This window comes from Salmo trutta, chromosome 31 (assembly GCF_901001165.1).
Source record: "Salmo trutta chromosome 31, fSalTru1.1, whole genome shotgun sequence".
NCBI lineage: Eukaryota > Metazoa > Chordata > Actinopteri > Salmoniformes > Salmonidae > Salmo > Salmo trutta.
The window spans coordinates 7,940,547-8,011,580 of NC_042987.1; the positions used below are offsets into that span (position 1 = coordinate 7,940,547).

Here is a 71,034-nt window from a genome sequence, read left to right on the forward strand (position 1 = left end):
CGATAAAACATTATTAGAGAACATGACATAATGTTCTTTATGGTAGGTGTAATTCTTAAACACACGCACATTGGCAGGCAGACGCCCTCATATATAAAGATAAGAGCAAGGCACGCAGATAAGGCCTCCGGTTATTGTTGAATTGAGAAATAGCTGTTATTAACTAAACACAACAATGTGTTGATTTATATGCATAGCTTATTCATGAATCATATATTATACCAGAAAAAAAGTGATGTAATATGTGTAAATAATGGAACAAAAACCCCAACTGGTCACCTCAGTTTGATTACATTCTATGTGGATACAGGTACCCCTGTGTCAATTACATTAATAAAATATCTAAAAGATGAAACATGGAAAGGAATTTAGGCGATAACTATTCAGATTAAACAAAATGTGATCTTTTAAATTAAAATGTGTGTGTGTGTGTTTGGTGGGGGGGGGATCACACACACACACACACACACACACACACACACACACACACACACACACACACACACACACACACACACACACACACACACACACACACACACACACACACACACACACACACAATCTCAATTCTGCTGAGATTTCAATATGATTGGAATTTCAACTTTGTCCCGTGGAACAGGCTCATATGCGCATACAAAAACGCACATACTTAGCTACAGGAAACACTCTTGAAATATTTATCAAGGTAGCTATTGTCAACTTTTGACCATTCCTGTTGGATATTTACACCTTGCGCCAATCTTATTGGAAAGTTGGAATAATGACCCACATCTCAAACAAGGTAAAGAAAACTATCTTGTGTGGATTTCTGTTTTTTTGTTGTGTTTCTTAGACAGGTGATTGAATTAGATGTGTGCTTTGTCATTCATAGTTTGAAGTGGCTTTCAATGCTAGCTTTTGTCACCATAGAGCATTGTGATCATATTAAGACTTCAATTTAAAAAACATACTCATTTGTGGGTTCTATAATGACATACAGTCATAGTTTTTGACCTGTATTATATCAACATTTTCTCTTTGAAAGTATCTTTTTCTGACTTTTTTTGAGTCTTCTCAACCCAGGAACCATATACTCTATATGCAGGGTGAGCAACTTTCACTGGCGACGGGGGACGGGGGTGGGGGACGGGGGACGGGGGACGGGGGCATGCCCCACATTCTGAAATAGCTTTCCCCCCCCCCACAGTTTTTTTTATTTAACCTTTATTTAACTAGGCAAGTCAGTTAAGAACAAATTCTTATTTACAATGACGGCCTTTATCATTGGAATGTGATCCAAAATCAGGCAACGGTGTGCTTTAGGACCATGCGGACGCCACCGAGTGGTTAGACAGGCTGTTTGGCGTGTTGATCCGACTGGCAAATAATAAAATAATAAAAAAATTATGATTATGTCCCCCCCACTAATAAAACCAAAGTTGCGTATATGTATTAGTGTTATGGAGTCATGTAGTCTACTGTTTATGTTTATCTATAGGAAGAGTCAGGATTATTCATTGACTCTGAGTGGTCTCAGGATCCATGTTAACAAGTTTATACTTCTATAGAGGTGCCCTGATCTGTTATGTTTGTGTCCACCTGTCTATTTATTTCATGTCCCATTGAGATCAAAGTCTATTTTGCAAGGGAGCACTGTATTACAAAAGCAACAAACAGAAAGTACACAATAAGGAGCTAGTGACACAATTACATCAATCAAGAAGCGAGCACAGGAAACACAAAAATACAACTATAAAAAACGCACATTCCTCTGTGTCTATAGCTCCTGTAAAGAGATTCCCTGTGTAATTTTTGCTATGTGACCCATTTATAGTCGGCAGGCAGGCTCAGGGTCAGGGACAGGCAGAGTGGTCAGGCGGGCGGAAACAGGGTCAGGACAGGCAAGGGTCAAAAACCAGGAAGACAAGAAAAAGAGAGGCTGGGAAAAGACAGGAGCTGACAGGACAAACGCTGGTAAGCTTGACAAACAAGACGAACTGGCACAGACAGAACACAGATATAAATACCTAGAGGATAAGTGGGGAAGATGGGCGACACCTGGAGGGGGCGGAGACAGATCAGGGCGTGACAGTACCCCTCCCTGTAGGGACGCCACCTGGTATTCCACCTGGGCAGACCCCTGGTTGACTGGGGTGCCGGCTGTGAAAGTCGGGGATGAGGGCCGGGTCCAATACCATGGGAACCTGCGGAGACTCAACCAGCAGGAATTGGATCATCTCGCTGTGGTTCCCCGACACTCGTAGGTTGACTGGGGGTGGTCTGGTGGGTGACCTGGCCTATAGAGTGCCCGTCCAGCGCTCTAACACCCATGGATGCCAGGGTAACATCCATGAGACTCACATCGGCCCCCGAGTCGATGAGTACCTGGAGAGACTTGGACTGGTCGCCCCACAGCAGGGTGGCATGGAGAGGGGGGCGAGTAAAGGGAGAAGAACAATTATCTTTCAGACCCACCAGTGTACTCACTCCAATGAATGAGCTAGGTCTCTTGAAGGGACAGGTAGACACAAAATGACCGGCAGTACCGCAGTACAGACAACTCTGGGTCTCAAGTCTGCGTGCGCATTCGGCTGGAGACAGCCTAGCCCTGCCGAGCTGCATCGGCTCGGGAAGAGGTGAATCGGCAGTCTCCGGAGGCTCTTGGAGTGACTTGGGTAAGCTCGGATCCTCTCGGGGACGTAGACGCCGGGGACTTCCGGAGTTCATCAGCTGCAAGGTGGGATCCCCGAGTGAGTGATTGAGATCGCAATCGGACCTCTTCTCCCTCCTACATTCCCATAGCCGACCATCAATCCGGATGGTTAAAGCAATGAGTGAGTCGAGATCCGTTGGTAGTTCTTGGGCTGCCAGCTCATCCTTTACCTCCTCCAATAATCCGTGCAGGAACGTGTCTAAAAGCGCTTCCGGGTTCCAGGTACCCTTCGCTTCTAGCGTGCGGAACTCCACCGCATAGTCTGCCACACTGAGTGTGTCCTGCCAAAGCTGGAGTAACTTCCGGGCAGCCTCTCTCCCGAACATCAGAGCCTCAAAAACTTCTTACCTCCGCCACGAATACCTCCAGACTGAGGCAGATGGCGGATTGTTGCTCCCACAACGCCGTGGCCCAGGCGAGTGCCCTACCGGACATCAGCGTAATAATGTACGTTATCTTCGAGCGGTCCAAGGGGAACGAAGAAGGCTGCAGCTCGGAAACGAGGGAGCACTGGGAGAGAAAGGCCCGATAGGTTCTGGAATCTCCATCGTAGCGCTCCGGGGGAGGTAAGGGGGGTTCCTGGGAAATCGGGGTGACAGCGCTGCTAGGTTACCGTCGTGGTAGGCTGCCTAGTAGGCAACCCACGGAATGGCTCCCGCAATGCGTCCAAGGCTAGGTCGTGACATTTGGCCACGGCCTGGAACCCTTCCATCAGACCGCGAATCAACTCCTCTTGCCTACCAATGGTGGCTCCTTGGGAGGAGATGGCGTTGCGGAGCTGGTCCAAGTCTGCTGGGTCAGTCATGGTCAGTTCGTACTATCAGGTATCAAGGTAAGACCCAAGTGCAGACTGTGTGAAGTAACAATGTTTATTGTAACAACGGGGGCAGGCAAACGACAGGTCAAGGCAGGCAGGGGTCGATAGGAGCAAAGGTACAGGATGGCAGGCAGGCTCAGGGTCAGGCAGAGTGGTCAGGCGGGAGGGTACAGGGTCAGGGCAGGCAACGGTCAAAAACCAGGAGGACGAAGAAAAATAGAGGCTGGGAAAAGACTGGCACTGGTAAGCTTGACAAACAAGACCAACTGGCAGTGACAGACAGAAAACACAGGTATAAATACCCAGAGGATAAGTGGGGCAGATGGGTGACACCTGGAGGGGCTGGAGACAAGCACAAGGCCAGGTGAAACAGATCAGGGCCTGACACCTGGTCATCAGTTCATATAGTCAGAAAATACTCCTGTCCCGAGTTGTAACCAATCACTATGTTTCTCTTCTATAGAGAGGAATTGAATTTATAGATCTCCTGCTCAACCAGTCAGACGGAACCCTCAGCTGCCATGGAAACCAGCCCTGGCAAATCACATCACCCGAGGTGAGTGACAACACCATTCCACTTTCTCCTCCAGCCCTTTCCATCAGTAAAAGCACCCTAGATATTTTGTGACTTATCTGAGTTTTTCCTTGTCAGTAACTAGGACCCATAGTTTTTCCTGGTATCAGGTATCAAGGTAAGACCCAAGTGCAGACTGTGTGAAGTAACAATGTTTATTGTAACAAGGGCAGGCAAACGACAGGTCAAGGCAGGCAGGGGTCGATAGGAGCAAAGGTACAGGATGGCAGGCAGGCTCAGGGACAGGCAGAGTGGTCAGGCGGGTACAGGGTCAGGACAGGCAAGGGTCAAAAACCAGGAAGACGAGAAAAATAGATTTTACATTGATACTTATGGAAAGTCAGCCACAAATGTAACCAATCTGAATAGGATAATATGCTCAATCCCATGTCTTTTTTTGGTCTTGCTTGGTCCGTGTTGACCTCGTCCATCTGCCAATCATCTTTTCCCATTGCCCAATGACAGTTACTTATTGACAGCAGAGCCATATATTTATATTTCTAAATATATGACTCTCATTGACAGCTTGTGGGGAGGGGGCTTCCTGTTCCCTTCACTAGAACTGTCAGACCTCAATCATAGCAGTTCTTTATCTTTAATGGCCCTAGACAGGGGTATTATCTCTGGCTGATGTATGGGTGTGTATGTGTTTGCATCAGTGTGCGTGCATGTTTGTGTGTGTGTGAGTGATTGCATTATTCCTGAGTGTTTAGTAGGTTTCTGTATAGTAAGATAACCTGTAATCTGTTTGTGTACTGTATGTCTGATGACATGCCTTTGGTTTTATTTCCCTCTCTGGATGTATCTCACCCTCCCCATGCACACACACACACACACACACACACACACACACACACACACACACACACACACACACACACACACACACACACACACACACACACACACACACACACACACAACCCTCTGCAGTCTCTGAGCCAAGAAGGTGGCGGTGATGACTTCCTGGATACTCTGTTAGGTGGCACTGACTCATCGTCTGCCCCCCCCTCCCCCATGTGGCCCTACTCCCCCAGCGACAGTGGCATCAGTGAGGACCCCAACTCTGGCTCCGATCACCTGGACAGCCGTAACCCGCCCTCCAGCTCCCCCTTCCATGCCTTCGACCAAGCCCATCTGCCTAACCTCCACTCTAACCTCACCAGGTCTGCACTGCACTGCCTGGCACCTGATGTCTCCATCGACTTAGGTAATACAAACCTCTGGAACAGATGCACATACAGTTGAAGTCGGAAGTTTACATACACTTAGGTTGGAGTCATTAAAACTTGTTTTTCAACCACTCCACAAATTTCTTGTTAACAAAATATAGTTTTGGCAAGTCGGTTAGGACATCTACTTTGTGCATGTCACAAGTCATTTTCCAACAATTATTTACAAACAGATTATTTAACTTATTATTCACTGTATCACAATTCCAGTGGGTCCGAAGTTTACATACACTAAGTTGACTGTGCCTTTAAACAGCTTGGAAAATTCCAGAAAATTATGTCATGGCTTTAGAAGCTTCTGATAGGCTAATTGACATCATTTGAGTCAATTGGAGGTGTACCTGTGGATGTATTTCAAGGCCTACCTTCAAACTCAGTGCCTCTTTGCTTGACATCACAGGAGAATCAAAAGAAATCAGCCAAGACCTCAGAAAAAAAATTGTAGACCTCCACAAGTCTGGTTCATCCTTGGGAGCAATTTCCAAACGCCTGAAGGTACCACGTTCATCTGTACAAACAATAGTACGCAAGTATAAACACCATGGGACCACGCAGCCGTCATATTGCTCAGGAAGGAGACGAGTTCTGTCTCCTAGAGATGAATGTACTTTGGTGCAAAAAGTGCAAATCAATCCCAGAACAACAGCAAAGGACCTTGTGAAGATGCTGGAGGTAACAGGTACAAAAGTATCTATATCCACAGTAAAACGAGTCCTATATCGACATAACCTGAAAGGCCGCTCAGCAAGGAAGAAGCCACTGCTCCAAAACTACCATAAAAAAGCCAGACTACGGTTTGCAACTGCACATGGGGACAAAGATCATACTTTTTGGAGAAATGTCCTCTGGTCTGATGAAACAAAAAAATAACTGTTTGGCCATAATGACCATCGTTATGTTTGGAGGAAAAAGGGGGAGGCTTGCAAGCCGAAGAACACCATCTCAACCGTGAAGCACGGGGCTGGCAGCATCATGTAGTGGGGGTGCTTTGCTGCAGGAGGGACTGGTGCACTTCACAAAATAGATGGCATCATGAGGGAGGAAAATGATGCGGATATATTGAAGTAACATCTCAAGACATCAGTCAGGAAGTTAAAGCTTGTTGCAACATGGCTTAAGGACAACAAAGTCAAGGTATTGGAGTGGCCATCACAAAGCCCTGACCTCAATCCTATAGAAAAGTTGTGGGCAGAACTGAAAAGGCGTGTGCGAGCCTGGAGGCCTACAAACCTGACTCAATTACACCAGCTCTGTCAGGAGGAATGGGCCAAAATTCACCCAACTTATTGTGGGAAGCTTGTGGAAAGCTACCCGGAACGTTTGACCCAAGTTGACCTCACCAATAAAAAAAGTGAACATTGTCCTTTGATTACATCACTTTGTTTGCATGGTGGGGTGGCGAGAACATGTTGATATCAAAATGGGGTCGTGGGCATAAAAGTTTTAGAACCCCTCTCTTAAACCTAACCTTAACCACTCGGAATTAATGAATGAAATTAAGTTTAACCCTATCCCTAACCTTAAATGGATAGTTCACCCAAATTACAAAATGGCTAAACAATAAGTTCAGACTTGCAGAGGAGTGAAAACAAATCAAGGAATCTTAGACAGTTCTCAAAACTCAACTTGTTTAATAATACACCGGCCGATGAAGGGTCGCACTTCAACGGTCAGCTATCAGATCTAAAATTACATCTCCTTTTAACTGTCAACACACACAACATCTCATTGGTCGTACAGAACTATCTATACATTCTCATTGGTCAATGTGACCATCTCATGACCATCTTGTGACAGTCATACTGCATCCCCGTGATAATGTCTCCCACCGCTTAGGCCGTCTTAACAAGGGGGGTGTTAAGTAGATCAGAGCCAGCTGTTATTGTATTGGTGCCTGTGGGATTTGGTGCCATTGGATTTGACCAAATATTACAGATTTCCCCGACACACAGTAACGTTAGTAAATAGAATAATAGAATGGAATAGAATAAAATAGAATACAATCTTGTAACTGTTTTGAGCCCTTAGTAAATCTGGTCCTACGTCTCTCTGTCTTCTCAGATGGATGGGAGTCTGGCCTCTTCCAAGAGAGCAGTGGGGATACCCACAACCCCCAGCTGCCCTCTGGTTACCATCTCACTGTCAAGGACCTGCTGCTGTCTGGAATAAGAGAGACGGTGAGTCAGAGGGACAGGGGAGTGGAGGCTACGCCATATTGCTTTCCTCTACTGTACGAAATCCATTCAGAATTGTTAAAAACTGGAGCTGTAGGTCTAGGTTCTAGGGGAGGAGGCGAGAGACAGATAGTCCCAGATTGACACAGACGAACAGACACAGACAGAGATGGGCAGAAAATAGGACATAAACACAGTATAGGTTTTGAGTGACAAAACCGATGTGTGCGCATCTTCGGGGGGCAAAACTAACGGGGTTGGTTTAGAATCATAGGATTATTGATAACATGCAAACTATATTTCGTCTTCAAATGTTTATTAAAAACATAAATACATTTGGACAATAATCACTTATTGTCTCTAATACGTCGTTACAGTTGGTAGTTAGCTACATTAGAAGTCTGAAGTTTACATACAACTTAGCCAAATACATTTAAACTCAGTTTTTCACAATTCCTGACATTTAATCTTAGTAAAAATACCCTGTCTTAGGTCAGTTAGGATCACCACTTTATTTTAAGAATGTGAAATGTCAGAATAATAGTAGAGAGAATGATTTCTTTCAGGGTTGAGGTCAGGGCTTTGTGATGGCCTCTCCAATGCCCTGACTTTGTTGTCCTTAAGCCATTTTGCCACAACTTTGGAAGTATGCTTGTGGTCATTGTCCATTTGGAAGACCCTTTTGCGACCAAGCTTTAACTTTCTGACTGATGTCTTGAGATGTTGCTTCAATATATCTACAGAATTTTCCTCTCTCATGGTGCCATCTATTTTGTGACATGCACCAGTCCCTCCTGCAGCAAAGCACCCCCACAACATGATGCTGTCACCCCCGTGCTTCACGGTTGGGATGGTGTTCTTCGGCTTGCAAGCCTCCCCCTTTTTCCTCCAAACATAATGATGGTCATTATGGCCAAACAGTTCTATTTTTGTTTCATCAGACCAGAGGACATTTCTCCAAAAAGTATGATCTTTGTCCCCATGTGCAGTTGCAAACCATAGTCTGGCTTTTTTATGCCGTTTTTGGAGCAGTGGCTTCTTCCTTGCTGAGCAGCCTTTCAGGTTATGTCGATATAGGACTTGTTTTACTGTAGATACTTTTGTACCTGTTTCCTCCAGCATCCTCACAAGGTCCTTTGCTGTTGTTCTGGGATTGATTTGCACTTTTCGCACCAAAGTACGTTCATCTCTAGGAGACAGAACGCGTCTCCTTCCTGAGCGGTATGATGGCTGCGTGGTCCCATGGTGTGTATACTTGCGTACTATTGTTTGTACAGATGAACGTGGTACCTTCAGGCGTTTGGAAATTGCTCCCAAGGATGAACCAGACTTGTGGAGGTCTACAATTTTTTTTCTGAGGTCTTGGCTGATTTCTTTTGATTTTCACATGATGTCAAGCAAAGAGGCAGAGTTTTAAGGTAGGCCTTGAAATACATCCACAGGTACATCTCCAATTGACTCAAATGATGCCAATTAGCTTCTAAAGCCATTTCTGGAATTTTCCAAGCTGTTTAAAGGCACAGTCAACTTAGTGTATGCAAACTTCGGACCCACTGGAATTGTGATACATTGAATTATAAGTGAAATAATCTGTCTGTAAACAATTGTTGGAAAACTGATCTGTGTCATGCACAAAGTAGATGTCCTAACCGACTTGCCAAAACTATAGATTGTAACAAGAAATTTATGGAGTGGTTGAAAAATGAGTTTTAATGATTCCAACCTAAGTGTATGTAATCTTCTGACTTCAACTGTATGTATCAATTATGAGCCATATTATCATAGACATGGTATAAGTCAAAACACCTCAAAACAAGACATGGTATCAAGAACAAGATTCAACTAGCTGAAACAAGCCACTCCCCACATGGCAGCTTCTCACTGTTGCTAGCTATCTGACCGTTCAGAATCATAACAACACAGGGCCTTCTACCCCTGCAATGCGTGCACATCATTTTCGGGACGTTGTCAGGCAACCTGTTTATGTGACTGTCTGAAGCCTTGCAGTAATCGCTGTGTCTTTCCATTCTCCTGTGACTCCCAGAATTCCCTGCAGGACGTGGTCCTTAACGAGGACGAGAAGAAGCTGCTGGCTAAAGAGGGTGTCCACCTGCCCAGCCAACTGCCCTTTACCAAGGTAGGCTACCACTGGCCCTAATGTCCACCTGGCCGGCCAACCATCCCTGTTTGTTACAATTTAACTTTCAAAAACCTTTTGTACTCTTTCACTTTAATCAACTCTAATCATCTCTGTCTTCATTCGCTCACTCTCTCTGCTGTCTGACTGTGTTCTCCTGGATCAGTACGAGGAGAGGGTCCTGAAGAAGATCCGCAGGAAGATCCGCAACAAGCAGTCGGCCCAGGAGAGCAGGAAGAAGAAGAGGGAGTACGTAGATGGTCTTGAGGGCAGGTATGGACCAACAGCAATGTAGCCCAGTTGGTGGTCCAATGCACCAGTAATTATCCAATCAAATGTTATTTATCACATGCGCCAAATACGGACCTTACCGTGAAATGCTTACTTACAAGCCCTTAATCAACAATGCAGTTTTTTTAAGTAAGTAAGAAAATATTTGCTGATCAAATAAATAAAAATGTAAAAAAATAAATAAAAGTAACACAAGAAAATAACAATAACGAGGCTATTTACAGGGCGTTCCGGTACTTAGTCAATGTGAGGGGGTACAGGTTAGTCGAGGTAATTGAGGTTAATATGTACATGTAGGTAGGGGTAAAATGACTAGCATAGAGTAAGTAGGTGTAAAATGACTAGCATAGATAATAAACAGCGAATAGCAGCACCGTAAAAAAGGGGTCAATGTTTAGCAGTCTTATGGCTTTGGGGTAGAACCTGTTAAGGAGCCTTTTGGACCTAGACTTGGCGCTCCGGTACCGCTTGCCATGAGGTAGCAGAGAGAACAGTCTATGACTTGGGTGGCTGGAGTCTTTGACCATTTTTAGGGCCTTCCTCTGACACTGCCTGGTGAAGAGGTCCTGAATGGCAGAAAGCTTGTCCCCAGTGATGTACTGGGCCGTACACATTACCCTCTGTAGCGCCTTGCAGTCAGATGACGAGCATTTGCCATACCAAGCGGTGGTGCAACCCGTCAGGATGCTCTCAAAGGTGCAGCTGTATAACTTTTTGAGGATCTGAGGACCCATAACAGATCTTTTCAGTCTCCTGAGGGGGAATAGGAGTTCTTGTGCCATCTTCACGACTGTCTTGGTGTGTTTGGACCATGATAGTTTGTTGGTGATGTGGACACCAAGGAACTTGAAGCTCTTGACCTGCTCCACTACCTTGATGTAAATGGGGGCATGCTCGGCCCTCCTTTTCCTGTAGTCCACGATCAGCTCTTTTGTCTTGCTCACGTTGAGGGAGAGGTTGTTGTCCTGGCACCAACCTGCCAGGTCTCTGACCTCCTCCCTATAGGCTGTCTCATTGATGTTGGTGATCAGGCCTACCACTGTCGTGTTGTCAGCAAACTTAATGATGGTGTCGGAGTCGTGTGAGGCCACGTAGTCATGGGGGAACAGTGAGTACAGGAGGGGACTAAGCACGCACTCTTGATGGGGCCCCGTGTCTTTTATCAGCATGGCAGATGTGTTGTTGCCTACCCTTATCACCTAGGGTCGGCCCATCAGGAAGTCCAGGATCCAGTTGCAGAGGGAGGTGTTTAGTACAAAGGTCCTTAGCTTAGTGATGTGCTTTGAGGGCACTATGGTGATGGATGCTGATCTGTAGTCAACGAACAGCATTCTTACGTAGGTGTCACTTTTGTCCAGGTGGGAAAGGGCAGTGTGGAGTGCAATAGAGATTGGGTCATCTGTGGATTTGTTGAGGTATCCAAATTGTAGTGGGTCTAGGGTTTCTGGGATGATTGTGTTGATGTGAGCCATAACCAGCCTTTTAAAGCACTTCATGGCTACAGATGTGAGTGCTACAGGGTGGTAGTCATTTAGGCAGGTTACCTTGGCATTCTTTGGCACAGGGACTATGGCGGTCTGCATGAAACATGTAGGTATTACAGACTTGGTCAGGGAGAGGTTGAAAATGTCAGTGAAGACACTTGCCAGTTGGTCAGCGCATGCTCTGAGTACGCGTCCTGGTAATCCGTCTGGCCCTGCGGCCTTGTGAATGTTGTGGTGGCTAATTTCTGCATTACCAAATGAGGAGAGACAAACTACACACACCAGTCAGAGTTATACTTAAACTACATCTTTAATTAAGAGCTTTGCATTAGCACTTGACTTTCAACGATTCCCCATTTCTAATGAACCGTTGAGTGTCAACACAATGGCTACTGAGATCTTTATAGCAAAGATCCACCCTCCTTTGACATGACAAACCACAGATAGTTAGGAACGGTTCACAAAAAAGACTGTTGCTTGAGAGAGGAGTATCCACAGCCAGATAGCATTCGCTATAAATTATTGTTCAGTTTGGTCCCCTTGACGAGGTTTCTAATCTTGTTCCTGGTACTTCATAGTACAAAAACACCAGCTCATCCAATGGCATATATCAATTGTCAACTCTAAATACTCCCATCTCAAGCAAACCCCCTCTTGACCCCACTCCTGGACAAGCGCACTGAGGGGAGTGAGCCTCTAGGTCATACACTATCCCAGGATAAGTGCAAGATCTAGAGAGAGGACATACAATGGTCCCAGACACTGCCATACACCTCCTCACAACATAGAAAAGGAGGGAGTGACTTGCGCACAGACATTGTGGAGACAAGTAATTGGTTCCCCATTAATCACGCCACCCCTTCACATGGTTTAAGAATAGGTAAAGACACATTCACATATGAAGACAATGTTTCATTCTGACTTATCCCCTCTCTGGGCCCCAAGTGACTGAGCCCTAGCTAAGGGAAAAGTACAACTGTCAACACCAGAGTCCAAAGGGCACGCCATCCTAATGACAAGTATCCCACATAAGCATATTATACAAATAAAACATCTTAATTATCTATGTTACCCAACTAATTCTGATTCATCCACCACAATGTTGACCTGTTTAAAGGTCTTACTCATGTCGAATACGGAGAGCGTGGTATAAATTAGGTAAAAATTAATGACATTTTGTTGCATTAAAGTCCTCGAACACTAGGAGCGCCGCTTCTGGGTTAGCATTCTCTTGTTTGCTTATGGCCTTATACAGCTCGTTGATTGTGGTATTGTAATGTATAAAAAGTTTGTGAGCCGATAGAGAGACTGATGGAGTGTCTCTCTCTGCCCTGGCAGGATGGATGCCTGTAGTAAACACAACCTGGCGCTACAGAGGAAAGTCCACCAACTGGAGGAAACCAACACGTAAGACATTAAAAATCTTGTTTACAAGGGAGACCTGTTTAATAAGGCTCCTCCCCTTAACTCTTCCTCCTTCCTTCCTTCCTCTTCTCTTCTTCCCCTTCTCCTCTACTCTATCCCTCTTTCCTTCCTCCCCTACAATCTCCTTCCTTCTTTCCTGTCTTGAATGGAATGGACTTTGAATCATCTCTATTTGACTATACAGCTCATTATCCTCTCTCGTGTCTCTTCATGTACTGAATACTCTCTGTGTGTGGTACTGCAGTTCTCTGTTGGAGCAGCTGGCCAGGCTACAAATTCTTCTACCTAATGGCTCCAGTAAGACTGCCCAGAAAGCGACCTGCATCCTGGTATGGAATATACACAAAAAGCAAGAAATAGGTCACTGCAGTGGTTGCTGGGCTGTTACCATGTCTGTGATTGAATACTCAGGCCTTGTGATTGAATACTTAGATCCACAGTTGAACACTATATAAATAGAATGGGTCGAGCAGCAGTTCATGCTCTCCCTCCCTCCCTCCCTCCCTCCCTCCCTCCCTCCCTCCCTCCCTCCCTCCCTCTCTTTTTCTCTCCAGGTGCTGCTCCTCTCTTTCTCTCTCCTCCTCTCTCCCAGTCTGCAGCCTGACCCACACAGCCATGTCAGCCAGGAGGGAGACTTCAGCAAGGATAGGGGTTAGTGTGAAAACACACACACACACACACACACACACACACACACACACACACACACACACACACACACACACACACACACACACACACACACACACACACACACACACACACACACACACACACACACACACACAGACCTATGCGTGCATACACACACCTTACTATCTGACTATACGGCTCACCTCTCTCTTTCGCTCTCTCTCAGAGAGATCTCGTTCCCTGCTGGCGGTGGTGGACACAGAGATATCACCCCCACCTGTCTTCTCAGTGGCTGGGTGGGTGGAGGCCCTGTCAACCCTGGTGGGGAAGCTCCGACTCAGGCCAGAGTACGCCGACTCAGACCCCCAAACCAACCACAACCATGACCACAACTATGACTACAACCACAGCCTCTGACCACACTATCGCAAACACAATCTCAACCACGCAGATACGGAGCTCCTTCCTAACCAACACCACTGACTTCCTACTCAATCACTAGGCTACTGTAGCACCGCCAGCTCTAACACACTTGATTCAGCTAATTAGGGTCTTGATCAGTGGTTAATGAGTTAAAACACATTGTTAGCTCCCCAGGACCAGGGTTGGTGGCCACTGCCTTAGAGAACCATACTGCTATGTATTAAACAGTTGATGGAATCAACTGAGCCTCTGTACCCAACCTGAAATCAGAGCCATAAGTAGGACATTTTACAAAAATGTGTGTACCTCCATTTAGTATGATATGTAATGTTACGTTACATAACAGATCATACTAAATGGAGGGACACAAAGAAATGTCCGAAATCATATGAATTGCCCTGAGGCTAGGTTGATGAATCCTAATAGGTGGGGTAATGCATTATAGATATCATGTAATATATTGATTTACTGAATAATGTGGCTATTGAACAATATTCACCTACTTGTTTTTTTTTACTTACTTGACTTACTGTACTTTCATAGAATTTCTTATTTAAGTTTCATTGACAAACTCAATAAAAAAGTATTATTAAAAAGGTTTCCCTTACACTGCATCAGTCTGTAGGACATGTTTGTTTTCCATGTAGTCATGGGAAAGGTGTAAATGTAGTTATTTTATAAAGACGTGTATTTGTATTTGATGTATTTGTTTATGAAGCAGAGCTGTGATTTGCCTGATGTCCCTATAATACAGACAAGCAGAGAAAAACAATGTGGTTAACAGGGATAACTTGGGTGCTTCTCAGTGTGTTTTTTTAAATTAAATTTTTTATTTCACCTTTATTTAATCAGGTAAGCTAGTTGAGAACAAGTTCTCATTTGCAACTGCGACCTGGCCAAGATAAAGCAAAGCAGTTTGACACATACAACAACAAAGAGTTACACATAGAATAAACAAACATACAATCAATAATACAGTAGAAGAATCTATATACAGCATGTGCAAATGAGGTAGGATAAGAGAGGTAAGGCAATGAATAGGCCATGGTGGCAAAGTAGTTACAATATAGCAATTAAACACTGGAATGGTAGAATGTGCAGAAGATGAATGTGCAAGTAGAGATACTGGGGTGCAAAGGAGCAAGATAAATAAATAAATACAGTATGGGGATGAGGTAGATTGGAAGGGCTATTTACAGATGAGCTATGTACAGGTGCAGTGATCTGTGAGCTGCTCTGACAGCTGGTGCTTAAAGCTAGTGAGGGAGGTAAGAGTCTCCAGCTTTTTTTTTGGAAGAATATGATTTAAAAATACCTTAAATGGCTTTGTATAGCTTTCCTATCTTATCATAATCCAAATAAACATTTGTTGCAGGTATGTGAAATGATGTTATAATGTTTACGTTTTCAACGTGAATATGAGTATGAAGCTATGACAGTCTTAAATCAATGAGAATACAGCACCAGCGGCAAATTGGTCTACGGCGGGTTGATGTAAATCTTTAAACAAACCCTAGCAAGTGTCAAAACTACTGAATAAGCAAGAACAGGGGAGCCTGAGGGATAAGAGAACTATCAGGTTTCAGGTAAGACCCAAATGCAGACTTTGTTGAAGTAACAAAGTTTATTACAGTAACAGGGACAGGCAAACAACAGGTCAAGGCAGGCAGGGGTTGATAATCCAGAGTAGAGGGCAACGGTACAGGACGGCAGGCAGGCTCAGGGTCAGGCAGTGAGGTAAGGCAGGCGGGCTCGGAGTCAGGACAGGCAAGGGTCAAAACCAGGAGGGCAAGAAACAGAGAGACTGGGGAAAAGCAGGAGCTGAGACAAAACGCTGGTTGACTTGACAAACAAGACGAACTGGCAACAGACAAACAGAGAACACAGGTATACGTACCCAGGGGATAATGGGGAAGATGGGCGACACCTGGAGGGGGGTGGAGATAAGCACAATGACAGGTGAAACAGATCAGGGCGTGACAAGAACACAACGAGAGAATATCAAAAGCAGAAGATTTCAAAAGCGCACAATGATACCATAGCCTCAAAACAATTACATCCACAGTTGATTTCAGAATGCAATAATTCATCAACCTGCTGTACTGCACATATTGCAACTCGAGCACCGTGAACAGAGATGAAAGGATTTCAGAGCTCAGGCAGGTTTGTCAAAGTATTATTATTGAAGGCCAACCATCACTGCTATTCTCTTATTTATTTATCTATCTATATCTAGCCTTCATTAGGTCAGGTACAGATCTTATATATATATACAGTACCAGTCAAAAGTTTGGACACACCTACTGATTCAAGGGTTTCTCTTTATTTTTACTATTTTCTACATTGTAGAATAATAGTGAAGACATTAAATCTATAAAGTAACACATATGTAATCATGTAGTAAGCAAAAAAGTGTTAAAAAAAACAATATATTTTATATTTAAGATTCTTCAAAGTAGCCACCCTTTGACTTGATGACAGCTTTGCACACTCTTGGCATTCTCTCAACCAGCTTCACCTGGAATGCTTTTCCAACAGTCTTGAAGGACTTCCCACATATGCTGAGCACTTATTGGCTGCTTTTCCTTCACTCATGGTCCAACTCATCCCAAACCATCTCAATTGGACTGAGGTCGGGTGATTGTGGAGGCCAGGTCATCTGATGCAGCACTCCATCACTCTCCTTCTTGGTCAAATAGCCCTTACACAGCCTGGAGGTGTGTTGGGTCATTGTCCTGTTGAAAAACAAATGAAAATCCCACTAAGCGCTTATCAGATGGGATGGCGTATTGCTGCAGAATGCTGTGGTAGCGATGCTGATTGTGTGCATTGAATTCTAAATAAATCACTGACAGTGTCACCAGCAAAGCACCCCCACACCATCACACCTCCTCCATTATTCATGGTGGGAACCACACATGCAGAGATCCTCAGTTCACCTACTCTGCATCTTACAAAGACACGGCGGTTGGAACTAAAAATCGCAAATTTGGACTCATCAGACCAAAGGAAAGATTCCCACTGGTCTAATGTCCATTGCTCGTGTTTCTTGGCCCAAGCAAGTCTCTTCTTCTTATTGGTGTCTTATATAAGTGGTTTCTTTGCAGCAATTCGACCATGAAGGCCTGATTCACACAATCTCCTCTGAACAGTTGATTTTGAGATGTGTCTGTTACTTGAACTCTGTGAAGCATTTATTTGGGCTGCAATTTCTGAGGCTGGTAACTCTAATGAACTTATCCTCTGCATCAGAGGTAACTCATAGCGCTTGATGGTTTTTGCGACTGCACTTGAAGAAACTTTCAAAGTTCTTGAAATGTTTCAGATTGACTGACCTTCATGTCTTAAAGTAATGATGGACGTCATTTCTCTTTGCTTATTTGAGCTGTTCTTGCCATAATATGGACTTGGTATTTTACCAAATAGCGCTATCTTCTGTATGCAACACAAATGATCGGCTCAAACGCATTAAGAAGGAAAGAAATTCCACAAATTAACTTTTAACAAGGCACACCTGTTAATTGAAATGCATTCCAGGTGACTACCTCATGAAGCTGGTTGAGAGAAGGTGAAGAGTGTGCAAAGCTGTCATCAAGGCAAAGGGTGGCTACTTTGAAGAATCTCAAATATAAAGTATATTTTGATTTGTTGAACACTTTTTTGGTTACTACATGATTCCATATGTGCTATTTCATAGTTTTGATGTCTTTACTATTATTTTACAATGTAGAACATAGTAAAAATAAAGAAAACCCTGGAATGAGTAGGTGTGTCCAAACTTTTGACTGGTACTGCATATGTATTGCAATTCGAAACTGATTTTATTGCGATTTGATGTTCCAAATTACTCACTACATGTCTGCTGCAAAGAGACGAAAGAGCATGAGAAAATGAGTTCCAGACATGGAAATGAAAGGGACGAAAATTTGTTGGCTCACTATTTGAAAACATGTTTGCATTAATTAAAAAGATGATTGAGAGCAAGCTATAGGATGAAAAATCACTTAGCTTTTTTGGCTCAGGTACAGCCAGCCAACTAGCGCTAGCTAACGCTACCCACAGTCGCAAAAATATATACACTACATGACTAAAAGTATGTGGACACCTGCTCGTTGAACATCTCATTCCAAAATCATGGGCATTAATATGGAGTTGGTCTCTCCTTTGCTGCTATAACAACCTCTACTCTTCTGGGAAGGCTTCCACTAGATGTTGGAAAATTGCTGTTGGGACTTGCTGAGGTCAGGAACTGATGTTGGGCAATTAGGCCTGGCTCATGGGGTTGTGGTCAGGGCTCTGTGCAGGCCAGTCAAGTTCTTGTAATAACAGGAAAGGGCCTTCCCCAAACTGTTGCCACAAAGTTGGAAGCACAGAATTGTCTAGAATGTCATTGTATAATGTAGCATTAACAATTCCCTTCACTGGAACTAAGGGGCCTAGTCCGAACCATGAAAAACAGCCCCAGACCATTATTCTTCTTCCACCAAACTTTACAGTTGGCACTATGTACTGGGCCAGGCAGCGTTCTCCTGGCATCCACCAAACCCAGATTCGTCCGTCGGACTACCAGATGGTGAAGTGTGATTCATCACTCTAAAGTAAGCGGTTCCACTGCTCCAGAGTCCAATGGCGGCGAGCTTTACACCACTGCAGCCGACGCTTGGCATTGCACATGGTTATCGTAGGCTTAAGTGCGGCTGCTCGGCCATGGAAACCCATTTCATGAAGCTCCCGACAAACAGTTCCGTTGCTGACGTTGCTTCCAGAGGCAGTATGGAACTCGGTAGTGAGTGTCGCACCTGAGGACAGGTGCGACACTCGGCGGCCCCGTTCTGTGAGCTTGTGTAGCCTACCACATTGCGGCTGAGCCTTTGTTGCTTCTAGATGTTTCCACTTCACAATAAAAGCACTTACAGTTGACCGGGGCAGCTCTAGCAGGGCAGAAATTTGATTAACTGACTTGTTGGAAAGGTGACATCCTATGACAGTACCACGTTGAAAGTCACTGAGGTCTTCAGTACGGGACAATCTACTGCCAATGTTTGTCTATGGAGATTGCATGGCTGTGTGCTTGATTTTATACACCTGTCAGCAACGGGTGTGGCTGAAATAGCCGAATCCATTAATTTGACGGGGTGTCCACATAAATTCTGCAAAAAAAAAAACGTCCTCTCACTGTCAACTGAGTTTATTTTCAGCAAACTTAACATGTGTAAATGTTTGTATGAACATAACAAGATTCAACAACTGAGACACGTGCTCAATGGGATTGAGATCCGGGCTCTTCGCTGGCCATGGCAGAACACTGACATTCCTGTCTTGCAAGAAATCACGCACAGAATGAGAAGCACTTTTTGCTAGTCCTGTCTGGTCCAGCGACGGTGGGTTTGTGCCCATAGGCGAAGTTGTTGCTGGTGATGTCTGGTGAGGACCTGCCTTACAACAGGCCTACAAGCCCTCAGTCCAGCCTCTCTCAGTCTATTGCGGACAGTCTGAGCACTGATGGAGGGATTGTGCGTTCCTGGTGTAACTCGGGCAGTTGTTCTTGCCATTCTGTACCTGTCCTGCAGGTGTGATGTTCGGATGTACCGATCCTGTGCAGGTGTTGTTACACGTGGTCTGTCACTGCGAGGATGATCAGCTGTCCGTCCTGTCTCCCTGTAGCGCTGTCTTAGGCGTCTCACACTACGGACATGGCAATTTATTGCCCTGGCCACACCTGCAGTCCTCATGCCTCCTTGCAGCATGCCTAAGGCACGTTCACGGAAATGAGCAGGGACCCTGGGCATCTTTCTTTGGTGTTTTTCCAGAGTCAGTAGAAAGGCCTCTTTAGTGTCCTAAGTTTTCATAACTGTGACCTTAATTGCCTACCATCTGTAAGCTGTTAGTGTCTTAATGACCGTTCCACAGGTGCATGTTCATTAATTGTTTATGGTTCATTGAACAAGCATGGGAAACAGTGTTTAACCCCTTTGCAATGAAGATCTGTGAAGTTATTTGGATTTTTACTAATTATCTTTGAAAGACAGTGTCCTGAAAAAGGGACGATTCCTTTTTTGCTGAGTTTACTTCTGTGTATTTACAAATCGATACTTGGAGTCACATATCAATATAATATCGTCCAAACATAATATTGCGATATGTAACTATATCCATGTTTTCCCCACATCACTAGTAGAAAGCACCAAGATCAAATCACGGTTCAGAGCTCTAGGGGACTGAGAGAGGAGGATATCTACCTTAATCTAGTCCAATATTAAAACAAACAGCATAAGGCTGAGGAGAGGGGAGATTAAAAGTGATGTGAGATGTGAGTTACCCCCATGCAATGTAGAGCGCTTCCAGATTGAGAAAAGCACTATAAATGATAACATAACTGATGATGATAATCATCAATACATTATCATTATGCTGATTTGATTCAATGCATTCTTATCACGTCATCTTGAATAAACATTTTTATATTTTAAAATGAACTCTATATGTTTATTCTTCTGCACCAGGAATAGCAGCAAAGCACGAACATACCGATATTGATAAGATTGTGGTGGTTTGTCAGATAATCTTAGCCTTTTTTTATTCCAACCAGAAAAGCATGTACTTGTGATAAAAACAGCAATTGAAACATAGGGTAGTTTCAGAAGAACTGTGGTAAAGATGATTGCACTGAACTGGAATGCTATGTGTGTCTGTGTGGGTATAACCATTATCAAGTCAAGAGAAGAGTGGCATCCTATGTCTGGAGAGATGAAGGTCGTTTCAGGAAAGAAACACCACTTACAGTAAAGAAGAGGTTAGTGGTAAGGTTAAACAATGACGCACATATTTAACAATGTAAAATGAGGTTTACAGGATCCTCTGGGAAACACGTTTTAGAGGAAATAATAGAATATTACAAGAATATTATCCATAGGGTACATATATTATAGCCTAACAAAAACCCATTTAAGAGGCCCTGTGCCACCAGCTGTTGCTGGTCTGAAATGGTCGGCATTCGAAGGCCATTTGAATGCAACGAAAATGAAAAATGTAGTATGTACAGTATATGTAAATGTATAAGTATTAACTAATGTATTTATGTAATGTAAATGTTTATATAATGAAAATGTAAATGTTATATACAATTAATGGAGAGCAGAGCTGTCCATTCAGCACCACCACCACCACCACCACCACCACAGGGGCTTAACATTTCAGGACCCTGGACAGCTCCTTCTGCCCAATATCTGCATACAGTAGGGAACTGCAGTGGTTACCAACCAACCATGGTCCTAAAGAACTACAGAGCGTGCAGGCTTTTGTTTTAACCCAACACTAACACAAGTGCATAACTTCTATATTTATGAACAAGTTGAATCAACACGATAAGTTGAATCAGGTTTGGGGTTCAGCAGCTGAGACAACGCTTTCAAGACATATGTAAACGGAAACCATATTATATGCCTATTATGTGTTCTGAAAATGTATTCTGCATACACAGATGATGTGATGTGCAGTCAAGCAAACACTCCTCTAAACTCTAATTCCACAACACACCTCATCTTCAGCCTCGTCTTCAGCCTCATTTGCTGATCTGTTGAGGGTACCATGACGCCAGCAGAGAGTGTCTGTATTGACTTGGGCCTTATCGTGTAGTGCTGCCACCTGTGACTAATGTTTATGAACTATGAATCATACATAACGGAAACAGAGCGGTATTGGGAGCGTCATGCATTCACTGGTATTTCATACTAGTGAACGTAATTTAAAAGCATAAATTAGAACGTTATCTGATGGGTAGTATTTGTGTGATGATTACATGTCAGTTTTTCACCACATCGCAGTCAAACCTCACTGGCTGGCCTGTGACGTTCGTCGTTATGGGTAGACCAAGGCGCAGCGTGAGTTGGGTTCATCATAATTTTATTTAAGGTGAACCAGAAAAAAAACAAGAAACAACACAACAAATGAAAAGTCTTGCAGGCTTCTAACAGCTATACAAAAACAAGATCCCACAACTGAAAGTGGGAAAAAGGGCTGCCTAAGTATGATTCCCAATCAGAGACAACGATAGACAGCTGCCTCTGATTAGGAACCATACTCAGCTAAACACAAAGAAATAGAAAACATAGAATGCCCACCCCATGTCACACCCTGACCTAACCAAACAGAGAAAAACGTCTCTCTCAGGTCAGGGCGTGACATGGCCAGTATTGTGTAAATTGATTTGTGTTTGAAAGCCCCACATTGGCTTCCTAAGAGCAACCTCGGATATCTAATAAACAGCCCCTCTACGTCTCTGCTACTGCACTGATATCGCCTGAAAACAATAGCCGCTGTGTGAAGTAGCCATGGCAACGTCCTATATCCACACTGCCCTAGACAATGGCACATTCCCTATCAAATCACACTGTGTCTACTTCCTGGACCAGAATGAGCTGAAGTGCATGTCTCTATATGGGGAATAAAAAAGCACTAAAATCTATAACCTACATGGTGAACCAACTAAAGAGGCTTTCAGAAGCTCTACCCTTCTAGAGAGGGAGAAGATATGGAGTATGGTTTTGCTTGTGGTAAATATTGAAAAAGAAGCAGGTCTTTCATGCTTTTCACTGGGCCTAGGAAGACTGGAGGAAATTATGCAATCACACTGAGAAATTTACCAGCTAATTAAGCAACAGTTATTCCACACAGGTGGTGATACCTGATAGAGACAAAACTCTATGGCAGAAATGTCATGATAAGTTTTCAATCAATCAATTTTATCTATTTATAAATCCCTTTTTACATCAGCACGTCACAAAGTGGTTATACAGAAACCCAGCCTAAAACCCCAAAGAGCAAGCAATAACAAAGAGTTCAAGTACATTGCTCAGAGACTCAATTATTTGGAGGATGGGCTTGTGGTTGGGGTTGAGGAAGACAGGGCGGGCGGGAACTCCAGTTATCAAGGGCCACAAATTCTGTTGGTTTTGATTAATCCCTGGCACTAAATTGATCAACGAATGGTAAGATAAGGATGAAGCAGACACTGCATCCCTCATGGATCAAAGCTAAGATCCCTGCTTTAACCTACATCCGGTCTAACACTATTTTTGCACAGAGTAATATAACAAGCCACTTCAATTTTGTAACCATCTCTTCTTTTCTAGCTCACAGCAGTAGCCTCATACAGTCAACTGATTGTGTCTCCACTCACACTGGCCTTCCATCTGTCGTTGTCAGTTTGGCACGTTGATAGATGATTTGATTCTGGCCTTTCTTTCATTAATGGGGTCAGATGTGTCATTGATGTGGCATTAAATATGGATGATACTGAGTGTACAAACATTAGGAACATGCTCTTTCCATAGACTGACCAGGTGAAAGCTATGATCCCTTATTGATGTCACTTGTTAAATCTACTTCATTCAGTGTAGATGAAGGGGAGGAGACAGGTTAAATAAATACAAATTTAAAGCCTTGAGACAATTGAGACTTGGATTGTGTGTGTGCCATTCAGATTAGGAATGGCCAAGACAAAAGATTTAAGTGACTTTGAACAGGGTCTGTTAGCAGGTGCCAGGCGTACCGGTTTGTGTCAAGAACTGTAACGCTTCTGGGTTTTTCACGCTCAACCATTTTCCATGTGTATCAAGTATGGTCGACCCTATCAAAGGAAATCCAGCCAACATGACACAACTGTGGGAAGCATCCCGTGGAATGCTTTCGCACCTTGTAGTCCATCCCGAACTCTATGACTAACCCCGTCTCCTCCCTGGTCAGAGCATTCCGACACTGACTGTTCAGTCACCTGGTCAGATCAAACCCACCTCTGGAACCTGCCCTTATCCTCAAAGAGCCATCCACCAACTGGCCACACCGAAGAGGAAGATGGATAGCCAGATGGTCCTACCAGTCGGAGGACAACCTACAAAGCCTCGGACCTGGCCCAGAATAAGATGGCGTGGAGATCCATTTGTCGAGGCGCTAAGCTCCAAAGAGCAAGTGAAGACGAGTGAGTACTTTAGGAGTGTCTACTGGCAAAATGTCTTCAAGGTGTGTGTGTGTGAACACTGTTCAATCATAGCATTCTTAATAGATGATTGCTTTGGAACTGCCAGAATGGTATACTACGAAGTAAGCTAGATCTACTCAGGCTTTTATAAAGCTAGCCAGCTTCAGTTAGCTTCACCTTCCAGCTCAGGCTTCATCTGTACGACGGTGGATATTGCTTGTCTGCCAGATGCTAACTCTAGCAGGCTTGTAACTGTGCGTGCATGTTGCGCATGGCTAGTCGAACTCTTCATCGAGACAATGCTGAAACATAAATCCATGGGTCAGTGCCATGTTCTAATTTTTGCTGAAATCAACATGAAAGAAAAGTTCTTGCAAATTCAGTAGGCTATGGTTTGAAATAGGCTAGAAGTGCCGTTTTTCTTTTATTACGTTCGTTAATGCTGTCTTTGATGTGGGTTTGTGCTTCAATGCACAAGCACCTTCTTCCACACCTATTGATAAAATAATTTTGATAAATTCACACAAGTTTTACTGTGTGTAAACTTTCAAATGCATCCTGTCATTACTTAATGTGATAGTTAAAATAGCTACTTATTAAAACATTTGATTAATAAAATATTAGTAATTTTACTCAAATGAAGGGGATGACGCAATCTCTGCAAGGAAGGGAATCTGATTTCATTGGTACTCAACTAGCGGCTCAGTCATTTCATTCAGGGAGTGGATTTGGCCTTGAATTAGCCTGCCCCGTAGCAGGTTAGTTCTGAGGTATTCGTTGCCATAGAAAGGTACCTCGCTAAAAGGTGAGCCACTTTCATATGACCGGTTATCCCAAGTTGAACTCCGTTGACCAAAGTTACCTCGCCAACTCTTCAAACCTGCTTCGTAGTGTAGGGCTCTGGTGTCTCTAGTCCCTAACAAACCTAGACACTTCCCCTGAATATGATCAGGTCAGATGGGCGTAAGCAGTGTCCCCTCACACAAACGGAGCACATGCATTTACCACAAGGGCGCTGGGTTTGCCTAGCAGAACACTTGAGCTAAATGGACCAAGCACAAACCATACACAAAAACTAGGACATCACTCACACAAACACGTCTCTCAGATAGACACATACAGCGACAATCAAGTGTTTATTACAAAACATCTGTAAAAAATGTACAGAAATAAACAATGTTGCAACAAACTACATCATTCTTTCTAAATAAAAGTTCAAGAGAAAGTCAATTAGGACAGACGGCTTGACAGTAACAAGAAGCAGAGTATGCAATGACAACAAAAAACAGCTGTCAAAATAATATATCCATGACAGGAAGGAGTTACTGAGTTGCGAGGTGAAACAATTCTAGAATGTCTGTACAAAATTAGACTGCATTAGAAATCCCAGTGTAATGCCCATCACTAAACGAAGTGTCTTTACTCCTAATAAACAGTAAAGTGTCTGACAAAACACAGATTTGATCATGTATGCTAGCTCTATGGCAAAATCAATGTTACTTTTTAACATTTCACAACACCTGCCTTCAATTTCCACCAGTTAGCCCCCTCTGCAAGACACTACTATGTCGTAGTGCTCTACTACAGAGTTCTAAGCGTGTGCTTGACCCATGCCTCACTTAGCTCTGTTTGAAATGTAATATATATTATATGCCATTTAGCAGACACTTTCATCCAACGCGACTTACAGTCATGCATGCATACATTTTAAGTATGGGTGATTGTGTGGTGTTGGGTGGCCTTGCTCTGGCTCTTCTAGTGTACATGTTTTTCATGGTCAGATTACTATTATATTCAAGGCTCTTCTTTCCCTTCTATATATCTGTATTGCTGAGAAATGTTCACTAGAGCCGCACTCTTGCTGGTTCTCCCTGTTACTTAATCAAGCCTTCCCTATGTTCTGTCAGAGGTATACAGTAACAGTCAAACGCTTGTACAATAATAGTGAAGACATCAAAACTATGAAATAACACATATGGAATCATGTAGTAATTTCCACCCGTTAAAATTGGTAAAGACATATTTTAGATTATTCAAGGTAGCCACCCTTTACCTTTGACAGCTTTGCACAATCTTGCCATTCTCTCAACCAGCCTCATGAGGAAGTGACTTGGAATGCATTTCAATTAACAGGTGTGCTTTCTTAAAAGTTAATTTGTCGAATTTCTTTCCTTCTTAATGTGTATGAGCCAATCTGTTGTGTTGGGACAAAGTCCATATTATGGCAAGAACAGCTCAAATAAGCAAAGAGAAACGACAGTACATAATTACTTTAAGACATGAAGATCAGTCAATCCAGAAAATGTCAAGAACTTTGAAAGTTTCTTCAAATGCAGTCGCAAAAACCATCAAGCGCTATGATAAACTGGCTCGCATGAGGAAGTTACCTCTGCTGTAGAGGATAAGTTCATTAGTTACCAGCCTCACAAATTGAAGCCCAAATAAATGCTTCACAGAGTTCAAGTAACAGACACATCTCAACATCAACTGTTCAGAGGAGACTGTGTCAATCAGGTCTTCATGGTAAAATTACTGCAAAGAAACCAATACTAAAAGGACACCAATAAGAAGAGACTTGCTTGGGCCAAGAAACATGAGCAATGGATATTAGACCAGTGGAACTCTGTCCTTTGGTCTGATGAGTCAAATTTTTATATTTTTGCACTTAGTGGGACTTTTATTTGTTTTTCAACAGGACAATGACCCAACACAACTCCAGACTTTTTAAGGGCTATTTGACCAAGAAGGAGAGGGATGGAGTGCTACATCAGATGACCTGGCATCCTCAATCACCCAACTTCAAGAAAATATAAAATAAAATATAAAATATTTTGAGTTGTTTAACACTTTTTTGGTTACTACATGATTCCATATGTGTTATTTCATAGTTTTGATGTGTTCACTACTATTCTACAATGTAGAAAATGGCAAAAATAAAGAAAAACCCTTGAATGAGTAGGTGTGTCCAAACGTTGGACTGGTACTGTACATTCTCACTTACACAGACCTTTCTGCATTGGTCCCAGGCAGCATGTTACCATTGTTCTAGGTCAGTGTGTATAACAACTGATGAGTTGGGGGGGACAATACTAAGACACTACTGGCTGATTCTTTACTCTGTTTGGCTCTTGGGGGCTGTCTGAACTGTCAGAGAGAGAGGGTTGGGGAGCTGGCCCCCTCGTTCTGGTCTCCACCTCTGGACAGGTCCTGGTTCTGTGTTTGGACTGGGATAGGGCTAGAGTCAGTACAGGCCTGCAGGTCTTTCTCACGCTCTTCTGTCGTTTGTTCCGCCCTCTCTTTCTTTACTGCAATCTTCTCTTCATCCACCTCTTCCTTCTTTGGTTCACCTAGTCTTTTCCTACCCTCTCTTTTAACCTCTTTCTTCACACCCTTCTTTACTTCCTTCTTTGTAGCGATGGCAGGAAGTGGTTTCTGGTCAGGAGTGGAGCTCTCGCAGACGGTGGGCCCGTCCCACTTTGGAATGACCAATCCCAGCAATTCCATCAGCTGGCTCATGACCTCGTCCACATAACCGTTGATACGCAGGTGCGCGTGTTTGTCCTGCCAGACAGAAACGAACATGAGCTTGAGACCTCGGCCGGTGACAACTTAGTACCTACCACGTCAGTATTTGCAGAACACAAATGACAGAAGGGCCGGGATAGGAGTATATACTTAGCATGTGACGTAACCTGATCCCCAAAAAAACGACAAGCCCTCAAATGATATTCGTCAGCTGCGAAAATGTAACTTGTCCACCTTTAAGGGTGAAACCACCCAGACAAGTGCAGGACTACACATCAAGACGCTACTGCATCTTACTTACGCCTTTGTATTCCTTAAGGAACATAGGCCATAATTGAATTGCCTCCAAGCTTTCTACAGGTCCTGCAGTAGGATTAGCTTAGAGAATGTGTTGAGTCATTAATCAAGTATGATCTCACTGAACACATTGACTGAATTATTCATGCAGCTGGGTTTCTATTTTTAACTTGAAACTTCTGTAGAACACCAGACCTTAGAATTACACGGTTCTATGGGACAATAGGAAACTTCTGAAGATAATAGGCTGTAAACATCCGAGAGCTAGTTGATTTGAACTGTGCAAACAATCATTTGTGGAAATTGGCCGATATTGCGTTCATGTTCGCAGCTCATGTTTAATAGGATACAGCGTGTTTGAGTTAATTACACGTAAGTTGAAGTTTGTGTGCGTGTCCGTTTAGTGGTGCACAGATTGTTGCGTGTCTATCAAATCAAATGTTTTATTTGTCACATACGTGTTTAGCAGAAGTTATTGCGGGTGTAGCGAAATGCTTGTATATGTGTGTGCATTACTCATGTGTTTTTTAAGTTGAAGTGTGTGTGTGTGTGTGTGTGTACACACACGTGTGTATGTGTAGTTTGCAAGACTCACATGTTTGGTGGGCTGAAGGTTGACGATGACCACCTTGCCCCCCTTGCGTTTGGTGAAGAGGGGCAGGTCTCCACTGGGCTTGATTTGCAGAGAGGTACCTAGGGTCAGCGCCAGGTCGGCCCGTCTAGACAGAGAAACACCACAAAACTACATTACCCATAATCATTACCTAGAAACAACCAGGTCCACCACCTTAGAACCTGCTATATACAGTGCATTCGGAAAGTATTCAGACCCCTTGACTTTTTCCACATTTTGTAACGTTACATCCTTATTCTAAAATTGATTAAAACAGCTTTTTCTTCCTCAATCTACACACAAAACCTCATAATGACAAAGCAAAAACTGGTTAAAACTGAAATATCACATTTACATAAGTATTCAGACCCTTTACTCAGTACTTTGTTGAAGCATCTTAGGCAGCCACTACAGCCTCAAGTCTTTGGCACACCTGTATTTGGGGAATTTTCCTATTCTTCTCTTCAGATCCTCTCAAGCTTGGTCAGGTTGGATGGGGAGCATCGCTGCACAGCTATTTTCAAGTCTCTCCAGAGATGTTCGATCAGGTTCAAGTCCAGGCACTGATTGGGCCACTCAGGGACATTCAGAGACTTTCAGGCCAAATAGTTCAATCTTGGTTTCGTCAGACCAGAGAATCTTGTTTCTCATGGTCTGCGAGTCCTTTAGGTGCCTTTTGGAAAACTCCAAGCTGGCTGTCATATGCCTTTTACTGAGGAGTGGCTTCCATCGGGCCACTCCACCATAAAGGCCTGATTGGTGGAGTGCTGATTGGTGGAGTGGTTGTCCTTCTGAAAGGGTCTCCCATCTCCACAGAGGAACTCTGGAGCTCTGTCAGTGACCATCAGGTTCTTGGTCACCTCTCAGACCAAGGCTCTTCTCCCCTGATTGCTCAGTTTTTCTGGGTGGCCAGCATTAGGAAGCGTCTTCGTGGTTCCAAACTTCTTCCATTTAAGAATGATGGAGGCCACTGTGTTCTTAGGGACCATCAATGCTGCAGACATTTTTTGGTACCTTTCCCCAGATCTGTGCCTCGACACAATCCTGTCTCGGAGCTCTACGGACAATTCCTTCAACCTCATGGCTTGGTTTTTCCTCTGACATACACTGTCAACTGTGGGACCTTATATAGATAGGTGTGTGTGCCTTTCCAAATCATGTCCAATCAATTGAATTGACCACAGGTGGACTCCAATCACGTTGTAGAAACAGCTCAAGGATGATCAATGGAAACAGGATGCACCTGATATCAATTGAGTCATAGCAAAGAGCCCGAATACACATCTAAACAACGTCTGTTTTTTATCAATTTGCAAAAATATCTAAAAACCTGTTTTCGCTTTGTCATTATGGGGTATTGTGTGTAGATTGATGAGAAATGTTTTATTTCATCAATTTTAGAACAAGGCTGTAACGTTACAAAATGTGAAAAAGTCAAGGGGTCTGAATACTTTCTGAATGCACTGAACGCTGTGTTAAGTTGTTTTAATGTCACATGTACAAGTATAGTGAACTACTGTTCTTGCAAGCTCTACACCCAACAAGGCAGTATCAATAATGCAGTAATACTAAAAATAATGTAAGGCAGAACAAAAACACACAAGGGGACTAAGAACACACCCCTGTGGGGGACCCCGTGTTGAGGGTCAGCATGGCGGAGGTGATGTTGCCAACCCTCACCACCAGTCCAGGATCCAGTTGAAGAGGGAGGTGTTCAGACCCAGGCACTGTTCCCACAAAAAGATGTCGGCACTGAGCAAATTTCAGGTCTGCTGACTGCAAACTCGAATGTTGTGAAGATTCTGTGTAACTTCCAGCGCACGTTCACCCTGGACACTGAGGCTGTACCCGCTTTAAGTTACCATTTTAACAGTGGCCAAGTAGGTTACTGTGGCTATTTGATCATAATGTAGGCCTACCAGAGTAACCTACCTTCAAAAACAACGGAGAAAATGCATCCCATAACATTTTAACACGGAAATAGCTGTTCTATCATTCAGCCTTGTTAGGTTCTAAATGAACCGAGTAAAAACTCACGGGCAATTATTAAAGCTCCAAACCAAGTTTATTCACCCAATGGGTCAGACAGCTGAACAGACAAAGACATGGTCCCACCAGCACAAGTATATATACTCCAATTTAGGTGAAGTCTCATCCTTCCCTCTAAACATTACATCTTTATTGCTTGGCAGGAAGTTAAGTGATGTGGGTAATAAACTGTTCCTTCTCCCTTACTGTGACCTTACCTGACCTCGGCCCCCATTCCTCACAAATCCACAGCTCTCCACCCTTAGTGACCGCAACCATGTGATTCCCCTTCCTTTACGCAGAACATTCCAAGCCCCTGGCTCATATCCAACCTTACTTGACTCCACCATATGCATTCCCCCTACAGATAACCATGAACTTCTGATGTAACAACCAGACTGTGGCCCTTCTCCTTTCCATAGGATACCTGATGTCTAACAATATTTTAGAAGTCAGAACCCATCAGTCTGCAGTAGCAGCCAATGTGTGGTGTAGGCCTTAATTCCATGAGACTTTTGAAAAAAAAACATGCAGGGCTTGACATTAACCTGTCCTTCAGATAAGTAGGTGACCTGAAATGTTTTGCTGTTCGATGCAAGACACCACTTTACAAAATAAAATTCCTTATTATTCCCATACCATTACTACAGAGAATCTGACAAATTATGCTACCCTCTGCCTATTGGCTACTTACCCTGCCTCAAAAGCTAGGTCAGGGCCAACAAGGATCTGTGACAGACAATTTTTCTCATCTAAATCACTTCAGTCTAATTATATAAGTGCAATGTGTGTGTGCGTGCATAAATGTATGGTATTTATGTGGACAAGCATAAGGACCTTCATATCAAAATGCAACCGTTGGCCTTTGAATTGTAGATTTAATGAAGAGGAGAATGGTCATCCATGAAAGGGGATTACGTTAGGAATTAGTTGACCCAGAAATGGAGCGGTGGTTTGCACATCAATAGATAGAGGCATACACAAGACGGTGCCGCCATATAACAGGTCAATATGTTACACACAGGTTAACTAACATTCTGACCTACAGGGCCAACACAAATACTCTTACTTATTTAAAGAGGTGCTCTGCTTTTGTTTTCTCTGTCTGTCTGTCTGTCTTTTTCTCTTACCTGCTAGCTTCTTCGGCTCTGTTGAGGTCTTTTTCAGGCAGAGCTTCCTCCCAGTCCAGTATGGTACTGATGAGCTTCCCCCTGTGTGAACACACACACACTTTAGGGTAATTTCTTAGCAGACACCTGGCTATGTACCGATACAACGTGATGATCTCTGATATCTTATCAGTGTCGCGGATTATTGTATTTCCCCGAAATACCAAGACGGTGAAGCTGTATGAGTAATCCCCAGTGTGTGCGTGTTGTGTGTGTTACCTGCAGGACCTGAGTCCTCTTCCCCGGACCTCCTCACAGTATTTTCCAGTGGGTTTCAGCCCCATCACACCAATCACCTTTTCCCGCACGTACTGCCTGAAAAACCACACATCTATCAGAACCTGTGATGCCTTTCACCTTGACTTACTGGTGAAGAACCGTCGGTGAGGCAGTGCCATATAATTCAGTATTAGAACTCTGATGGACAGTGCCACTTTACAGGTGACAGTTATCAACACAGATCAGCGAACAAACACATTTCAAAGAGTTTAAAGAGCGTGTGAGGTGGCTGATAAATACTTTGCTGCTGTTGTCCTGCCCGTGTAGGGGAGTACAGATGGTGGCTGGAGGCTAGATAAGTGATCCCTATTAGTATGTTGCTGGAATGGTTTGTGAGAAGTCTGTCTATTCTTGTTTATTTTTGTGGAACTGACAGTTGAAGTAGGCAAACAGTGTTGGCAGATGTAGATTAGAATCTAGATTAGAATTAGCATCAATGCCTCCTGAGTTGGGAAGCGGTCTAAGGCACTGCATCGCAGTGCTAGAGGCGTCATTATAGACCCGGGTTCGATCCTGGACTGTGCCGCAGCCGGCCGCGACTGGGAAACCCATGAGGCGGCGCACAATTGGCCCAGCGTTGTCCGGATTAGGGGAGGATTTGGCCGGCTGGGATATCCTTGTCTCATCGCGCACTAGCGACTCCTTGTGGCAGCCCAGGCGCCTGCAAGCTGACTTCGGTCGCCAGCTGTACGTTGTTTCCTCCGACACATTGGTGCGGCTGGCTTCTGGGTTAAGCGAGCAGCGTTGTCAAGAAGCAGTGCGGCTTGGCAGGGTCGTGTTTTGGAGGACACATGGCGCTCTACCTTCACCTTTCCCCGAGTCCGTACGGGGGTTGCAGCGATGGGACAAGACTGTAACTACCAATTGGATATCAAGAAATTGGGAAGAAAACGGGGGTAACAGTAAGAAGATTTTGCATCAATTGAAAACAGTGCAGGGTTAATCAATCTGGCTTTTATATAACGTGTGTACGTGTGACAAAGAGAGTGTGTTCAGCATGAATTAACCAGTTGAGGGCACACAAAATAAAAAAATTGGTTCAAGATGGGCTGAACTGTGTTTCAGTATGCTTTCATTCTAATGTGAAGCGCATAACATTTCTATGCTTTTGAATTCATCGTGTGTGACATCTTTCACTAAGAGTGGTTTGAACTGACGTACTTGCCACACTTCCCACACTCCTCCACGAACATGTTCCCATGCAACTCAGAGAGCAGATTTCTGAATCAGAGAGAGAAAAAGAGACTGCTTACTTCACATAAGTATGTACTGACAATAAACAATTTATATCAAGGTAAATGAGTGTTGAAGCAACGCACATTGGCTACCCGGACTATCTGCATTGTGTCCCGCCACCCCCACCCGCCAACCCCTCTTTTACGCTCCTGCTACTCTCTGTTTATCATCTATGCATAGTCACTTTAACTATACCTACATGTACGTATTGCCTCAATTAGCCCGACTAACCGGTGCCTGTACATAGCCCCGCTACTGTATATAGCATCGCTACTGTTATTTTCACTGTCTTTTTACTGCCATTTTTAATTTCTTTACTTATCTATTGTTCACCTAATACCTATTTTTTACTTAAAAACGGCATTGTTGGTTAGGGCCTGTAAGTAAGCATTTCACTGTAGGTCTACACCTGCTGTATTCGGCACACGTAAACTTTGATTTGAACAGAGTACTTTAGTTTAGCATTTCCTTCCCAACTGATTACCATATAGATTGGAAGAATGGTCATCTCCTGCTAATGTATTGAATCATATTGATTTCACTCTCTAGCTGTAGCCGTTCCAATTCTATGAAATCCTATTCACAAGAGAGACCAGGGCTTATTCAAAGAGTCTTTAGAGTAGGAGTCCTGATCTAGAATCAGGTCCCTCCTGTCCATAGAATCTTATTATATATGATCTAAAAGGCAAAACTGATCCTAGATCTGCATTTATTCTCTGAGACGCTTGATAAATTCAGGTCTTGGTCAGAGAATGATTGTAGTGTTTCATTGGGATAGTATAGCAGGTTTTATATTTTATTTAACCACGAAAAACCCATTGAGATACAGAGTCTCTTTTGCAAAGGAGTGTTACCTGGGGAAGCCGGAGCGGACATGGATGCCGTCCACATTCTGGCTGATGAGGTATTTGAGGTAGCCGGCTCTCTGCAGCCCCAGGAGGGCCATGTGAGTGAGGCTGGGCCGAGCTTCCTCGAATGTGGTGTCAAAGTGGGGAGACTCGCCCCTCTCCTCCATGGTCCACACTCCTTTGGGACCCCTGAGAGAGGGAGACAACATAGAAGTGTGAGAGGTGTGTACAAACGCACACATCTAAGGTTATGACAGGGCAACATACGAGACAGACTGTCAAGCAATCTCTCCACATCTCTGTAGTAAGGTGTGGCATCTGTTGTGGTAGCTGCCGGGCTTCAAAAGACAAGAGATGCATTTCTATGCAAGAGGAAGAGCGAGACATACCGAGAATACAGAATGAAGGCCTTAGCATTCTCCTCTCTCCCATTCTCTTTTAACTGACACAGCCCCCACTCTCTCACCTCTCACTGTGTGACTTATCGTCTGCTCAGACCAGATCAAAGCTACTCAGCCATTTGGTAAGACAGTCATTAGGCTAGAGGAGTACGTCAGCCAGGTATTACGTACTTATCTTTTATAGAAAAGGGCCGTAGGACATGAAGAGCAATGAAAGTCTGCAAACTGGCTTTAGGGGGGAACGTGTACTTTTTATGCCTAGGTTTTTCAGTAATGGACCATTAATTAAATTCAAGGACAAACAGACAGGCAGGCAGGCAAACCAGAATGACAGAAGGCTGATTAATTAAATATGAATGTAAAGTCCTCTAGTCCTTTTCCGCACAGCAGCAATGGGGAAATGGGAAAACACAAGCAGAGACAGAGAGAATAAGAATTACATTGTAATGACAAGTAATATAAAAGAAAACGTTGAAAAGTTGGTGTGGAAGTCAACATCACAGAGATCCAGCCAACACTAGGTACAATCATTGCTCTGGTAATAGAGGTAGCCTATACTGCCCTCCTCTGCTGATACCACAGTACTGCAGCCAAATAAGAGGATGGTGTTGACTCACATTTCCTATATTCTTACTTGAATCGTTTAAAAACGCATCCTTCATTATTCAATTTCTTGAGTGAGAAAAAGACACTGATCCAATTCAAGTAGGTTCATTGAACAGGACGAGCCTTTACTAATAATACATTTCTAAACTGGCCAAATCCTCTGTGTCAGTTCAGCACAGCCATGAACCAAGCCTTTACAACCAAGGAGAGGTGGAGGAGAGTGTGCTTCTTTAGCCTATGGAGATGCGCTCTGAGTGGTTGAGCGGTACAGGGTAATGGTCTTACCTGAAGTCAGGTATGCCTGAAGAGGTGCTGATGCCTGCCCCAGAGTGGACCACCAGGTACTGGGACTCCCTAATCAGCTGGGCCAGAGCCTCCACCTTCTCCTTTAACTCTTCTTTACTGTCAAACGACTGGGAGAGAGTAGGGATGGGGAGATAATGGGAGAAGAGGGGAAAGTGAAGGGAGGATGGGGATGAAGATGAGAGGACAGGACGAGGTGGGAAGAGTAAGAAAGAAGGAAGAGAGTGTAGTGTTGGTGTAGGGCAGGTTTGACTCATCTATTTCAGTGGGGTGCCCGGTGCAGTGTGTGGAGAACATCGCAAAACGTGCCAAAAGGACTAGGGCCGCCAGCAACAACAACGTAATGGTAGGGGAAACACTACACTGGCGTTCATGTTAGCTTTAGTGTGTAACAACAGAGATAGCTAGTACTAGCTAGGTAGTTTTGAACTACGTGTATATTGGCAATAGGAATGGATATTGTGCTACGGTAGTAGGTACACTTCTGGCTAGACTAGAGGGAATCCTCGAAAAGCTTTGTTACTACTAGTAACTTAGCTAGCTAGCTAACACCTGCCTGTGTGTTTACCTCGGGGAGCCCGCATACACCTTTGTCCGCATATGTAGACAGTCCAGCGGCGTAGTTTACAGACATTACTGCAGCTCCGCAACAAAAACTCAGAAATACACCTCAATGCTATCGTAAATATTCCCGTTCAACGCAATGAGCTTTTGTTTCTTTCTGAAAACCAGCCCACTCGCTCGTTGTTGAGACCCAGTATGGTGACGTCATCCATAAGGGACGATTCCACTTAAAATGACTGACGAGTTATTTGGCTTGGCTGTAGTGCAGATAGAACAATGAGACAGAAAATTCACCGGATGTATAAATGTGAAGCATTCGGTTGGCGTTTCCACTCACTACCAAATATGGTGGTGAGAGGAAGCCAAGTGGCCGGACGGTAGGCATTCTCGAGTATTTCCGGTACTTCCAGGCTGGCAATTTTGAAACGAGTAGGACTTTAGCCACCGAGTTCAAGTAAAATTAACGACTGGGACATCCGACTTGGTGAATGAGTTGTTCATGTGAGAAAACTGTGGCAAGACATCAGTAGATTTATAATTGAACACATTTATGAAGATATTGTGGAGAGATGCACTGCTTGGAATTTTTACCTACAATAGAAATAAGCTGAAACATTTTTATGTAATTCATTTCATTATTCTTTTGGTCAAATTTCATATTCACTAATGTAAATTTATAAACAAAACACCGCATTTTCTTACCTTACAAAAAGAAATTGAACTGTATTTTAAGACAATTAAATACTCTACTAACAAAAAAGTTGTTAGAATTATAAGTGCATGTATGTCCCTTAAGGTCCTTGTGTAATGTGATATTGAACCCCCTAGCCCAAATGTCCTTTGTATATTATTTATATATACTTGTGTTCCCACATGTACTTCCTGTATTGATTTTTTGTAAATAAAAAATGTATAATAATAAAAAAATAGAACAATGAGACAGAAAATTCACCGGATGTATAAATGTGAAGCATCCGTTTGGCGTTTCCACTCACTTCCAAATATGGTGGTGAGAGGAAGCCAAGTGGCCGCACGGTAGGCATTCTTCGAGTATTTCCGGTACTTCCAGGTTGGCAATTTTGAAATGAGTAGGACTTCAGCTACCGAGTGAGTGGGACATCCGACTTGGTGAATGAGTCGTTGGTGTGTGAGAAGTTTGGAAGTCTGACAGCCGAAATGGCGGCGAGTAGTAAGGAACGAAATGGAGAAAAGGTTGGAGAAGCAACAGCTGTGCTGGAATGCTAACAATATGGGTGTCAGTTATATGATTATATGGAGCGGGAGGATGAGGGTCAAGGACCGGAATGGTCTGTAGTGGAAAGACATATGAAGAAGAGAGATCATGATACTGAAAGCAGTGTAGCATCTAGTAAAGAAACCATAAAGAGGGCCAAGGTAAGAAGCAATAGTAATAATGTGTTGGAGTGGAAAGTGGTGATGGTGTTTGATGAGAGCACAGGGCCTCATTTACACCCGATCTGACTAACCGATGCGGTTGAGAAAGAGATATGTGAAGTCAAATTAGCACGGTTCATTGGAAATGGTAGATTGTTAATATTTTGAGGTAGATAGGATCAGCAAGGGAAGATTCTGCAAATGGAAAAGCGTAATAGGAAGAAGAATAAAAGCCTGTTGTTTATGCTAGGTTGAAGGGAGTCATCACTGGGGTCCCAATATCTATGTCCATATATGATATCAAAGAAAATTGAGGCAGAGTAATTGAGGCCAAAAGTTGATCAGTAGGAAAGAGGGTCAAAGAAGTGAAAGCTTATCAGTGCTGCTGAGGTTTGAGAAGGTTTTGACTGGAAAAGTTCCTTAGTTTCAATGTCAGAGAATTTGTCCCATCCCCATTGCAGTGTTTTAAATGCCAAACAATGGGACATGTACAGTGCATTCGGAAAGTATTCAGACCCCTTGACCTTTTCTACATTTTGTTACGTTACAGCCTTATTCTAAAATCTTCATCAATCTACACACAATACCCCATAATGACAAAGTGAAAACAGGTTTTTAGATATTTTTGCAAATGTATTTAAAATAAAAAACTGAAATACCTTATTACATAAGTATTCAGACCTTTTGCTATGAGACTCAAAATTGAGCTAAGGTGCATCCTGTTCCCATTGATGATCCTTGAGATGTTTCTACAATTTGATTGAAGTCGACCTGTAGTAAATTGAATTGATTGGACATGATTTGGAAAGGCACACCTGTCTATACAGTGGGGCAAAAAAGTATTTAGTCAGCCACCAATTGTGCAAGTTCTCCCACTTAAAAAGATGATAGAGGCCTGTAATTTTCCTCAGAGGTACACTTCAACTATGACAGACAAAATGAGAAAAAAAATCCAGAAAATCACATTGTAGGATTTTTAATGAATTTATTTGCAAATTATGGTGGAAAATAAGTATTTGGTCAATAACAAAAGTTTATCTCAATACTTTGTTATATACCCTTTGTTGGCAATGACACAGGTCAAATGTTTTCTGTAAGTCTTCACAAGGTTTTCACACACTGTTGCTGGTATTTTGGCCCATTCCTCCATGCAGATCTCCTCTAGAGCAGTGATGTTTTGGGGCTGTCGCTGGGCAACACGGACTTTCAACTCCCTCCAAAGATTTTCTATGGGGTTGAGATCTGGAGACTGGCTAGGCCACTCCAGGACCTTGAAATGCTTCTTACAAAGCCACTCCTTCATTGCCCGGGCGGTGTGTTTGGTATCATTGTCATGCTGAAAGACCCAGCCACGTTTCATCTTCAATGCCCTTGCTGATGGAAGGAGGTTTTCACTCAAAATCTCACGATACATGGCCCCATTCATTCTTTCCTTTACACGGATCAGTCGTCCTGGTCCCTTTGCAGGAAAACAGCCCCAAAACATGATGTTTCCACCCCCATGCTTCACAGTAGGTAGGGTGTTTTTTGGATGCAACTCAGCATTCTTTGTCCTCCAAACACGACGAGTTGAGTTTTTACCAAAAGGTTATATTTTGGTTTCATCTGACCATATGACATTCTCCCAATCCTCTTCTGGATCATCCAAATGCTCTCTAGCAAACTTCAGACGGGCCTGGACATGTACTGGCTTAAGCAGGGGGACACGTCTGGCACTGCAGGATTTGAGTCCCTGGCGGCGTAGTGTGTTACTGATGGTAGGCTTTGTTACTTTGGTCCCAGCTCTCTGCAGGTCATTCACTAGGTCCCCCCGTGTGGTTCTGGGATTTTTGCTCACCGTTCTTGTGATCATTTTGACCGCACGGGGTGAGATCTTGCGTGGAGCCCCAGATCGAGGGAGATTATCAGTGGTCTTGTATGTCTTCCATTTCCTAATAATTGCTCCCACAGTTGATTTCTTCAAACCAAGCTGCTTACCTATTGCAGATTCAGTCTTCCCAGCCTGGTGCAGGTCTACAATTTTGTTTCTGGTGTCCTTTGACAGCTCTTTGGTCTTGGCCATAGTGGAGTTTGGAGTGTGACTGTTTGAGGTTGTGGACAGGTGTCTTTTATACTGATAACAAGTTCAAACAGGTGCCATTAATACAGGTAACGAGTGGAGGACAGAGGAGCCTCTTAAAGAATAAGTTACAGGTCTGTGAGAGCCAGAAATCTTGCTTGTTTGTAGGTGACCAAATACTTATTTTCCACCATAATTTGCAAATAAATTCATTAAAAATCCTACAATGTTATTTTCTGGAATTTTTTTTCTCATTTTGTCTGTCATAGTTGACGTGTACCTATGATGAAAATTACTGTATAAGGTCCCACGAGACCAAGCCATGAGGTTGAAGGACTTGTCCGTAGAGCTCTGAGACAGGATTGTGTCGAGGCACAGATCTGGGGAAGGGTACCAAAAATATCTGCAGCATTGAAAGTCCCCAAGAACACAGTGGCCTCCATCAGTCCGCCTGGCCAAATTGAGCATTTGGGTCAGGGAGGTGACCAAGAACCCAATGGTCACTCTGACAGAGCTCCAGAATTCCTCTGTGGAGATGGGAGAACCTTTCAGAAGGACAACCATCTCTGCAGCACTCCACCAATCAGGCCTTTATGGTAGTGGTGGTGGCAGCATCATGCCTGTTGGGATGTTTTTCAGCAGCAGGGACTGGGGGGCTAGTCAGGATCAAGGGAAAGATGAACGGAGCAAAGTACAGAGAGATCCTTGATGAAAACCTGCTCTAGAGCTTTCTGGACCTCAGACTGGGGAAACAGTTCACCGTCCAACAGGACAACGACCCTAAGCACACAGCGAAGACATTGCAGGAGTGCCTTCGGGACAAGTGTCTGAATGTCCTTGAGTGGCCCAGCCAGAGTCCGGACTTGAACCTGATCGAACATCTCTGTAGAGACCTGAAAATAGCTGTGCAGTAATGCTCCTCATTCAACCTGACAGAGCTTGAGAGGATCTGCAGAGAAGAATGGGAGAAACTCCCCAAATACAGGTGTGCTAAGCTTGTAGCGTCATACCCAAGAAGACTCAAGGCTGTAATCGCTGCCAAAGGTGCTTCAACAAAGTACTGAGTAAAGGGTCTGAATACTTATGTAAATGTGATATTTCCGTTTTAAATTTTTAATACATTTGCAAAAAAAATTTAAAAACTGTTTTTGCTTTGTCATTATGGGGTACTGTGTGTAGATTGATGAGGGGAAAAATCTATGTAATCAATTTCAGAATAAGGCTGTAACGTAACAAAATGTAGAAAAAGTAAAGATGTTCAGTGTAAAGAAAAGATGTGCCAAGTGTGGAGGGGAACATGATTACGGTGAATGCAGGAGCAATGTGAAGGTCAAGTGTTGTAATTGTGGGGGGAACATACTGCAGTATTTGGTGGATGGAGGGTGTAGAGAGAGGCTCAGAGATGTAGAATCATTCATGATGTATCGTATGCAGAGGCTTTAAGACAGATTGGTGGAACTACAGTGCGGAATGATAGAGCTTCCATGGCTGCTCCTGTAGTAAGTGGACCTAATGTCGGGGCTGTTGTTTCTTCTGGTCCTGGCATGGTTTCAAGACCTGATCAGAAATGTTACGCTCATGAGTGTGCTGTGTCAAAGGACACTTTAATAGTGAATAAAGTTAATTTCATAGCTTTCATTGGTAAGGTTATCAACACGACTTGGGTTGTGGAAAGCAGAAATGCCAGGTTGAAGGTTATTGTGGATACAGCAAAATAGTTATTGGGGGTAACAGATGTTACTGTTTAAATGGTTGTAGACATGCTGAATAATCCTAAGGGTGGTGTGATAAGATATTTACACTGAAGAAAAATGCAAATGCAACATGCAACCATTTCAAAATGTTTACTGAGTTACAAATCATATAAGGAAAAAAGTAAATTGAAATAAATTGATTAGGCCCTAATCTATGGATTTCACGACTTGGAATACAGATATTGATCTATTGGTCACAGATAACTTTACAAAAAAAGGCAGGGGGGTGGATCAGAAAACCAGTCAGTATCTAGTGTAACAACCATTTGCCTCATGCAGCACGACACATCTCCTTCGTATATAGAGTTGATCAGGCCGTTGATTGTGGCCTGTGGAATGTTGTCCCACTCCTCTTCAATGGCTTTGTGAAGTTGTTGGATATTAGCAGGAACTGGAACACGCTGACGTACATGTCGATCCAGAGCATCCCAAATGTGCTCAATGGGTGACATGTCTTGTGAGTATGCAGGCCATGGAAAAGGGAGCGGAGGTCGGGTTGCCCTCTGAGAATTCGCAGTCGAGTGAGTAAACACCCACTGCCATCCGTTCTATTGGCCACTGTGCAATCATTGGAAAATAAAATGGATAACCTACGATCAAGATTATACAACCAACGCGACATTAAAAACTGTAATATCTTATGTTTCACCGAGTCGTGGCTGAACGACGACACAGATCATATAGAGCTGGCGGGATTTTCCATGCACAGGCAGGACAGAGAAGCTACGTCTGGTAAGACGAGGGGCGGGGATGTGCCTATTTGTCAATAACAGCTGGTGCGCAATGTCTAATATTAAAGAAGTCTCGAGGTATTTCTCGCCTGAGGTAGAGTACCTTATGATAAGCTGTAGACCACACTATCTACCAAGAGAGTTCTCATCTATATTATTCGTAGCTGTCTATTTACCACCACAAACCAATGCTGGCACTAAGACAGCACTCAACCAGCTGTATAAGGCCATAAGCAAACAAGAAAATTCTCATCCAGAAGTGGCGCTCCTAGTGGCCAGGGACTTTAATGCAGGCAAAATCCGATTTGACCTAATTTCTACCAACATGTCACATGTTTAACCAGAGGGAAAAAAGTCTAGACCACCTTTACCCCACACACAGAGACGCATACAAAGCTCTCCCTCACCCTCCATTTGGCAAATCTGACCATAATTCTATCCTCCTGATTCCTGCTTACAAGCAAAAACTAAATCAGAAAGTACCAGTGACTCGCTCAATACGGAAGTGGTCAGGTGACGCGGATGCTACGCTACAGGACTGTTTTGCTAGCATAGACTGGAATATGTTCTGGGATTCATCAAATGGCATTGAGGAGTATACCACCTCAGTCATCGGCTTCATCAATAAGTGCATTGATGACATCGTCCCCATAGTGACCGTATGTACATATCCCAAGCAGCCGCGAGCTGCCCAATGACACAAGCCTACCAGACAAGCTAAATACCTTTTATGCTCGCTTCGAGGCAAGCAACACTGAAACATGCATTAGAGCACCAGTTGTTCTGGATGACTGTGTGATAATGCTCTCAGTAGCTGATGTGAGCAAGACCTGTAAACAGGTCAATATTCACAAAGCCGCGGGGTCAGATGGAATACCAGGACATGTACTCAAAGCATGCGCGGACCAACTGACAAGTGTCTTCACTGACATTTTCAACCTCTCCCTGTAATACCTACATGTTTCAAGCAGACCCCCATAGTCCGTGTGCCCAAGGAATTGAAGGTAACCTGCCTAAATGATTACCGCCCCGTAGCACTCACGTCGGTAGCCATGAAGTGCTTTGAAAGGCTGGTCATGGCTTACATCAACAGCATCCTCGGATGCCCTAGACCCACTCCAATTCGCATACCACCCCAACATATCCACAGATGACGCCATCTCAATCGCACTCCACACTGCCCTTTCCCACCTGGACAAAAGGAACACCTACACTACTGCTCAAAAGTTTGGGGTCACTTAGAAATGTTTTGTCCGTTAAAATAACATAGTATATGTTGTAAATGACTATTGTAGCTGGAAACAGCAGATTTTTTATGGAATATCTACATAGGCGTACAGAGGCCCATTATCAGCAATCATCACTCCTGTGTTCCAATGGCACATTGTGTTAGCTAATCCAAGTTGATCATTTTTAAAGGCTAATTGATCATTAGAAAACCATTTTGCAATTATGCTAGCACAGCTGAAAAATGTTGTACTGCTTAAAAAAGCAACAAAACTGGCTTTCTTGAGTATCTGGAGCATCAGCATTTGTGGGTTCGATTACAGGCTCAAAATGGCCAGAAACAAAGAACTTTCTTCTGAAACTTATCAGTCCAGTCTTGTTCTGAGAAATGAAGGCTATTCCATGCGAGAAAATGCCAAGAAACTGAAGATCTGGTACAAAGCTATCTACTACTCCCTTCACAGAACAGCGCAAACTGGCTCTAACCAGAATAGATCGAGGAGTGGGAGGCCCTGATGCACAACTGAGCAAGAGGACAAGTACATTAGAGTGTCTAGTTTGAGAAACAGACGCCTCACAAGTCCTCAACTGGCAACTTCATTAAATAGTACCTGCAAAACACCAGTCTCAACGTCAACAGTGAAGCTGGCCTTCTAGGCAGAGTTGCAAAGAAAAAGCCATGTCTCAGACTGGCCAATAAAAAGAAAAGATTAAGATGGGCAAAATAACACAGACACTGGACAGAGGAACTCTGTCACCGACAACCATGAGACAGCCTATAGGTAGGTCAGAGACCTGGCAGTGTGGTGCCAGGACAACTACCTCTCCCTCAATGTGAGCAAGACAAAGGAGCTGATCATGGACTACAGGAAAAGGCAGGCCGGACAGGCCCCCATTAACATCGATGGGGCTGTAGTGGAGCGGGTCGAGAGTTTTATGTTCTTTGGTGTCCACATCACCAACAAACTATCATGGGCCAAACACACCAAAACAGTTGTGAAGAGGGCACGACAACACCCTTTCCCCCACAGGAGACTGAAAAGATTTGGCATGGATCCCCAGATCCTCAAAAAGTTCTACAGCTGCACCATCGAGAGCATCCTGACCGGTTGTATCACCGCCTGGTATGGTAACTGCTCAGCATCTGATCATACGGCGCTACAGAGGGTAGCACATACAGTCCTGTACATCACTGGGGCCAATCCACCTGCCATCCAGGACCTATATACTAGGCGGTGTCAGAGGAAAGCCCAAAAAATGGTCAAAGACTCCAGTCACCCAAGTCATAGACTGTTTTCTCTGCTACCGCACGGCAAGCGGTACCGGAGCGCCAAGTCTAGGACTAAAAGGCTCCTTAACAGCTTCTACCCCCAAGCCATAAGACTGCTGAACAATTAATCTAATGGCTTCCGGACCATTTACATTTACACCCCCATTTGTTTTTTACACTGCTACTACTCGCTTTTTATTATCTATGCATAGTCACTTCACCCCTACCTACATGTACAAATTACCTCGACTAACCTGTACCCTCGCACATTGACTCGGTACCGGTACCCCCTGTATATAGCCTCGTTATTGTTATTTTATTGTTACTTTTTATTATTTTTTACTTTAGTTTATTTGGTAAATATTTTCTTAACTCTTTCTTGAACTGCACTGTTGGTTAAGGTCTACACATGTTGTATTCGGCGCATGTGACAAATAAAGTTTGATTTGGAAGAACTGGGACATTTTCAGCTTCCAGGAATTGTGTACAAATCCTTGCGATATGGGGCCGTGCATTATCATGCTGAAACATGATGTGATGGCGGCAGATGAATGGCACGACAATGGGCCTCAGGATCTCGTCAGGATATCTCTGTGTATTCAAATTGTGATCGATAAAATGCAATTGTGTTCGATGTCCGTAGCTTATGTCTGCCAATACCATAACCCCACCATGGGGCACTCTGTTCACAACATTGACATCAGTAAACTGCTCGCCCACACGACGCCATCTGCCCGGTACAGTTGAAACCAGAATGAATCCGTGAAGAGCACACTTGTCCAGTGTGCCAGTGGCCATCGAAGGTGAGCATTTTCCCACTGAAGTCAATTACGACTCCAAACTGCAGTCAGGTCAAAACCCTGGTGACGACGACGAGCACGGAGATGAGCTTCCCTGTGACGGTTTCTGAGTTTGTGCAGAAATTCTTCAGTTGTGCAAACCCACAGTTTCATCAGCTGTCTTGGTGGCTGGTATCAGATGATCCTGCAGGTGAACAAGGCGAATGTGGAGGTACTGGACTGACGTGAAAAAATATAAACGCAACATGTTAAGTGCCGGTCCCATGTTTCTTGAGCTGAAATAAAAGATCCTAGAAATGTTCCATACGGAGCAAAATATTGTTTTGGAGTATTTCTGTAATAAAGCTCTTTCGTGGGGAAAAAACTAATTCTTATTGGCTACGCCCCTGCCCAGTCGTGAAATCCATAGATTAGGGACTAATTTATTTATTTCAATTGATGGATTTCCTTATTTGAACTGTAACACAAAATCTTTTAAATTGTTGCAAGTTGGATTTATATTTTTGTTCAGTATGTGAGAATATTTTTGGTTGACAAATCTTTACACAATTTCTGATATCACCTTTTATTTCTTGTATTAGTAAAATATGCCTCTACTACCATTAATTCGTTAAACTTGTTTGGATTTCTCGCTGACCAATATGGCTGCCATTTTCAACCCTTTCTGGAACTATGAGTCTATAGGCTGTCTGTGGTTGATGTACTATAGACACCACACACACACCATTGTTACACTACAATCAACTTTTGCATTGTTGTAAAAACAATTGTGATGCATACTGCCCATTTCAATTGGGGGTAAAAGGAAGAAAATACCATTTGTTTTCCGATAATGATCTTTATTTTTTCAGTTTTAAATAGGCAAAAAATAAAACACATGTAAATAAAATGAAAAGGTGATCGTCCATATAGCCACATGTGCATATCAGTAAGGGTACATGTTACTGTAAACCATCTCTGAAGCCCACCAGGTAGGATAAACTAGATCACGTTACCATCTTAAAATATAATTTTTCCTCATTCTTAAATATCCTGAGAAAGTTAAATTAAGCCAAATTAGAATAAAATGCAACATCCAATATTGCTGACACACACACACCTGTTTGGAGATTCATGATAGCACCCCCCAGCAGCACACACAAAATAAATAAGCAAAAACAAAAGTGGCTGCCATTTTCATTCCCAATTCCCACTGCTTGCTGACTGATACTGCCACAACATATTGAAGAGATACAATCTTCCTACAGAAACCCACCAACACCAACCCCAGGACATTTGAAAGCATTCTCTAACAAAGACTACAGGCATAATTCTCAATGAAAGGAGAATAAAAACTGCAAACATAGCTAATTATTAAGCTGCTAAACCCATACAGCTAACTTTTTTCTCTCCCCCATACAGTTGGGCTCCACCAAAGACTGGTTGAGGTCTCTGGCTCCATCCTGCTTCACAGAGGAGAACCTTGATGAGCAAAGGGTCTCCGAGGAGATTCTGTCCAGACGCAGGAGAACGGGTTTCCGCAGCATCATTGGGCGCTTTAGAATCACACACTTTCAAACGACAGCCGTAACTATCTGAGGTGGTGTTCTCTAAGCCAGCGAAACACTGTTAAAATGTTCAAACTGGGTTTGGGCCACAGCTCAGGCTCAACCTGGAGCCCCCCAGACAGAAGTCATTAGCATTTCCATGATCACAATTTTTTCTAAATTCAATCAAACCAGTATGGCGACAAGAGCAACGGTCCATCTAAGAGAAATTTAACGTGTCCAAGATGTCTGACATGCAGAAACACCCATGTTGCAAAATGTAACGTCCGTTTTCCCTCGCACAAAAATGTAAGGGTGGAGAGAACACAGAACCTCATCTTGGAGATAAATAGGTTCTGCTGTGTCAGTCACACAGATACCATGACAGGTGGAGAAGTCTTCAGTCATCTGTTCAGTCAATGATGTCTATAGGCGAGTGAACTAGAGAGGCGGCAAGTTGAAGGGAAACTTAACAAGTGAGAGATCTAACTTATGGGCCTGATTAACCAAGTGTTTTCACCAGCGCAATGTTGACACCTGTTTTTTTTTTTTAAACAGGTAGTCAAACAAGGACAAAAGGTAGCATGTCATTTTTTGCTTTATTTTAGTCAATCCTTTCAGAAAATAACAGGTGCAGCCTTTGCACTGGTAGAAAACTGAGCACATCAGGCCCAGCCTAAGTGTTCTTGGATTCTGAGAAGAAACTGAGGGGGAGAACCACTTGCCATCTGTGGATAGAAAAAGTGAGAGGTTTAAAATATGTGAAGTAGTCCTTTCAGAACTGTCTCTCCTATGGGAGGAGAGGTCAGGGAGCGCATGCGTCAGCCGTCCAGGTTCACATTTGGGACGCGTCACGACTCCTCTGTCCCAGAGTCATCTTCATCGTAGCAGCAGTCGTCTTCATCCTCCAGATCCTCATCGTCATAGTAATCGTCATAGAAGAGGTCGGAGCCCTCGTCAGGTGGAGGGGCGCGAGTGCGGACACAGTATTCGGCCAGTGTGGTGGGGACCTTCACCCCGTCGCGTTCCGCCTCAGCCTTAGTGGCCAACACCTGCTTCCTGAGAGACAGTGAGATAGAGGGTGAATAAGTGTGTATGCTGTGCTCTCTGTCCTTGCGGTATGTTTACATACTACACTCTGTCCTTTGTGTGTGTACCTACCGAATGATCTCTGCGTACTCTCTGTCCTTGCCCTTGCTGTCTCTCCACTTGCGGTACATGACGGAGGCATCCACATTGGCCGGGGAGAAGGTGTTGGGCTCGTTCAGCAGAGAGATGACACTCAGAAGGATGGTCCTACAGGAGCCACACAGAGGGTTTAATGTCAGAAAGAAGCACCAAGCAGTTTCTATCAAAGTAAGCTGGTTGACCCATTGACCCTGCTTTGTGGGATAAAGGCTAGGATATTTCTGCAAAGTACGATTTCTGAAATGTGTCAGCCTGTCGATGTTGATATAAACCTAAAATGGTGCTGGTAAAAAGAAGACCTACAACTTCTTAAATTAGAACTGACAAACATGACTTATAGTATTCCACGTAACTGGGTCAGACAGAAAATAAACCAAAGTGTAACAGGAAGTCCTGGAGAGGTTCCACTGAAGCCAGATGGACATGTGTCATGTGATCTGAGTATGAGTGACTAAGCACAATGGGAGAGAGCGGGGCATAGAGGAGAGGGACAGAGAAAAAGGGGATGAAAAGGGAGCGTGATAGATAGAAGGGAGAGTGATATAGTAAGCAGAGGGAGAGCAGGGGTGTATTAATTCCGGCGATTCTGTTGCAAAACGTTTCTTAAACGGAAGCAAACCAAATGAAACAGGGAGGGACCTACCTGAATTTGTCAAATAAAAACTCTCGTTTTGCAACTGTTTGGTAATGGGAGAAGGTCACAGAGGAAAAAAGTGAATCAAAAAGGAAGGAAAGGGTACAGAGAGAAGGGGATGTGGGGCTAGAGAACATGCTGAGATGTGTACCTAACATTCTGGGTAGGGTTCCACCTCTCAGAGGGCAGCTCCCCACTCTGAGGGTCATCAACTGGAGGGTGCAGAATGGATATACACACGTCCCCATTCTAACACAAGGGAGAGGCTAAAATTAATACACAAACAAGTTAATGTTCACAGATTGCAGGTGTGACTAGGATTAGGCCACATAAAAAGATGGAGAGAAATGTAGATTAACACCCAAAAATGTGTCTGAAAATTAATTACATGGAGTAATTAATTGACCCAGCGGTCTAAGGCACTGCATCTCAGTGCAAGAGGCGTCACTGCAGTCCCTGGTTCGAATCTAGGCTGAGTTCAGGTTTGGCTGTCATTGTAAATAAGAATTTGTTCTTAACTGACTTGCCTAGTTTAATAAAGGTTACACAATGTATTTTTCTAGAATTGGGTCAGTGATCTCTTCTTACCTCATAGATGTTGGGGTGCCACATCTTGGTGAGGAAACGGAAAGCAGGTGGTGAATAGGGGTAGTCAATAGGGAACTTGATACGAGCCTGTGGGACACAGGGAGAGAAGCAAATATGTCAGCAACATGTCCTAACATGCGTCTCTGGGGCCTAAACTACCTAACCGGATTCAATAGTAATCCTGATGTTGCAACCCAGTGCTGTGTAGACCATACTAGAGAGCAACAACAGCGTGACCCAGAAACAAGTTTGACACTAAACAGTACTGCTTGTCACTGCATCAATAGAATGCAGATGCGATGTTACGTTTTTCACGGGCCTACTATTAACGGAAGACAACAATGTAGATGTCCATTAGTAACATTGGATAGCTAGCAAACAAAATACATTTGGAAAATAGCATTTGTGTATGTAACATATTTGCAAAACAAGCTGACATACCTATGCGTCGAACTTACCTTGAAATACCCTCCTTCATAGTGAGTGTTAGGAGGTCCAAAAATGGCCACTTCCCAATTGTATAAATCTGCCTCGTCCACCAATGTTATTCTGAAGCCCTCGACTGGCTCCTCTTGAAGGCTCTTCATTTCTAACATTAATGCTTTCTGTGAGCTTGCTACGTGAGTAGGACCATGTTGCGCCATGGTAAAATAGCAAACTAGCTAATCTAGTTACCCTCGTTGTTTACTCGAACACACGTAACAACCTAGCTAGCCACCTGATTCTGCAAAACAAAAAAAAACGTTTTCTTTGTTGCGATTTCGCGATGCGGACAAATGCTAGTTAGCTAACCTTTATTTCGCTTCAGGTGGATGGATTTGTTGTGAAACCGCGCAATATGTTTTATCTGGCTAATTATCTTTATAAAATAGCTGAATTTAGAAAAACCTATACTAAAAATATATGTTTTGGTATTTCAGTAGTTAGGCTCACCGACCTAGCTGAGTAGTTAGCATCTGGCGCTAGCTATTGATCAAATGAATATTTAAAAAAAAAACGGTTACTTTGCTACTGATAGTTATACTAAAATAATTAGTTTTGGACCAGCCAAAGTCTATACAACATGAATAATTATTCACCAACGATATTTTTCAACTGCGAACGTCTGTGTCCCTGCTGTCTAGCAATGTGAGGAGTGAAAGCAGTCTTCTCCTCTCAAAACGTTCAATAAGATTGCAGTGCTGTCTGGGAAATGACGTTCTAATGACACATAGAACTTAAACTTCTCATGTCAGCATTGCAAAAATTACCAAAAGGTTTCATGATATACATTTTATTCACCATGTTTATTGTACAAGTATTCCAATTAATTGTGTATGGCAATGTATTTACGACTCATTCATTATTTTCGAGGTTTTAAGAACTACACTCATTGCATTTCTGGAAAACAGTCAAATGGTGTGACGTTACAACAACACGAATGTTGTTTGTTTTGATGTGAAGTGCCTTGCTTGGCCTTTTCGATGTCAATTTATGTGTAAACTAAAATATTTCTATACGAACTACTTATAGATGGGATGTGGTGTGCTGATTTCATTGATCATGATAAAATACTTGAGAAAAGCGCAGTTGTATTTCACCATCCCCCATTCTGCTCCAAAAGAAACGACCAATCAGTTTATAATATGACGCATTCAAACTGCGTCGGGGCTCAATGCAAGTCCCAGGGGTTGGCTTTAAATATACCTGAGAATTAAACAAATGTGAACAAAATCAATATAAAGATTATTAGGAGAGGATCCCTTCGTGGTTTAAGTTAAATAATTATGTTTGTAATTTTCTTAATGTGTTTTTCCCCTCAAATACAATAAAGTTGTGTGCTGCGAACAAAAATAATTATACAGGTCCTATTTACGCGACCTAGAAGAGAACGGACCACAAAAATTTGGGAACTCTTTTGCCATGGGTCCAAAAAAGCATCGTCGGTCCCGTTCTGGCTCTCGTAGTCGGAACCGCGATCGAAACAGGTCCAAAATAAGCAGATCACGATCACCCGAAGAGAAGAGAGGCCGGAGTCGGTCCATTGATCGGAACATAAAACCCCGGAGAATTGCGCGTTCTGAGAGCGGAAACTCGAACAGCAGTGGTGAATCTACGAGGCGACAAGGACAGCGGCCCCGTAGCAGAGACCGTCCCGGATCGAGAAGCGACTCAGACAGCGACAAGAGACGTAAACTGAAGGGCAAATCAAAAGACAGATCCAGGTAAACATTACAGGTTAAGCTATATGAAATAAAAATGTACTGTTTATGTAGTTAGCAAAAAATGACCCACATACTGTATCTGCATCTAAACGTTTTTCTATCCATCAGGTCTGACTCGGATGATCCAAAGGGGAGGAACAAAAGAGAGAAAAAGAAGAGCAGAAGAGAAGACAAAGGAGAGAAGATTGGCAGGAGCCAGTCCCAGTCTGACTCAGGGTCTAGTGCAGACCGAAAGAGATCGAGGGACAGGGGGAACAATGACCGGGAGAGGAGATGGCGGAGGAGTGCAGACAGAGGGAGCAGAAGCCCCAGCAGAGAAAGGGAACGACAGATGCGGGAGAGAACGAGGGACAGGGAGAGAATGAGAAGCCGAGACAAGGACCCAAGCCGATGTAAGGAGAAAAGTCGAGACAGAGAAAGAAGCAGCCGGAGGAGTGAAGACCGGGGGAGGAGAGAAGGAAGCAGAGGGAAGGACCAAAGGGACAAAGAGCGCAATAGACGTCGCTCTGGATCCTCTGACTCATCTAAGAGCTCTGGGTCGGATGGCGGGGCCCGTGGAGGCAGCCCGGGGTCTGGAGAGGCCGGTCCCTCGGTACGAGATGAGAAGAAGAACCAGAGAGAGATGCTGAAGGCCCTGGAGACCCCAGAGGAGAAGAGGGCCAGACGACTGGCCAAGAAGGAGGCCAAGGAGAGGAAGAAGAGAGAAAAGATGGGCTGGAGTGAGGAGTACATGGGCTATACCAATGCAGACAACCCCTTCGGTGACAACAACCTGCTGGGCACCTTCAAATGGCAGAAGGTAAGACCGGGAGAGGAGAATGAGCACTTGAGAAATGGGTGTATATGGGACTATCAAAGTGCAGTGGTTATCAGACCTAGCCTAAACAGCAGAATGATACAATGGTTACTCCATGAATATCAGTCTGAATGAAGTCGCTGTAAAATAAAATGCAATAGTCTCTACAAGGCAGAATTTTTAAATAAAATATTTATACTTATTTTACCGGTTGTACATGCTGTTGGTCCTTTTGGCGGTAGGAGGTGGAGATAAGTGTTTACCTGACTTTTTGTGGCGCCGATAGGTTCTGTCACTTTTATCAATCTGTTGTCACATTACACGTGATGCACAATTTGTAAACAATAGCCGAAACACGTTTCCTCGCAATCAGCTGGAAGTGTTTGCCATTCGGTTAGGCTCGGCCATATTGTGCATCAATATGTCCATTTGTCACGTGCTAATTGCATCAGTATTGAAAATAAAAACTGGAAATACAAATGATCTACAGAACAGCGTACTGAAGGTTGGGTTGATGACATTATTCTGTTGGTATTTTGTCTCACATTCCTACCAGCGAAAGGAACAACCACACGGATAACCAGTAAAGTATACTTTTATTCAGCATTCTGGCTTGTAGAGGTCATGAAATGAAACTTTCCTGATCGAAATGCTCATTTCTGCCCGACTTGAATTATATTCAATTCAACGTCAGGTCTTCAGGCTTTATCAGACAAGTCTCTGAGGAATTTGTGTATTTCTGTATGTTGTTGTTGTGGTCAGGCTCTGGACAGGAAGGGCATTGGCCATCTGGGTGAGAAGGACCTGAAGGACAGGAACAAACGTATCCAGGAGGAGAATCGCAGAGAACTGCAGAAGGTATGCTTCTATGCAACACAAGTTTTCTGGGTCTGCATAATAAATCAAAGGATAGTTGAAATCAATGTTAAATTAAGTCCACAGAAGTAACAAGTAATGGTAGACCTACCAATTAGTTATAGTGATTTTACTGATATCAATTTTGTTAATGAATTATTACGTGATTAAAACTCATAATTACGTGACCAAATTGGCAAAGGAAGTACCAAAAAAATCCGTAACGGAAATACTGCAACTGAATTGGCTACAATGGGAAATCATAATAGTCACCTGCTTGGGTATCCTGGTACTGTCCTCTCTTCCACTGACATACTGTTATGTTCAGCTCATAACTGTTTTCTTTGTCTTTCTTGTGGTCAAACCCAGTGTTAAAACAGTCTGAGTCTGGACAACCCCTCTCTCTTTCTCTCTAGTTAATGTCACCTCTCCCAGGTCTTACTGACACTTTCCCATGAGCCCCCTCTCTTTCCATGGACACTGGACGTCCATGGACTTTTAAAAGTAGTTGAACTGAATCTATCATAGACGTATGTTTCATAAGTTTGGATAGTACTGTACATTGAGTGGAGCACAGTAGAGTGTACTAAACTGTAAGAAACGTCCCTTTTTCAGGACACTGTCTTTCAAAGATAATTCGTAAAAATACAAATATCTTCACAGATCTTCATTGTAAAGGGTTTAAACTCTGTTTCCCATGCTTGTTCAATGAACCATAAACAATTAATGAACATGCACCTGTGGAACGGTCGTTAAGACACTAACAGCTTACAGATGGTAGGTAATTAAGGTCACCGTTTTGAAACCTTAGGACACTAAAGAGGCCTTTCTACTCTGAAAAACACCAAAAGAAAGATGCCCAGGGTCCCTGCTCATCTGCATGAACGTGCCTTAGGCATGCTGCAAGGAGGCATGAGGACTGCAGATGTGGCCAGGGCAATAAATTGCAATGTCTGTACTGTGAGACGCCTAAGACGGCGCTACAGGCAGACAGGACGGACAGGTGATCGTCCTCGCAGTGGCAGACCACGTGTAACAACACCTGCACAGGATCGGTACATCTGAACATCACACCTGCAGGACAGGTACAGGATGGCAACAACAACTGCCCGAGTTACACCAGGAATGCACAATCCCTCCATCAGTGCTCAGACTGTCCGCAATAGGCTGAGAGAAGCTGGACTGAGGGCTTGTAGGCCTGTTGTAAGGCAGGTCCTCACCAGACATAACCGGCAGCAATGTTGCCTATGGGCACAAACCCACCGTCGCTGGACCAGACAGGACTGGCAAAAAGTGCTCTTCACTGACGAGTCACGGTTTTGTCTCACCAGGGGTGATGGTCGGATTCGCGTTTATCGTTGAAGGAATGAGAGTTACACTGAGGCCTGTACTCTGGAGCGAGATTGATTTGGAGGTGGAGGGTCCGTCATGGTCTGGGGCGGTGTGTCACAGCATCATCGGACTGCCTGCAATGACGACAAGCTCAATCACAACGCTGTGCGTTACAGGGAAGACATCCTCCTCCATCGTGGTGCCCTTCCTGCAGGCTCATCCTGACAGGACACTCCAGCATGACAATGCCACCAGCCACACTGCTCGTTCTGTGCGTGATTTCCTGCAAGACAGGAATGTCAGTGTTCTGCCATGGCCAGCGAAGAGCCCGGATCTCAATCCCATTGAGCATGTCTGGGACCTGTTGGATCGGAGGGTGAGGGCTAGGGCCATTCCCCCCCAGAAATATCCAGGAACTTGCAGGTGCCTTGGTGGAATAGTGGGGTAACATCTCACAGCAAGAACTGGCAAATCTGGTGTAGTCCATGAGGAGGAGATGCACTGCAGTAATTAATGCAGCTGGTGGCCACACCAGATACTGACTGTTACTTTTGATTTTGACCCCCCCCTCTGTTCAGGGACACACTATTCCATTTCTGTTAGTCACATGTCTGTGAAACTTGTTCAGTTTATGTCTGTTGAATGTTATGTTCATACAAATATTTACACATGTTAAGTTTGCTGAAAATAAACACAGTTGACAGTGAGAGGACGTTTCTTTTTTTGCTGAGTATATATTGTACTGAACTCTACCGTACTAAACTCTACTGTACTGAACTCAGCTGCGCTGTATTGTACTGCATTGTATTCTACTGTGATGTCCAAACTTGTGAAACTGTGCTGTAAATGACATTCGTATCCAAATTTATACATTTCTGTGTAGTACAGATCAGGGACCCATGATGTAATTCTGTTACCGTAATGCCGGCACCGGGTATAACTCCACTCCACTTCAATAACCAAAATAGATTTTTCAAACGCAAGGTGCCATGTCATAGTTCATAGCAGACATCTTTTAATCTTAATTCGGAGAAGACATTTAACATCATTTTTGAAAAACGTTGGTCGCAAAAAAAACCTTAGGGTTACATCTGCACAATTCTTCCACCAAACTCGTTTTTGTTCATTTTTTTCAGTGGAAATTGTTAAAAGTAGCCCTTGTGCATAGAGTTGTGGTTTGAAAATCTTTTAAATCAATGTAGTTTTAACACAAAATGGGGCTGGGACCATATAAACCCCAAAAGAGTGTTACATTTGACTCCAACGAAGTCATGCAATTTTACTGTAGGACAATGTGGAGTGAGAGAGAGAGAGAGAGAGAAAGCCATGCAAGAGCAGGACCTGTGTGTGTGTGTAATTGTGTTTGTGTGTCTGCCTGTGTTTAGGTGAAGCAGCTGCGTCTGGAGAGGGAGCGAGAGAAGGCCATGAGAGAGACCGAGCTGGAGATGCTGCAGAGAGAGAAGGAGGCAGAGCATTTCAAAACCTGGGCGGAACAAGAGGACAACTTTCACTTGCACCAGGCCAAGCTACGGTTAGTGGTGCCACCTTCATTACTGTCCCCCTGTAAACCCTGACCCTCAATAACCTCTCACATAGAGTGCATTCAGAAAGTATTCAGACCCCTTGACTTTTTCCACATTTTGTTACGTTACAGCCTTATTCTAAAATGTATTAAATTGTTTCTTTCCCGTATTAATCTACACACAATACCCCATAATGACAAAGCAAAACAGTTTTTAAAAAAACGTGCAAATATATTAAAAATGAAACTGAAATATGACATTTACATAAGTATTCAGACCCTTTACTCAGTACTTTGTTGAAGCACCTTTGGCAGCGATTACAGCCTCGAGTCTTCTTGGTATGACGCTACAAGCTTGGCACACCTGTATTTGGGGAGTTTCTCCCATTCTTCTCTGCAGATCCTCTCAAGCTCTGTCAGGTTTGATGGGGAGCGTTGCTTCACAGCTATTTTCAGGCCTCTACAGAGATGTTCGATGGGGTTCAAGTCCGGGCTATGGCTGGGACACTCAAGGACATTCAGAGACTTGTCCCAAAGCCACTCCTGCGTTGTCTTGGCTGTGTGCTTAGGGTCGTTGTTCTGTTGGAAGGTGTACCTTCGCCCCAGTCTGAGGTCCTGAGCGCTCTGGAGCAGGTTTTCAACAAGGATCTCTCTATACTTTGCTCCTTTCATCTTTCCCTCGATCCTGACTAGTCTCCCAGTCCCCGCCGGTGGAAAAAAAACATCCCCACAGCATGATGCTGTCACCACGTGATGCATGATACTATCACCATCCTACACCCTAGGGATAGTGCCAGGTTTCCTCCAGACATGACCTTGACATTCTGGCCAAAGGGTTCAATCTTGGTTTCATCAGACCAGAGAATCTTGTTTCTCATGGTCAGAGTCCTTTAGGTGCCTTTTGGCAAACTCCAAGCGTGATGTCATGTGCCTTTTATTGAGGAGTGGTTTCCATCAGGCCACTCTACCATAAAGGCCTGATTGGTGGAGTGCTGCAGAGATGGTTGTCCTTCTGGAAGGTTCTTCCATCTCCACAGAGGAACTCGAGAGCTCTGTTCGAGGGACCATCGGGATCTTGGTCACCTCCCTGACCAAGGCCATTCTCCCCCGATTGCTCAGTTTGGCCGGGCGGCCAGCTCTAGGAAGAAAGAGTCTTGGTGGTTCCATACTTCTTCCACTTAAGAATGATGGAGGCCACTGTGTTCTTGGGGACCTTCAATGCTGCAGAAATGTTTTGGTACCCTTCCTCAGATCTGTGTCTCGTCACAATCCTGTCTCAGAGTTCTACGGACAATTCCTTTGACCTCATTGCTTGGTTGTTGCTCTGACATGCACTGTCAACTGTGGGACCTTATATAGACAGGCGTGTGCCTTTCCATATCATGTCCAATCAATTGAATATACCACAGGTGGACTCCAGTCAAGTTGTAGAAACATCTGAAGGATGATCACTGGAAACAGGATGCACCTGAGCTCAATTTAGAGTCTCATAGCAAAGGGTCTGAATACTTTTTGTTGTTGTTGGGTGTGTTGATTGATGATGATTTTTTTTATTGAATTGATTTTAGAGTAAGGCTAACCAAACAAAATGTGGAAAATGTCAAGGGTTCTGAATACTTTCCGAAGGCACTGTGGTTCCATTTACTCACTCAAAAACAGCCTGGTCCAAAAACAACACCTCACTGCTCCGGTGTCTGCCGATGTGGATTTGTGTGTAGCCCTCTAACTAATAATTGTTTGTGTGTTTAGGTCTAAGATCCGAATCCGGGACGGCCGTGCTAAGCCCATAGACCTGTTGGCTAAGTACATCAGTGCTGAGGATGACGACCTGGCCGTGGAGATGCACGAACCTTACACCTTCCTCAACGGACTCACCGTCACTGACATGGACGACCTGCTTGAAGATATCAAGGTGTGTGTCTGTGTGTGCTTACTGTCTTTCTAGAATAAATGGAGCTTGTTGGTTGAGAAATTGTGGTGTGTAGAGGAAGAGAGTGTTTGTTTTTTGTGTGACCCTGTGTGTTTTCTCCGTAGGTATACATGGAGCTGGAGCAGGGGAAGAATGTAGACTTCTGGAGGGATATGACCACCATCACAGAGGATGAGATCAGCAAGCTCCGGAAACTGGAGGCATCTGGAAAAGGCCCAGGTGCACCACCTTAACCTCTCATAGGCCCAGCTACATGGACATCTCAGTATTGCTCTCTCTCTCGTTGGCCCATTTTCTGTCTTGGCTGTCCACCATCAACCTCTATACTTTACGCCTCGGCATTTCTCCCCTTGTCTCTTTCTCCTAGGGTGTGTCGGAAATGGCACCCTGGTTAAAAGTAGTGTAATATATAATTAGGGCATAGGGTGCCATTTCTGGTGCAGCCCTGGTCTGTCTCGTGATGTTTAGTTGACTGTCTCTCTGTGCTCCAGGTGACCGTCGTGATGGCATTAACACGTCAGTGAGCACCGATGTTCAGATAGTGTTTAAGGGAAAGACGTACAGCCAGCTCCAGGCGCTGAACCTCAACATCGAGACTAAGATCCGAGCTGGGGGATCCAACCTGGACATAGGTTACTGGGAGAGTCTGATGCAGCAAGTCAGGGTCTTCATGGGCCGAGCACGGTGAGGACCAGTTGATTGCGTGTAGAGCATGGTGCTTGCAATGCCAGGGTTGTGGGTTTGATTCCCACGGGGGACCAGTACAGGCAAAAGTACAGATGTATCCACTTGCTACCGTATGCCGCTCGGGATAAGAGTGTCTGTTAAATTACTAAAATGAAAAAAAAATAAGCTAAAGTCAACCCCTATCTGTGTTGTAGGTTGAGAGAGAGGCACCAGGACGTGTTGCGTCAGAAGCTGTTCAAGCTGAAACAGGAGCAGGGAGTGGAGAGTGAGCCTCTCTTCCCAATCATCAAAGAGGAGCCTGAGGACGAGGCTGTGTGAGTACGCGCACGCACGCCGTCAACCTCTTTCTACGTGCGCGCGCACACACACACATACACACACGCTCAGGTACACAAGGTTTGACCTCTGCCTCCTCTGTTTCTCATTCACAGGACCGAGAGCGAGAAAGACACTCCCTCAGAGGTGCCTGGCCCCTCCTCTTCCTCCCCTTCCATCAATCAAAAGAGAGATGCAGAGGAGAAGGATGAGCAAGTGGCGGGCCCATCCACGGAGGGAGACGGGGAGAAAGAGGGAGAGGGGGATGGAGAGGAGAAGGGTGAGGTGGTAGAGGCTGTTCTGACAGAGGAGGATTTGATCCAGCAGAGCCAGGCGGAGTATGACTCTGGCCGTTACAGTCCCACACTGCTGCTTCCCTCAGAGCTACCGCTGGACACACACACCATCACACCTGACGAAGACACACACAAACTACACCTCTCACGCAGACAGCTCGCCGTCACAGGTAAGAGGCTTCACACACCCATATTCATACATACACAAAAACGCTCAGACATTCTTACAAGGCCTATCTCTACCCATCATCCTATTAATCAATCTTTCTCTTTCTGCTCACCCCTTGTTCTCCAGGTGATGCCAATGAGAATGCAGAGGATGAGTTTGTGCGTCGCGCCAAACAGGGCATGGGCGGGGACGAGGCTCAGTTTAGCGTAGAGCTTCCCCTCACAGGGAAGATGTACCTGTGGGCTGATAAATACCGTCCCCGGAAACCTCGCTTCTTCAACAGGGTCCACACAGGCTTCGAGTGGAACAAATATAACCAGACCCATTATGACTTCGACAACCCTCCGCCAAAGATCGTCCAGGGCTATAAGTTCAACATCTTCTACCCGGACCTGATCAACAAACGTTCCACACCGCAGTACTTCCTAGAACCCAGTCCCGACAACAAGGACTTTGGGGTTCTGCGGTTCCATGCGGGGCCGCCATACGAGGACATTGCCTTTAAGATCGTTAACCGCGAGTGGGAGTACTCTCACCGCCACGGGTTCCGTTGTCAGTTCGCCAACGGGATCTTCCAGCTGTGGTTCCACTTCAAGAGGTACCGCTACAGAAGATAGAACCAGCTGAGTTTAGAACCTCAACAGTCCAACACCAGCCTTGGGCCTGGACCCCAATCCGGACCAGGAAACTCACACTGCGAGGTTTTAACCATAGAAATGGAATGTATAGAATCGACATCACATCAGTTGGGATCATCAGTAAGGTTAATATGTGTTCTAGCGGTTAATGTTTAGTCTGAAGGCCCCCCCCCAAAAACAAATACACAATTTGGATGTACTGTGTTTTTATTGGTTATCTTAGTGGTAACTTTTCTTCTTGTTATTACTACAGCAGCCCTGCCCCTTCTGTTGTCACAAAGAATGGTTTGTATTTTAGTTTGATCAGATAGGCTTTCAATGTACCTGTCTCTGAAATGACATATTAAAGATTCTTTTCCTAGCTGACTTCCATTTGTTGCCATCAGAGCTGTGAGGTAAAACAGTCTAATAACAAAACATTTGACAAGATTTCAATTTTCCTAGGAGTGGCATTAACTATGTCTCATCAGTCAGGAAGAGGATGTCAACAAATCACAAGATAGTAAACTGTCCCTTTTACCATTGGCTAAGTGTAACGTTGACCTATTTTCGATCTTAGGAACAACAGCTGTTCGATTTAGGACTAATTAACCCCCAATGTTAGCACTTTCTTAGCAAGTCCACTCCTGCCCCAGATTGAAACCAGTCATGCCTGTTGACTATTCTATACACACACACATTGGAGATGCCAAAAAAAGTTCAGGTAGAAAGAGTTTTAATGACGTAAACAACACTGATACAGCACAGTTAACAGGATCCTGAGAATGCAGTTTAGGCTAGTGGCCAATCCTCAAAAAATGTATTTTGTTTTTTTAGATACTCCTACCTGAGGTAGCACAACCATGTTTTTCCATATCTCTAAGGTCTCCCGTGTATGAAATGGATGGTTGTGTAAAAATATTTTACTGCAGAAGGGGTTACATTTATAGATGTGACACCCTTTGACTCAAACAGTGCAGAATAATGCCTGGCTGCAGGGGTAACCCAATATGGCAAGGTCTGATATTGCTCAAATGTTGAATACAAAAAGTAAATTGTCTGCCCAAATACACAAACAGCATTTGGATATCTTAAATAACTTTAAAAATAAAGATCCATACAATAGGCAGAAATAACTATCAAGAATCCTGATGAATGTACACTTCGCTTTTTGGTAGCTGTTCAATAGACAACTTTCCATGTCAAATTTGCTTTCATTCAGTGCTGTATGGTACCGCCTGGCAAAAATACATACAGTTAGACATTATTTTATGTTGTGGCTATTGTAATCGCTCTAAGGAAAACAAGTGGGCTCTGACATCCAAATAAGATGTTTTGGGGTCAAAGGTTACCTAGTCTTGCAATTAAGTCAGAGGGCCATCACAGACTATCTTTATATTTGGTCTCAAATCCAATATGGCTGCCATAATAACATTTGATGGAGATTAAATCACCTGTAAATATTACTTTCGTAAATGAGGCCTTTTTTCAGAATTGTGTACAACACTCATGCCTATAAAGACTGTTGGTGTAAATAATTTTTTTTTGTGTGTATTTGACCCCCTTTTCCCCCCCAAATTCAATCTTGTATTATCGCTGCAACTCCCCAACAGGCTCGGGAGGCGAAGGTCGAGTCATGCGTCCTCTGAAACATGACCCGCCAAACCGCGCTTCTTAACATCCGCCCGCTTAACCCCTGTCCGAGTAAACGTCGTTCAACTGACGACAGAGGTCTGCCTGCAGGCACCCGGCTTGCCACAAGGAGTCGCTAGAGCTCGATGAGCCAAGTAAAGCCAACCTGGCCAAACCCTCCCCTAAACCGGACGACGCTGGGCCCTATGGGACTCCCGATCACGGACGGTTGTGATACAGCCTGGGATCAAACCGAGGTCTGTAGTGACGCCTCTAGCACTGCGATGCAGTGCCTTAGACCACTGCGCCACTCGGGAGGCCCTGTAAATACATTTTATTCTGAATCCAATATGGCCAACATGATTACACTCAACACCTTTGCCCACAAATAAGTAGCCCTTGTTCATTTTGTATTGTGTTATTCTAAAAGGGTTTCATACGGCTCTTGCTATATTTATGAGTGGCACTGCCATGCCTCTGTTCTGCCTGAATAGCCGAAGCCAACTAGTTTTTCAATGTGTGATCATGTTTTAATCTCATTCCCACACTTACAGAATATCAACAATGGGCAATTAAGCCTTTCAAGACACAAGCACACAGTAGTGTGCTTTCTATTTGGGGTTTTAGCACTTTGTGACATGTGCTGATGTAAAAAGGGCTTTATAAAATACATTTGATTGATTAGAAAATATGTTAATGTCATTATTTGGTAGCAGTTACAGAACACCTATCTGTTCTAATTAAAATGATTTTCCAAAAGAAAACTTAACTTTCATCCTTTGCATACTGTTCAATCACAGTGAGTGCTGAACACACTCAAAATATGATCCATTTAGTTGGAACCAAAATTATTTTCCAATCATTCTGAATAGAACCCATATTTTCTTTGTTCCTGTCTGACCAAAAAATAATATTCTGAACCAGTTCGAACCCATATAGTTCCTTTTTGTAATTTTTGTAACTTGTGAAATCAACATAGTTTTTAGAGAATAGATAATTAGACTGTCGTGAGACTGTCGTGAGACCTATTAGCACAGCTAGAGAAGCTTGCTATGGAACGCTCGGCGTGAAATGCAACAAATTTCACAGGTGGGGAGAGAGAGGGGTGGACATGGAGGGTGCTTGGCTTGAAAAGCTTAACATCATGACATGACGTGAACTGGAATGTGTTTAGGCTATTACTAGCATTATAATTTCACTGAATTATAGAATTATGAGGACATTATGAGGACATGAGGAATATTTTTGGTATAAAAAGGTTCTCAAGATTTGAAAATAACGGTCCTGTTCCAGAACACAAGAGATCACTTTAGTTCCGGGTTCTGTTTCCATTCCTCAAAATGGGGGTGGGGAGAGAATAAAGTTGAATAAAAAACAGAAGAGAAAAGAGAGAGGATATCAGTCTGACTCACAGCTCCAAGTCTGGGGGTGGGGATGTCACAGCTGTACATCACCAACTTCACAAAGGACAAAGGACAACACGCTGTACGCACACACCACAGAGAGGTCCCTTGAACACAACAACACAGTGCATTAAAGAGAAACTCTCACATGCGCGTACACACACATAGATACACTAACACACAAATCAAAATGTATTGGTCACATACACATGTTTAGCAGATGTTATTGCGGGTGTAGGGAAATGCTTGTGTTTCTAGCTCCAACGGTGCAGTAATATCTAACAATTTTACAATACACACACATTTAAAGTAAAGGAATGGAATTAAGAATCAATAAATATTTGAACGAGCAGTGTCGGAGATGCATAAACTAAAATACAGTAGAACATAAAATCAAATCAAACTATATTTGTCACATGCGCCGAATACAAGTGTAGACCTTACCGTGAAATGCTTACTTACAAGCCCTTAACCAACAGTGCAGTTCAAGAAGAGTAAAGAAAATATTTACCAAATAAACTAAAGTAAAAAATAAAAAGTAACACAATAACATAACAATAACGGGGGTACCAGTACTGAGTCAGTGTGCGGGGGTACAGGTTAGAGGTAATTTGCACAATTTGTACATGCTTGAGGGTAGAAGCTGTTGAGGAGCCTTTTGGGTCTAGACTTGGTGCTCCAGTACCGCTTGACATGCAGTAGCAGAGAAAACTGTCTATGACTTGGGTGACTGGAGTCTCTGACAATTTTATGGGCTTTCCTCTGACACGCATATTATATAGATACTGGATTGCAGGAAGCTTGGCCCCAGTCAGATGGCCCCAGTCAGATGCCGAGCAGTTGCGTTTGGACCATGATAGATCGTTGGTGATGTGGACACCAAGGAACTTGAAAATCTCGACCCGCTCCACTGCAGCCCTGTTGATGTTATTGGGGGCCTGTTCGGCCTACCTTTTCCTGAAGTCCACGATCAACTCGTCTTGCTCACATTGAGGGAAAGATTGTTGTCCAGGCACCACACTGCCAGTTCTCTGACCTCCTCCCTATAGATTGTCTCATCGTTGTCGGTGATCAGGCCTACCACTGTTGTGTCATCAGCAAACTTAATGATGGGGATGGAGTCATGCCTGGCCATGCAGTCATAAGTGAACAGGGAGTACAGGAGGGGACTGAGCATGCACCCCTGAGGGGCCCCCATGTTGAGGATCAGCGTGGCGGATGTGTTGTTACCTACCCTTACCACCAGGGGGTGGCCCGTCAGGAAGTCCAGGATCCAGTTGCAGAGGGAAGTGTTTAGTCCCAGGGTCCTTAGCTTAGTGATGAGCTTTGAGGGTAGTATGGTGTTGAACGCTGAGCTGAATGAATAGCATTCTCACATAGGTGTTCCTTTTGTCCAGGTGTGAAAGGGCAGTGTGGAGTGCAATAGAGATTGCATCATCTGTGGATCTGTTGGGGCGGTATGCAAATTGGAGTGGGTCTAGGGTTTCTGGGATAATGGTGTTGATGTGAGCCATGACCAACCTTTCAAAGCATTTCATGGCTACAGACTTGAGTGCTATGGGTCGGTAGTCATTTAGGCAGGTTACCTTAGTGTTCTTGGGCACATGGACTTTGGCGGTCTGCTTGAAACATGTAGGTATAACAGACTCAGACAGGGAGAGGTTGAAGATGTCAGTGTGTCAGCGTATACTTGGAGTACACGTCCTGGTAATCCATCTGGCCATGCGACCTTGTGAATGTTGACCTGTTTAAAGGTCTTGCTCACAGCGGCTGCAGAGAGCGTGATCACACAGTCGTCCAGAACAGCTGATGCTCTCATGCGTGTTTCAGTTTTACTTGTCTCGAAGTGAGCATAGAAGTTATTTAGCTCGTCTGGTAGGCTCGTGTCACTGGGCAGCTCTCGGCTGTGCTTCCCTTTGTAGTCTGTAATAGTTTGCAAGCCCTGCCACATCCGATGAGTGTCGATGCCGGTGTAGTACGATTCGATCTTAGTCCTGTATTGACCCTTGCCTGATGGTTCGTCGGAGGGCATAGCGGGATTTCTTATAAGCTTCCGGGTTAGAGTCCCGCTCCTTGAAAGCGGCAGCTCTACCCTTTAGCGCAGTGCGAATGTTGCCTGTATGTACCTTCGGCTTCTGGTATGTACGTACAGTCACTGTGGGGACAACGTCATGCATGCACTTATTGATGAAGCCAGTGACTGATGTGGTGTACTCCTCAATGCCATCGGAAGAATCTTGGAACATATTCCAGTCTGTGCTAGCAAAACAGTCCTGTAGTCATCTGACCACTTTTTTATAGACCGAGTCACTGGTGCTTCCTGCTTTAATTTTTGCATGTAAGCAAGAGGATAGAGTTATGGTTAGATTTGCCAAATGGAGGGCGAGGGAGAGCTTTGTAGTAAAGGTGGTCTACAGTTTTTTTCCCCTCTGGTTGCACATGTAACATGCTGTTAGAAATTAGGTAAAACTGAGTTAAGTTTCCCTGCATTAAAGTCCCCGGCCACTAGGAGCGCCACCTCTAGATGAGCATTTTCTTGTTCGCTTATGGCGGTATACAGCTCATTGAGTGTGGTTTTAGTGCCAGCATATGTCTGTGGTGGTATGTAAACAGCTACGAAAAATACAGATGAAAACTCTAGGTAGATAGTGTGGTCTACAGCTTATCATGAGATACTCTACCTCAGGCGAGCAAAACCTTGAGACTTCCTTAGATATCATGCACTAGCTGTTCTTTACAAATATGCATAGGCCCCTGCCCCGTGTCTTACCAGAGGCTTCTGTTCTATGCTGCCGATAGAGTGTATAACCCGCCAGCTGTATGTTATTAATGTCGTCGTTCAGCCACGACTCAGTGAAACAGAAGATATTACAGTTAATGTCCCGTTCAAAAGTTTGGGGTCACTTAGAAATGTCCTTGTTTTGAAAGAAAAGCAATTTTTTTTGTCCATTAAAATAACATCAAATTGATCTGAAAAACAGTATAGACATTGTTAATGTTGCAAATGACTATTGTAGCTGGAAACGGGCGATTTTTTATGGAATATCTACATAGGTGTACAGAGGCCCGTTATCAGCAACCATCACTCCTGTGTTCCAATGGCACATTGTGTTAGCTAATCCAAGTTTATCATTTTAAAAGGCTAATTTAGCAAGGCGAGACCTAGATGCAGACACAGGAGGCAGATGGTTGGAGTCTTACAATGTTTATTAAGCCAAAGGAGTAGGCAAGAGAGTGGTCGTGGATAGGCAAAAAGGTCAAAACCAGATCAGAGTCCAGGAGGTACAGAGTGGCAGACAGGCTCGTGGTCAAGGCAGGCGGGTACAAAGTCCAGAAACAGGCAAGGGTAAAAACATTTTTTTTTAAAAGCAGGCGACCGGGAAAACCGCTGGTTGACTTGGAAACATACAAGACAAACTGCCACAGAGAGACAGGAAACACAGGGATAAATACACTGGGGAAAACAAGCGACACCTGGAGGGGGTGGAGACAATAATGAGGAAAGGTGAAACAGATCAGGATGTGACATAATTGATAATTAGAAAACCCTTCTGCAATTATGTTAGCACAGCTGAAACTGTTCTTCTGATTAAAGAAGCAATAAAACAGTCCTTCTTTAGACTAGTTGAGTATCTGGAGCATCAGCATTTCTGGGTTCGATTACAGGCTCAAAATGGCCAGAAACAAAGAACTTTCTTCTGGAACTCTTCAGTCTATTCTTGTTCTGAGAAATGAAGGCTATTCCATGCGAGAAACTGCCAAGAAACTGAAGATCTCGTACAACGCTGTGTACTACTCCCTTCACAGAACAGCGCAAACTGGCTCTAACCAGAATAGAAGGAGGAGTGGGAGGCCCCGGTGCACAACTGAGCAAGAGGACAAGTACATTAGTGTCTAGTTCGAGAAACAGACGCCTCACAAGTCCTATAGTGGGATCTTCATTAAATAGTACCCGTAAAACACTCGTCTCAACGTCAACAGAGAGTTGCAAAGAAAAAGCCATATCTCAGACTAGCCAATAAAAATAAAAGATTAAGATGGGCAAAAGAACACAGACAATGGACAGAGGAACTCTGTAGACCCTGCCATATACCGCTCGTGTCTGAGCCGTTGAATTGCGACTTGTCTCTGTACTGACGTTTTGCCTGTTTGATTGATTGCCTTACGGAGGGAATAACTACACTGTTTGTATTCAGCCATAATCCCAGTCACCTTGCCATGGTTAAATGCGGTGGTTCACACACACACCGTGCAGACATGAGCCACGCAGGACACCACCAGTTTGCTGTTGAAGTCATACTCCACAGCAGTCTCACTGAAGAACAGGTAGACCTTGTCATCAACACCCGCTGACCTGTTCTCACTCTCTGGCATCTGGGCCATGGAGATGAAGTTGGGCTCTGGGAAATAAGAATATAGAAGATATCAACCTAAAGACTTTAGCCTGGTCTCAGATCTCAGATTTACATAAGTATTCACACCCGAGTCAATACTTTGTAGAAACACCTTTGGCATCGATTACAGCTGTGAGTCTTTCTGGGTGAGTCTCTAAGAGCGTTCCACCCCTTTACTTTTACCACATTTTGTTTCGTTACAACCTTATTCTAAAATGGATGAAATAGTTTTTTCCCCTCATCAATCTACACGCAATACCCCATAATGATGAAGCAAAAACAGGTTTTTATTCATTTTTGAAAATGTATAAAAACTGAAATAAACCATTTACATAAGATTGCAGACCCTTTAGGGTTGTTGTCCCTTAGGGTCGTTGTCCTGTTGGAAGGTGAACCTTCGCCCCAGTCTGAGGTCCTGAGCGCTCTGGAACAGGTTTTCATCAAGGATCTCTTTGTACTTTGCTCCGTTCATCTTTGCCTCGATCCAGACTAGTCTCCCAGTCCCTGCCGCTGAAAAACTTCCCCACATCGTGATGCTGGGCATTTAGGCCAAAGAGTTCAATCTTGGTTTTATCAGACCAAAGAATCTTGTTTCTCATGGTCAGAGTCCTTTAGGTGACTTTTGGTCAACTCCAAGCGGGCTGTCACGTGCCTTTTACTGAGGAGTGGCTTCCGTCTGGCCACTCTACCATAAAGGCCTGATTGGTGGAGTGCTGCAGAGATGGTTGTCCTTCTGGAAGGTTCTCCCATCTCCATAGAGCAACTCTGGAGCTCTGTCAGAGTGACCATCGGGTTCTTGGTTACCACCCCAACCAAGGCCCTTCTCCCCCGATTGCTCAGTTTGGCCAGGCGGCCAGCTCTAGGAAGAGTCTTAGTGGTTCCAAACTTCTTCCATTTCAGAATGAGGAAGGCCTGTGTTATTGGGGACCTTCAATGCTGCAGAAAACAGGTTTTTAGAGTCTGGGCATATGGAATCATTTAGTAAGCAGAAAAGTGTTAAAGAAATCAAAATATATTTTATTTTTGAGATTCTTCAAAGTAGCCACCCTTTGCCTTGATGATAGCTTTGCACACTTGGCATTCTCTCAACCAGTTTCATGAGGAAGGCTTTAAGGAGTTCCCACATATGCTGAGCACTTGTTGGCTGCTTTTCCTTCACTCTGCGGTCCAACTCATCCCAAAACATTTCAATTGGGTTGAGGTCAGGTGATTGTGGAGGCCAGGTCATCTTATGCAGCCCTCCATCGCTGTCCTTCTTGGTCAAATAGCCCTTACATAGCCTGGAGGTGTGTTGGGTCATTGTCCTGTTGAAAAACAAATGACAGTCACATTAAGCACAAACCAGATGGGATGGCATATCGCTGCAGAATGCTGTGGTAGCCATGCTGGTTAAGTGTACCTTGAATTCTAAATCACAGACTGTGTCACCAGCAAAGCACCCCCACACCATCAGTGTCACCAGCAAAACACCCCCACACCATCACACCTCCTCCTCCATGCTTCATGGTGGAAAACACACGTGCGGAGATCCTCCGTTCACCTATTCTGCGTCTCACAAAGGCACGGCGGTTGGAACCAAAAATCTCAAATTTGGACTCAAAAGACAAAGGGACATATTTCCACTGGTCTAATGACCATTGCTTGTGTTTCTTGGCCCAAGCAAGTCTCTTCTTCTCATTGGTGTCCTTTAGTAGTGGTTTCTTTGCAGCATTTTGACCATGAAGGCCTGATTCACGCAGTGTCCTCTGAACAGTTGATGTTGAGATATCTTTGTTACTTGAACTCTGTGAAGCATTTATTTGGGCTGCAATTTCTGAGGTTGGTAACTCTAATTAACTTATCCTCTGCAGCAGAGGTTACTCTGGGTCTTCCTTTCCTGTGGCGGTCCTCATGAGAGCCAGTTTCATCATATCACTTGATGGTTTTTGCGACTGCACTTGAAGAAACGTTCAAAGTTCTTGAAATTTCCCAGATTGACCTTCATGTCTTAAAGTAATGATGGACTGTCGTTTCTCTTTGCTTATTTGAGCAGTTCTTGCCATAATATGGACTTGGTCTTTTACCAAATAGGACTATCTTCTGTATACCACCCCTACCTTGTCACAACACAACTGATTGGCTCAAACGCATTCAGATGGAACTTTTAACAAGGCACACCTGTTAATTGAAATGCATTCCAGGTGACTACCTCATGAAGCTGGTTGAGAGAATGCCAAAATATATTTTGATTTGTTTAACCCTTTTTTGGTTAGTACATGATTCCATGTGTTAATTCATAATTTTGATGTCTTCACTATTATTCTACAATGTAGAAAATAGTGAAAATAAAGAAAAACCCTGGAATGAGTAGGTGTGTCCAGAATTTTGACTTATATATATAGTGCGGTCTGATATTATTGACACCCTTGTTAACAATGAGCAATAATAACTATGAAGTAAATCATTGAAATACTGAGCTTTATTGCATATTCAAACATTTTTACATTAACAGTGGAGGTTAGCATGTCTTGGGGGTCTTTCAGTAACTGCCAAAATAAAGGAAAAACCAACATAAAGTGTTTTAATAGGGCATTGGGCCGCCAGAACAGCGTGAATGCACGTTGGCATAGATTCTAGAAGCGTCTGGAACTATATTGAAGGGACATGACACCCTTCTTACACAATAGATTCTATCAATTGGTGTTTTGTTGATGGTGGTGGAAAACAATGCCTCAGATGCTGCACTGGAATCTCCCAAAAGAGTTTAATTGGGTTGAGATCTGGTGACTAAGACACACACACATACCCTTTAAACCCCATATGCCCCTTTAAAACCCCTCTTTGAAAGTCACTGAGATCTCTTCTTCTAACCTTGGTAGCCAAAATAATGGGTAATTGGGAATTTTTATTCATGACCCTAAGCATGATGGGATGTTAAATTGCTTAATTAACTCAGGAACCACACCTGTGTGGAAGCACCTGCTTTCAACATACGTTGTATCTCTTAATTACTCATGTGTTTCCTTTATTTAGGTAGTTACCTGTATATATATTACGATCGAGGGATACTACAGCGTATAGTATATTAATCTACAGTATACTACAAAATGCTATAGTGAGTACCACACACGATCAAGGGATACTAGTGTGGAGTATAGAATTCTACAGTAGCACATTCACGTTCATGGGGACCCAAAGCATTGCCCATTTTAGTTTAAGCCTTAGCACTACAAACCTGATTCGAATCATCAAAGCTTGATGATGAGTTGATCATTTGAATCAGCTGTTTAGTGGTAGGGCAAAAATGCAAATGTGCACCCTTTTGAGTCCCCAGGACCAGGATTAAGAAACACTGTTCTACAGTAGATTACAATATTATATAGTAAGCACTGTACGATCAAGGGATACTACGGTGTGTAGTATAGTATTTTACAGCAGGGATGGGCCACAAAAAAATCGGAACTCATGAGGGGCCACAGTTGCTCGCTGGTCTGCGTACCCACATCCATACCCCTGCCCCCTCACCACCACCACATTGCGAGCGAAACATTTTAGTGGCCTCCCTCTTGACAGCGGAGATAATTTTTTTTTACATTTTAGAGTTAATTTAGTGCAATTATACACATTTTGACATGGGGTGTAGAGAAAATGTTATAGTTTTTTTAAGCAAATTTGCTGAAATTCTGAACATTTTGCTATGGGGCGGAGAGAAGATTTTGCAATCATCTAACTCCTTTTCTGCAATTCAACTCATTTTGCCATGGGGCAGAGAGGAAAATTAGCTATTTTACAGCTAATTTCCTGCGATTAAATTTTTTTTCTCCATAGGGTGGAGGGAAATGTTTGCAGTTTTTTAATATGATATCTGAGTGAGACTGACTAACAAAATAAACAGACAATGAGCAAAATGTTACAAAACATTTTTGAAACAATTATGGAAGGTATGCTGGAGATGATATTGCTCTCATTCAAGTTTGCCCTTTGCTTCCACCTGCTGGTGT

The 71,034-nt window shown here is 43.7% G+C and overlaps 4 protein-coding genes across 7 annotated transcripts; 2 read left to right on the plus strand and 2 right to left on the minus strand.

Moving 5' to 3' along the window:
- Window positions 1-574: 574 nt before the first annotated feature.
- Window positions 575-14,657, plus strand: LOC115169420 (cyclic AMP-responsive element-binding protein 3-like protein 3-A). Of its 4 annotated transcripts, none has more exons than XM_029725005.1 (10): window positions 575-784; window positions 3,976-4,068; window positions 5,020-5,296; window positions 7,380-7,495; window positions 9,537-9,629; window positions 9,796-9,902; window positions 12,743-12,811; window positions 13,074-13,158; window positions 13,384-13,480; window positions 13,689-14,657. In XM_029725005.1, the coding sequence occupies exons 1-10, from the start codon at window positions 764-766 to the stop codon at window positions 13,877-13,879; spliced, it is 1,149 nt and encodes a 382-aa protein (XP_029580865.1). In that variant the 5' UTR covers window positions 575-763; the 3' UTR covers window positions 13,880-14,657. The 4 variants fall into 4 exon arrangements, with proteins under 4 accessions (XP_029580865.1, XP_029580866.1, XP_029580868.1 ...); XM_029725006.1 differs by having other exon boundaries at window positions 577-784; window positions 5,124-5,296; XM_029725008.1 differs by lacking the exon at window positions 575-784 and adding an exon at window positions 2,073-3,261 and having other exon boundaries at window positions 5,124-5,296.
- Window positions 14,658-26,754: 12,097 nt separating this feature from the next.
- On the minus strand, window positions 26,755-35,934 carry sirt6 (sirtuin 6). Its single transcript, XM_029725009.1, has 8 exons — window positions 35,735-35,934; window positions 35,149-35,276; window positions 33,863-34,045; window positions 32,934-32,993; window positions 31,713-31,808; window positions 31,455-31,535; window positions 28,279-28,402; window positions 26,755-27,422 (listed from the first exon to the last, which is right to left on the minus strand). Exons 1-8 carry the CDS (start codon window positions 35,798-35,800, stop codon window positions 27,009-27,011), a joined length of 1,152 nt encoding a protein of 383 aa, XP_029580869.1. The 5' UTR covers window positions 35,801-35,934; the 3' UTR covers window positions 26,755-27,008.
- Window positions 35,935-45,788: 9,854 nt separating this feature from the next.
- LOC115169424 (ubiquitin-conjugating enzyme E2 R1) lies at window positions 45,789-50,066 on the minus strand. The gene is made up of 5 exons (XM_029725011.1): window positions 49,361-50,066; window positions 48,903-48,989; window positions 48,466-48,563; window positions 47,654-47,788; window positions 45,789-47,551 (listed from the first exon to the last, which is right to left on the minus strand). The coding sequence occupies exons 1-5, from the start codon at window positions 49,544-49,546 to the stop codon at window positions 47,344-47,346; spliced, it is 714 nt and encodes a 237-aa protein (XP_029580871.1). The 5' UTR covers window positions 49,547-50,066; the 3' UTR covers window positions 45,789-47,343.
- Window positions 50,067-50,759: 693 nt separating this feature from the next.
- Window positions 50,760-60,012, plus strand: LOC115169422 (cactin). The gene is made up of 10 exons (XM_029725010.1): window positions 50,760-51,106; window positions 51,215-51,905; window positions 52,665-52,760; window positions 55,475-55,620; window positions 57,361-57,523; window positions 57,646-57,760; window positions 58,033-58,225; window positions 58,423-58,542; window positions 58,660-59,009; window positions 59,135-60,012. Exons 1-10 carry the CDS (start codon window positions 50,805-50,807, stop codon window positions 59,623-59,625), a joined length of 2,667 nt encoding a protein of 888 aa, XP_029580870.1. The 5' UTR covers window positions 50,760-50,804; the 3' UTR covers window positions 59,626-60,012.
- The last annotated feature ends 11,022 nt before the right edge of the window (window positions 60,013-71,034 follow it).

Coding starts and splice junctions, on each gene's coding strand:
- LOC115169420 (XM_029725005.1), top strand. CDS start 764: ATGACCCACATCTCAAACAAG. Junction 785..3,975: donor TGACCCACATCTCAAACAAG/GTAAAGAAAACT, acceptor TCTCTTCTATAG/AGAGGAATTGAATTTATAGA. Junction 9,630..9,795: donor GCCAACTGCCCTTTACCAAG/GTAGGCTACCAC, acceptor CTCCTGGATCAG/TACGAGGAGAGGGTCCTGAA.
- sirt6 (XM_029725009.1), bottom strand. CDS start 35,800: ATGTCTGTAAACTACGCCGCTGGACTGTCTACATATGCGGACAAAGGT. Junction 28,403..31,454: donor AGAGCCGAAGAAGCTAGCAG/GTAAGAGAAAAA, acceptor TTCTCTGTCTAG/ACGGGCCGACCTGGCGCTGA. Junction 27,423..28,278: donor ACCTTCAGCCCACCAAACAT/GTGAGTCTTGCA, acceptor TCTGTCTGGCAG/GACAAACACGCGCACCTGCG.
- LOC115169424 (XM_029725011.1), bottom strand. CDS start 49,546: ATGGCGCAACATGGTCCTACTCACGTAGCAAGCTCACAGAAAGCATTA. Junction 48,990..49,360: donor ATGAAGGAGGGTATTTCAAG/GTAAGTTCGACG, acceptor TGTGTCCCACAG/GCTCGTATCAAGTTCCCTAT. Junction 47,789..48,465: donor AACCCTACCCAGAATGTTAG/GTACACATCTCA, acceptor TGGCTCCTGTAG/GACCATCCTTCTGAGTGTCA.
- LOC115169422 (XM_029725010.1), top strand. CDS start 50,805: ATGGGTCCAAAAAAGCATCGTCGGTCCCGTTCTGGCTCTCGTAGTCGG. Junction 57,524..57,645: donor ACCTGCTTGAAGATATCAAG/GTGTGTGTCTGT, acceptor TTTTCTCCGTAG/GTATACATGGAGCTGGAGCA. Junction 59,010..59,134: donor CAGACAGCTCGCCGTCACAG/GTAAGAGGCTTC, acceptor CTTGTTCTCCAG/GTGATGCCAATGAGAATGCA.